The sequence below is a fragment of the Candoia aspera genome, chromosome 2 (assembly GCF_035149785.1).
Source record: "Candoia aspera isolate rCanAsp1 chromosome 2, rCanAsp1.hap2, whole genome shotgun sequence".
Taxonomy (NCBI): domain Eukaryota; kingdom Metazoa; phylum Chordata; class Lepidosauria; order Squamata; family Boidae; genus Candoia; species Candoia aspera.
In genome coordinates, this window is record NC_086154.1 from 6,477,411 (window position 1) to 6,548,126 (window position 70,716).

General features: G+C 50.4%; 1 protein-coding gene across 1 annotated transcript; it reads right to left on the reverse strand.

Moving 5' to 3' along the window:
- Positions 1-7,454: 7,454 nt before the first annotated feature.
- On the reverse strand, positions 7,455-51,321 carry LOC134489777 (H-2 class I histocompatibility antigen, Q9 alpha chain-like). The gene is made up of 7 exons (XM_063292641.1): positions 51,237-51,321; positions 44,230-44,505; positions 41,074-41,349; positions 39,345-39,626; positions 19,280-19,372; positions 18,714-18,746; positions 7,455-7,570 (listed from the first exon to the last, which is right to left on the reverse strand). Exons 1-7 carry the CDS (start codon positions 51,304-51,306, stop codon positions 7,455-7,457), a joined length of 1,146 nt encoding a protein of 381 aa, XP_063148711.1. The 5' UTR covers positions 51,307-51,321.
- Positions 51,322-70,716: the final 19,395 nt, after the last annotated feature.

Here is a 70,716-nt window from a genome sequence, read left to right on the forward strand (position 1 = left end):
CTCCCTGCATCAGAGAGAAAGACAAAGAGTGAGTCCCCCCCCTGTCCTGGTCCTCTGAGGAGGCGGCCTCTCTCTCTTCAGCCTCCACAGCTTCAGGGACCCCTCAGAGGAGACCAGGCTGTGCCGCCAGAACGGGCTCTAACTACTGGGGCTCAGGGCGCTTCTGGCGCTTTCCTGATTTCCCACCCCAGAGCTGGGGGCTCTTTGCTCCAAGGGGGGCCAGGTCTGCCACGCAGGCTCTGGGCTGCCTCCCCTGCCTGAGTGAAGGAGGCTGGAAATCCAACAGGGAGAGTGTTTCCCTTTCTCCTTTGCAGGAACAAAGCAGTGGGAGGAAAGTGAATTTTGTAACTGTCAGAAATCAAGGAAAGGAGAGGAGGTGGGAGAAAAGGGAAGCACTTGATTTTGTACAGAGTAAAAGGAGGAACAAGGAAAAAAGGAAAACAAAATTATTAAAATGGAAGGAAAAAAGAGACTTGGATAACTCCTTGGGACAAAGGCAAAAAAATCAGTAGTTTCCCTTAAGCCCCTCTTTAATGAGAAACCACTTTTCCAATCCTACACTTTCTGTTCATAGAACGATGTAAAATAATTTTAATTGTGCAAGAACAACTTGCCATCTAATAAACAGGAGAAACAATGTAATTCTCCCACCCACGTTTAAGATCTTACACTAGGCGAAAAAGTGTCCACAGAAAGGGCAACAATATTGATTTAAATCTCAGTAGATTTATCTATCCTTGTTCCAATTCTATCCAAATAAATCCTGGTTTCCCCAGAACCAGACCCAGAGGGAACACAGGGAGCGGGTATTAGGGGGCCCTTTCACACCTGGGGGGGGCTCTCCCTCTTTTCACCCCCCCCCAGCACTCTTCCTAAGAGGCAGAGCGGCTCCCCCCGGCTTACCCTGGCCTGAACTGCCGGATCCTTTGTCACTTGCTGGAAAAGAGAGAAAAGGAAGGAGGAGGTCAGTCTCTTGGCTGGACGGGAAGAGTTGGAGAAACTCAGCCCTTTCTGACACACACACACACACACACACACACACACACAGCTACACACTGACAAGAGTTTCAACCACACTGCTTTATCTAAGAGACATAGGAAAGAATTCTTAACATTTATATATCTCCTTTCAATAGAGCAATACTTCAGCCATTCTACAGCCACAGGGTGTGCTGGGGGGAGGACACAGATGGCTCCAAAGTTCCTTTTTCCCATCAGTTCATACTTGGCGAGCCTTGTGGTGGCAGACCAAGAGGAGACTCAGCTGGCACCTGCCAAGGCTCCTTTTCTCCTCAATTCCTTCTGGGTTCACTACTTTTTACGGAGTTTCTTGACCAGGTTATGGCCAAGCCTTTCCTTTCCGCATACTTGGGAAACAGGACAGCTCTTTGAGTCTCTCTCTCAGTCAGATGGACCTTCCACCCAGCCGGGTCTTTTTACCTTCTTAAGCCTTCCTTGTACCACATGTTCCTTCTTGGGGTCTCCAGTCCCAAGAACAGCCTGGCTGGAATTAAAGGGGACCCACCTCCCCCAGCTTGGTTCTTGGGAGGAAGAGGAAGGTAGCACAACTCTACAGCTTCATGAGCTGCTTTTGTGTATAGACACACACAAAGACACACAGACCCCTCAACTGAGGCTGCCTCTGATTCCCACTCTGACTTGGAGCTAACAGGGAAAGAGAACAAATCACTCACTTGATGCTGCCTCGTAGCCATCCTGACGTTTCTCTGCAAGGAAAAAGCTCAGTCAAAACTAAGAATAATCCACCAGAGATCATCCAATCTCTCCCTCTGCAGGAGGGATAGAGAGCCGCAGGAGAGGTTTTCACAGTTGTTCAGTCACAACCTCTCCTGGCAACTACCTTGAACAGACACAGGAAGAGCTTCAAAATGCAAATGTATCCCCTGACCTGCCCCAAGAGAGACCTGCTGCCTCTGGGAGGAATGGAGGGAAATGGGGAAAGCAGCAGCAACAGCCGGGGGAGAAGGAGGATTTTCACTGACATCCTTCTCTGCTGCCCTTTCACCAAAGCCTTTGAAAGGGACGGAACCGCGATGCCTCCTCCCAACCAGAAGAAGGCAGGACTGTCCGAACCGCAGACTCGGCCGAGTCAAGACTGGAGTCCCAGCAAGAGGCCGAGATTTCGGATGCTCCCAAAGAGGGCTGGAAAAACAGGGAAAAGGAAGCCCAGAAGAAGCTCCTAAAAGGGAGGGACTGGGGCGGAGTCTCCCCCTCTCCCTTCACAGCCACCCAGCAAAGGTGGGACACTTACTGAGAAATACCAAGATTGCAGTCACCAGGACAGCCACAACGCAGCTCATGAAGACCCCCAGGTTGGATTCTGGAACGGAATTGGGAGAAAGAGCAGAGGATTGAAGGAGAACCCCAAACCATCGTTCCAAGTCAGGGAGAGACCTAACGCAGCCAAGGGACTACTGGGAATCGCCCAAGTTAAGAACACTAAGGGCTCATCCTCATGTCCCTCTAATTGAAGACACCCTGCTAACCATGCTTAGCAGACATGTCCTCGTGACGCTGCCTTGGTCTCACACCAGCCCAGTGCAAAGGCAGCCGACATTCACCCTTAGCTCTTCAGCTCAAAAGCAGCCATTTGCAATCTTCTCTCTCTCATCAGGTTAACAAAAACAAAATCTTCAACACAATAATATAAACAAAATTAGTGAAACCTTAAAAATATTTTTGTTCTTTTTATCAGCTGCCCCATTATGTCATGACTTTGAGCAGAATGGGGCATCTCAGAATGCTACCATTTTTGTTAAGCTTGAATCTTTGCATTTTATTATTTAAAGCAAAAGGGTTTATATCATGTATCTTTTTTTTAAAGGGCCAGTTACATTTGGCTCATCTCTCGTAAGATTGCTCTGTTCCCCGGAGGAAAAGAAAGGAATGGTCAGGGTTCACTGAACTACGAAGCCCTGCCATGGATTTGTATATAGGGGTTCAGAGAGAGGGTGGCAGGCAAGACACGAGGCAGCACCAGTGAGTCTGTGCAGGAGGCGGAGGGGCAACACCCCAGCAGAGGCAGGGGGAGAAGTCCTGCCTGTGCTGTGTCTGGGAAGGTGAGCTGGTTGGGAGGGGCGTGAGGACAAGTGGAAAAGATAATCTGTGGGATGATCTCATCAGAGGGAGGGGGAAAATGTTTAATTCAAAGGTGGAGCTGGGAAAGCCTCATTCAGGGCTTTGCCTAGGTTTCATGTTCTTTCTTTCCCCAAGTTACTTATTCCTGATAAAGAATTCTTCTACAGTACATCCTAAATGGATTGTATTGAGGATTTCTAAGGTTAGGATTTAAGAACCGATTTAACATCTGGAATCATCACATGAATCCTTGCTTCTGCACTCTGTTGACTGGCCAGGAAGTGGCTGAACAGAAACGGTTCCAGTCTTGGCATCTGGAGCTTTTAAGTGCCAGGAAGGCAGCCCAGGAGGTGGGAATCCTCTTGTCTCACACCCACCCCGGGGTTAGGGGGAGGACCCCAGGGAAGGCCTCCCTGTCATTCAAATCCACGCCCTGCATTCAGGAACGAGGGCGACAGACCTTCTCTGTCTTCTAGGTGGCAGCCCTCTGCTTATTCGAAAGATGCTGTCACAAACCCCACCACCACCAGCACCCGTTGCTCAAGGCTAGTCACGCGGAGCTCCTTCTATCCCCCTACAGAGGATTCGGGTTCTAGTCCCCGGTCAGCCTTGCTGCTCTCCTGGGAACCTTTTCCAGTTGCTCTGAATCTGTATTAAGGGGTGTTCCCCAGAACTGGACGTTGTCCTTGAGGCGGGCTCTGATCCTAGCAGGACACAGGAGAAAATCACCCGCATCGTTTGGAAGTTATAGTTTGTTTGATGTAGCCTAAAATCACAGATGCCTTCTTTGAAGGGACTTTATGCTCGTGGCTCATATTCAGTCTGCAATCAATCCCGATTATAAAATCTTTTTAGCAAGCCAAGTATCCCCCACCCAAAACTTGCACCTTTGATTCTTGTTTCCTAAGTAAAGACATTGCACTTACAGGTAGTCCTCGCTTAATGACCACAGTTGGAATTGAATTTAGGTTGCTAAGCGAAGCAGTCATTAAGCAAATCCAACCCAATTTTATGACTTTCTTCAGTGGCCAAATCGTGATCATGTGACATTGGGGACACTGACATTCATAAGTGTGAGGACCAGTCATAAGTCAATTTTTCAAGCACTGTTGAAAGTCTGAACCATCACTAAAAGAATGGTTGTTAAGCAGGGACTACCTGTAGAATCATACAGCTGGAAGGAAGGAACCTAAGAGGCCAAATAATCTAACCACCTGCTTAAAGTATTCCATTAAGGTATTCAGACAGATGGGATTGTGCCTTTAATACATATATGTGATGGACTTCAGCAGCACTGCTGGCTCTCAGGAAGGAGGGGGCGCATTCCGAGGAGGGGGGCAGGATAGGAGGAAACACAGTCCAGAGCTGGAACGTGGGAAGACCAAGAGGTTCAGAACAGCCCCGCCCTAGAGCCTTCCCAGGCTATTTCCCCTTAGGTTAGGTAGGGTAGCTTTAGCCTGGCAAGGTTCTGCCCTGTGTGAGCAAATAAAGAACTGAAGTTTGGTTGGATTGATCCTTTGTCGTTCTTGGGCTGGGCCTGACATCAGTCTTGCCAGACTAAAGCTACTCTACCTAACCTGAGGGGATATAACCTGGGAAGGCGCTAGGGTGGGACTATTTTGACTAAACTACAACTTCCAAATTATTAGGCGGGAGATGGGCAGTACTACAAATTGGAGACATAAATAACATTTATTAATTTAAAACGTAAATAAATAAATAAAGGCTTCCCACATTCTAGCTCCAGATCGTGTTTTCTCCTATCCTGCTCCCCTCCTCGGAATGTGCCCCCTCCTTCCTGAGAACCAGCAGTGCCGCTGAAGTCCATCACATCGCCTCCCCCTTCACAGACACCTCCCATCACAGGATCTCATTTGTGGTTTCCCATCCTTTCTGGACACTCTTTTCTCTCTAGTCTCTCTTCAATTTCATTCTGTTACCCTCAGTCCATTCTGAATTTGACTTCTTTCTTTGAGGATATGAGCTCACTCAGCCAGCTTTAGATCTCTGGGAATTTGAGAACTATTGGTTCTACCTATTCCTCCAAGGCATTAAAGGAATGTTGAAGAATAGAGGACGCAGGGCTGATTCTTCTGGCACCCCATTTGATATCTTCAACCTGATGAGGAACCATCACTCGGCACACCTTGAGGAAGATTTTCAAGCCAGCTGTGGATCCCCTTAATTGCCAGGCCATCCGACCTCTTTTAATGAAGCCGAAGAGGCCTTGGACTGCCTCCAGAGGGAGCTCTCACTAGACAAAAGGCCTAATTTGCCACAAAAATTTAATCCCATGAAGCATCCAGATGACCCTATCTTCTTTTAGAGATCACTTGATCTGTTTTCTATTTCATTCTGATCAACAACAACAAAAACAAAAAATAAAAAATTCTGGTGATCTGGAAGGTTCACTGTAGCATGTGGGGGGGGGGAGTGTATGTGGGGTGTCTGTGTCACCCCCTCCCCCTAGTTCTGGGAGGGGGTGGGGAGTTGTTGCCAGTCCAGAAATGGCAAGAAATGTTATTTTGTGCTTCCAGAATTTCAGGATGAAAAAACAGAATATGGTGATACCCAACTTCTGGAGGGTCCCGCAAATGGCTGAAACAGATTTGGAGGATGCTTCGGGGGGGCAGGTTCGAGGAGGAGAACTTTACATTTCTCTTGCACAAAACTCATGTATAGCAGCCATGGTGCCTGTGATTTCATACTTGGTAAAAAAACTAAAGTAGTATTTTCTTGTGCTTGGGATATCAGCATAAAAAGAAAATCTGAACATTTTGTGACTGTATCATTGGGATGCTACCATCAATAGAAGATTGGTATTCTGCAGTTTTGGGAGTCCGGTGTAAAAATGTCAGTGGAAGTTATGAGGATATGCAGAGTTGTTTGACACAGGGCTTCATGCTGAGCCTCAGGAATTCCAATAGATCCCTGATCATAAATAATGTCTGCACTTCTTTCTTAGAGTAGCGACACAAGGACATTTCCTTCTCTACAGGGGGAAAGCCGTGTTAGTCTCTGACGGCAGAAAATCAGACTGGCGGCTCCTTTCCTGCCTGCCAATGCCTCAGTCCAGCCACTCTATGCATTCCCTGAAGTGAGCTGCAGTTCACCAATGTTAATAAAATCTGGTGTTCAGAAAAGGGGCTACCAGACTCCTCCCGATTTTTGTACTTTAGGAAAAAAGAAAATCTGTTTCTGGTGCTCAGCACAACGGCTGCTCCGCTGCTAGAGGCAGCAAACAGGGCAGGGAGGGAGGCTAAGAGAGGATCTAAGTGCCTTTCATCAGGATCGGCGAACTATTCTGACGGGATTCTGCTGCTTCCTTTAAATAACCCAAAGCCAGTTCTATGGCCCATTCCCTGCAGGTCCACGATCCTTGAAAAAGGCAAAAACCAATGGATTAGAGCTCAAGTGTGCTCACATCTGGACACAGCTGGGGTCACATTTCTCTCCTACCATCCTCCAGCCTGAAAAAGAGCCAAGCCTTTCCTTTCTGCACACTTGGTAACAGGAGAGCTTCTCAGTCAGATGGACCTTCCACCCAGCCAGGTCTTCTCACCTTCCTGAGCCCACCTTGTCCCAGATGTTCCTCCTTGGGGTCTCCAGTCCCAAGAACAGCCTGGCTGGAATTAAAGGGGACCCACCTCCCCCAGCTTGGTTCTTGGGGGGAAGAGGAAGGTAGCACAACTCTGCAGCTTCATGAGCTGCTTTTGTGTTTAGACACACACAAAGACACACAACCCCTCAACTGAGGCTGCCTCTGATTCCCACTCTGACTTGGAGCTAACAGGGAAAGAGGAAAATCATTCACTTGATGCTGCCTCGTAACCATCCTGACGTTTCTCTGCAAGGACAAAAATCAGTCAAAGCTAAAATAATCCACCAGAGATCATCCAATCTCTCCCTCTGCAGGAGGGATAGAGAGCCCCAGGAGAGGTTTTCACAGTTGTTCAGTCACAACCTCTCCTGGCAACTACTATGAACAGACACAGGAAGAGCTTCAAAATACAAATGTATCCCCTGACTTGCCCAAGAGAGACCTGCTGCCTCTGGGAGGGATGGAGGGAAATGGGGAAAGCAGCAACAGCCGGGAGAGGAGGAGGATTTTCACTGAAATTCTTCTCTGCTGCTTTTTGACCAAAGCCCTTGAAAGGGACAAAACCGCGATGCCTCTTCCCAGCCAGAAGAAGGCAGGACTGTCCGAACCTCAGACTCAGCCGAGTCGAGACTGGAGTCCCAGCAAGAAGCCGAGATGTTAGATGCTCCCAAAGAGGGCTGGGAAAACAGGGGAAAGGGAGCCCAGAAGAAGCTCCCCAAAGTGGGGGACTGGGGAGGAGTCTCCCCCTCTCCCTTCACAGCCACCCAGCAAAGGTGGGACACTTACTGAGAAATACCAAGATCCCAGCAGACACCAGGAGAAGAACAGCCACAATGCAGCCAGTGATGAGCCCCAGGTTGGATTCCGGAACTGAATTGGGAGAAAGAGCAGAGGATTGAAGGAGAACCCCAAACCATCGTTCCAAGTCGGGGAGAGACCTAACGCAGCCAAGGGACTACTGGGAATCGCCCAAGTTAAGAAGACTCAGGGCTCATCCTCACGTCCCTCGAATTGAAGACATCCTGCTAACCACGGTTAGCGGACGTGTCCTCGTGACGCTGCCTTGGTCTCACACCAGCCCAGTGCAAAGGCAGCTGACATTCACCCTTAGCTCTTCAGCTCAAAAGCAGCCATTTGCAATCTTCTCTCTCTCATCAGGTTAACAGAAATAAAATATTCAACAACACAATAATATAAACAAAATTAGTGAAACCTTAAAAACGTTTTTGTTCTTTTTATCAGCTGCCCCATTATGTCATGAATTTGAGCAGAATGGGGCAGCTCTGCATGCTAGCTTTTTTTCTTAAGCTTGAATCTTTGCATTTTAGTATTTAAAGTAAAAGGGTTTATATCATGTGTCTTTTTTTTAAAGAGACAGTTTCATTTGGCTCATCTCTCGTAAGACTGCTCTGTTCCCCGGAGGAAAAGAAAGGGATGGTCAGGGTTCACCGAACTACGAAGCCCTGCCATGGATTTGTATATAGGGGTTCAGAGAGAGGGTAGCAGGCAAGACACGAGGCAGCACCAGTGAGTCTGTGCAGGAGGCGGAGGGGCAACACCCCAGCAGAGGCAGGGGGAGAAGTCCTGCCTGTGCTGTGTCTGGGAAGGTGAGCTGGTTGGGAGGGGCGTGAGGACGAGTGGAAAAGATAATCTGTGAGATGATCTCATCAGAGGGAGGGGGAAAATGTTTAATTCAAAGGTGGAGCTGGGAAAGCCTCATTCAGGGCTTTGCCTAGGTTTCATGTTCTTTCTTTCCCCAAGTTACTTATTCCTGATAAAGAATTCTTCTACAGTACATCCTAAATGGATTGTATTGAGGATTTCTAAGGTTAGGATTTAAGAACCGATTTAACATCTGGAATCATCACATGAATCCTTGCTTCTGCACTCTGTCGACTGGCCAGGAAGTGGCTGAACAGAAACGGTTCCGGTCTTTGCAGCTGGAGCTTTTAAGTGCCAGGAAGGCAGCCCAGGAGGTGGGAATCCTCTTGCCTCACACCCACCCCGGGGTTAGGGGGAGGACCCCAGGGAAGGCCTCCCTGTCATTCAAATCCACGGCCTGCATTCAGGAATGAGGGTGACAGACCTTCTCTGTCTTCTAGGTGGCAGCCCTCTGCTTATTCGAAAGATGCTGTCACAAACCCCACCACCACCAGCACCCGTTGCTCAAGGCTAGTCACACGGAGCTCCTTCTATCCCCCTACAGAGGATTCGGGTTCTAGTCCCCGGTCAGCCTTGCTGCTCTCCTGGGAACCTTTTCCAGTTGCTCTGAATCTGTATTAAGGGGTGTTCCCCAGAACTGGACGTTGTCCTTGAGGCGGGCTCTGATCCTAGCAGAAGACAGGAGAAAATCACCATCCTTTGGAAGTTACAGTCTGTTTGATGTAGCCTAAAATCACAGATGCCTTCTTTGAAGGGACTTTATGCTCCTGGCTCATATTCAGTCTGCAATCAATCCCGATTACAAAATCTTTTTAGCAAGCCAAGTATCCCCCACCCAATACTTGCACCTTTGATTCTTGTTTCCTAAGTAAAGACATTGCACTTACAGGCAGTCCTTGCTTAATGACCACAGTTGCAATTGAATTTAGGTTGCTAAGCAAAACAGTCATTAAGCAAATCCAACCCAATTTTATGACTTTTTTGCAGTGGCCAAATTGTGACCATCTGACCGTGGGGACACTGACATTCATAAGTGTGAGGACCAGTCATAAGTCAATTTTTCAAGCACTGTTGTAAGTCTGAACCATCACTAAAAGAATGGTTGTTAAGCAGGGACTACCTGTAGAATCATACAGCTGGAAGGAAGGAACCTAAGAGGCCATCTAGTCTAACCACCTGCTTAAAGTATTCCATTAAGGTATTCAGACAGACGGGATTGTGCCTTTAATACGTGTAAGTGATGGACTTCAGCAGCACTGCTGGCTCTCAGGAAGGAGGGGGCGCATTCCGAGGAGGGCAGCAGGATAGGAGGAAACACGGTTCAGAGCTGGAACGTGGGGAGACCAAGAGGTTCAGAACAGCCCCGCCCTAGAGCCTTCCCAGGCTATTTCCCCTCAGGTTAGGTAGGGTAGCTTTAGTCTGGCAAGGTTCTGCCCTAACTGTGTGAGCAAATAAAGAACTGAAGTTTGGTTGGATTGATCCTTTTCGTTCATGGGCTGGGCCTGTCATGCGCTGGCTACCTCTGAATAATGCTCAGACACTGGTTCTGTGGAACAGGCTCTGATTTATTCACAGTGTAGGTACAGTATAGGAAAAAAACTGAGAGTGACAGGAGCGCGCCGGTGCAGGGTTTAAATACCCCGCGCCGGTCAGCGCCCCCTCACTCGTGGTTACGTCACCCCCCCTTTGTCCAACACGTTGTCCTGCCGGTAGGTGAGGGGTTGCGAGGCCCCGCTGGCGTTCCGGGATCACCCATCATCGGTTTCTCTATTCCTCTGGTGATTGCTGTCAGCTGGGCGATCTCTGTTGCGTTAGCGCTAACATCTTGGGTGTGCCTCGCGATCCGTTTAGCCATTGTTTCTTGTCCTTCAGTCTTTGTGAGTTGATGGCTACTTATCTTGAGCCCCTTCCCCTGTTTCCTTGCTATTGTCATGTGTGCCATTGCGCTGATGTCTTCAGCTCAACGGCACTCATGACATACTGCCCCCTGTCCGAATAGTGCCCCCCCCCCGGTTTTCTGGTTTTTTTTTTTTTTTCCCTCAGGAGAGCTGTCAAAAGAAACTTTTTGAAATTCCCGCCGGAGTATTTTTCGCCCCTCCCTTTGTTCCGCCCTCTACCACGTGCCTTCCTAGGGTGTGTCCTTAGTGCGCATGCCAGGGTCACACCTGGCGTGCGCATGCTCCGGCCACACCCTGTTTATTTGGCTCAGTTCGACGAGGAAAGAGGCGTGGCTGGTCGGGTGCTTATCAGCTCCAGGTAGGGCCCTTCTTTTTTATTCAAAGTGTGTCGCCTTTGTTATGTGTGCTCCTGGGCGTTGCCCCCAGGATGCTCTGTTGACTTGCTTGCCACTCCCCCGTGGGCCCGGGGTGCGGGGAGGGTGCTGGCGAATGCTTGTTACTGCCTCGTGGGCCCGGGGCGGGGGGAGTGAGTCCCGGGGGGGGAGGTCCACCCAAGTCGCGGGCTTGGGGGGGCCCTTTCCCTTGGGGCACAGTAGGCGGGGGGGCCCGCGGGGGAGGGGTTTTGCAGGTGACGGCTTGCTAGCCTTGGTTTTGGCTTGTCGGGGTATGCCCGGTGAAAAGCCCGGGTCAGGTCAGGCGCGTTAACGTTGTGCGCCACCACCCATTCTGGGTGGGGGAAGTGTTTCCACCTGACCAAATAGTGTAAAGTTCCCCGTTGCCTGCGAGAGTCGAGTATGTCCCTTACGTCAAAGTGATGTTGCCCGTCGATCATCACCGGTGAGGGCTGTGGCGTGCTTGGGTGCCATCGAGAGGTGGTTGCCGGTTTCAGGAGGCTGGTGTGGAACACCGGGTGGAGTCTCCGTAGGTTGTGTGGCAGGTCCAAGCGTATTGCCACCGGGTTCACTATTTGCGTGACTCGGAACGGCCCCATGTACTTTGGCCCCAGTTTTTTCGAGGGTTGGGGTGACTTTAGAAATTTGGTGGATAGGTAGACCATATCCCCTGCCTGGAACGTCGGTTGTTGGCGCCGGTGCTTGTCGGCCTGCTCTTTGTAGGCCGCCTGTGCATCCTTCAGCGCTGCCGTGATTATTGGCCACGATTCCGCAATCTTCCGTCCCCAGTAGCTAGCGTCCACCTGAGGTTCCGGGGGTTGTGGTAGCTCCGGTATGAGGACGAAGTCGCGTCCCGAGACTACCTCGAACGGAGTTTTCCCCGTGCTCGTGTGGACGGCGTTGTTGTATGCGACTTCGGCGAACGGGAGTAGTTCAGCCCAGTCGTCTTGATGATAGTTGGTATATGAGCGTATGAATTGCTGTAGGGTGGCATTGAGGACCTCTGTGGCTCCGTCCGTCTGGGGGTGCCAAGCAGTGGATAGGGCCTGTTGGGTCCCCGTCAGCTTTAGGAAGGCCCGCCAGAATTTAGAGGTGAACTGTGTGCCCCTGTCGGTCACCACACGTGCGGGACATCCGTGTAACCTGTACATGTGGATGAGAAAGAGTTTGGCTAGTTGTTGTGCGGACGGGACCGACGTGCAGGGGATGAAGTGGGCCTGTTTCGAGAAGTAATCCTTCACCACCCAAATGGCCGTTTTCTTCTGGCTGGGTGGGAGGTCAACTATAAAATCCATAGAGATTTCCTCCCATGGGCGGGAGGGTTCTGCCACCTGTTGTAATAGCCCCGCGGGTTTGCCTGGTGCCCGTTTGGCCCTAGCGCACGTTGGGCAGGACGCTACGTATGCTTTCACGTCTCGTCGGAGCGCGGGCCACCAGAATTGACGCCTTGTTAGGTGTAGGGTCTTGAGGAACCCAAAGTGTCCCGCTTGCTTGGCGTCATGTGACCTATGCAAGATCGCTTGGCGTTGCGAGTCCGGGACGTAGATTCTGCCTTCCCCCCATGCCAGGTCCTGTGCCATCGTTACCTTGTCGGGGTTTGCCAGGAACCAGGGGTCGGTTTTGAGGGCGGCGGCGAGGTCCGTGCGTATTCCCCCTGGTAGTTGCGGTTGGCTTCGTCTGGTCGCAGTTTGTCCCGCCGTCGGCTGCGCCGTAGAGTTGAGCTGCCTCCGAGCGCCACTTCGGGTGGTCACGGCCATCCCCAGTTGCGAGGCGGATAGGACCGTCCCAATGGTGTCTGGGGCGGGTTCTTCATCCTTGGGCGGTCGGGAGAGGGCGTCGGCCAGGAAGTTCTTTTTGCCCGGCATGAACTTCAGCTGGAAATTAAAGCGGCTGAAGAATTGGGCCCATCGGACCTGTTTTGGGCTAAGGCATCTGGGCGTTCGGAGGGCCTCGAGGTTCCGGTGGTCGGTCCAGACCTCGAATGGTTGGGTGGCTCCCTCGAGTAGGTGTCGCCATGTTTCTAGCGCCGATTTTACCGCGAAGGCTTCTTTCTCCCAGACGTGCCATCGCCTTTCTGTCTCGGAAAATTTCCTCGACAGGTAGGCGCATGGTTTCAGGAGTCCCGTGGGGTCCTTTTGGAGTAGGATGGCCCCCAGGGAGAAGTCTGAGGCGTCGGCTTGGACCACGAACGGCCGTTCTGGGTCCGGGTGCGCGAGGATTGGCTCCGTGGTGAACAGCGCTTTCAGCTTGTTGAATGCGGTCTGGCACGCGGGAGTCCAATTCAATACTGTGCCCGGGTTCTTGGCGCGTCGGGTGTCCCCCACCCCTTTGGTTTTGAGGAGGTCGGTTAGGGGGAGGGCTATCTCTGCGAACCCCCGTGCGAATGACCTGTAAAAATTCGCGAAGCCGAGGAAGCTCTGGAGTTGGCGTCTGTTGCGGGGCCGCTCCCAGTTCAGCACCGCCTCGACTTTTGCGGGGTCCATTTCTATGCCATCGCCAGAGATTCGGTACCCCAGGTAGTCTAGGCGCGCTTTATGAAATTCGCACTTTGTAGGTTTGGCATAGAGCTGTGCCCTTCTGAGCTTGTCGAGGACTTGCCTGACTAGGGTCACATGTTCTTTGTGCATTTTAGTGTAGATAAGGACGTCGTCTATGTAGACAAGGACCCCTTTGAACAGGTGTTCATGCAGTACCTCATTGATGAGCTGCATAAACACCCCAGGGGCCCCCGCGAGTCCGAACGGCAGCACTTTGTACTGGAAGGCGCCTAGGGGGCAGTTGAATGCAGTCTTCCATTCGTCCCCCTCCCTGATTCGGATGCGGTAGTACGCCTCGCGAAGGTCCAATTTGGAAAAGACTTTGCCCGTGGACAGTTGGGCGAGCATGTCTTTCACCAGGGGTAAGGGGTATTTGTTGGACAGGGAAGCCGCGTTTAGGCCCCGGTAGTCGGTGCAGAGCCGTAGGGTGCCGTCTTTCTTCTCCCGGAATAAGACGGGGGCTCCGACCGGTGAGCATGCTGGCTCTATGAATCCCCTCTCTAGGTTTTTATCGATGAACTCCCGAAGGGTTGCCATCTCCTTCGGGGTCATCGAGTAGATCTTCGGTCTAGGTAAGGGGACGTCGGGCAGCAGGTCGATCCGGCAATCCGTCTTGCGGTGGGGGGGTAGTTGGTCAGCTTCCGCCTCTCCGAAGACCTCGGAGAAGTCGGCGTATTGTTCCGGTAGGTCTGCTGTGGTAGCGGCGTTGTCCTGTGTAGTCGCCTCTGCTCGTCCCACAGTGGGGTTGGTTCTGCCCGCTGGAATTGGTGCCCGATACTTGCCGCCGCCAAATGTGAAGGTGAGGGTCTCCCAGTTGATGCGCGGGTTGTTTGTCGCGAGCCATGGCATTCCCAGGACTGCAATGGGCCGTCCGATGTGGGTGACGACGAACGATGTGCGTTCGGTGTGAGTGCCCATTTGCAGGGTGACCGGCTCAGTTTGCATCGTAGCTGGTTTCCCTCCCGCTGTAGAGCCGTCCAGCTGGTGGAATGCCAGCGGCGTGGGGAGGGGGAAGCAGCGGAGGTCGAGTTTGGCGACTAAGTCGGGGTGGATGAGGTTTTTTGAGCACCCCGAGTCCACTAGTGCCGCGGCCGTGGTGGCTCCGTTGCCGGCAGAGAGTTTAATTGCCGCCATTATCACGGAGCTTTCGCCATTCCGTCGAGGTGGTCCGCGCTGCTGTCCCACCGCCTGCCTCACAACACGTTTCAGGGCAGGCGGGGATCTTTTCCCGCCGGCTGGTCTGGGTCTACGTTGTCCTCTTCCCCCCAGTAGGCGTCCCAGCCTTCCTCTGGTGTCGCTGTGGCTACGGTCATTCGGCGGTGAGGGGGCGGCACCAGGTTAGGTGGTTTGGGGCTAGCTTTCGGGGTGGGTTTAGGCGCACTGGTCGGCAGTCGGTTGGCGAAGCAATCCGCCGTCTTGTGCCCAAGTTTTCCACACCTCCCGCAGGGCTCCCGATTAAATTTCTTCTTTGGGTATGTGGGGCCGGCCGTCCCCACGTGTGGTGCGGGTACCTTTTTGCAGGTGTAGTTCGTGTCTTCCGTAGTTGTCATGAGGAAGGTGCGGTGCGCGTGTTCGGCTTTCCCCGTGAGGTGGATCCACCCGTGTAGCGTTTCTGGGTCGTCGCGGTAGAGGGCCCATTGGAGAACGTCGCGATTGAGCCCCCTTTTGAACATTTCCAGCAGGGTGGTCTCGGACCAGTCGCTGACCTTCCCCGCGAGGGCTTTGAACTCCAGGGCGTAGTCAGGGACCGTGCGTGTGCCCTGTTTAAGTCTTTGGAGTGCGCTTTTCGCCCTTACTTTGGCTAGTGGGTCTTCGAAGTAGCTTCTCATCTCCTTGATGAAGGCGTGGAAGTTCGCGAGGGCGGGGGAGCTGGACTCGTACAGTTGGACGTACCAGTCCGCCGCCCGGTCTTGTAATTTGATCGCCACGGCAGCGATTTTGTCCGCTTCGGAGTCGTAGGAGTGTCCGTGCCTCCCCATGAACTCCCTGGCGTTCGTGATAAAGAACGACAGTTTCGCGGGGTTCCCATCAAAGAAGATGGGGAAGTCCTTTGGGGCCCGGGCGTTTTGTGCGGCCCTTCCTCTCGCTTCCCGGCCTGTGGTGTCGTCTGCCTGGGCCGTCTGTTGACCTTCATTTGGCCCGTGGGGGTTCGGCGCTTCGCTCGGGGTGCGGACCTGTGCGGGGACGTCGTTGGGCGGTGCGGGGGGCATGAGCGACTGAAGCATGGTCCGGAGTTCCTTCAGTTGGGTCTGCATGGCCGCGAGACCAGCTCGTGCTTCCTCGTCCACGATCCGCGCCGCCGCTGGGGCCGGTTCCATCGGTGTGTCGGCGGGGGTGGGTTGCCGGTGGGGTTCAGTCTCTCTCGGCCGTTGGTCCGCTTCCTCCGCCATCTGCTGGGTGTCTCCATCGTCCTCCTCCGTTGGGCTGTCGCTCCATGCCCGTTGCTGGGGTGCGATGTGGGGCGCGGGGTTCTCCGCTGGTTTCGGAAGGTATGTTGCTCCCTCCCGTGGTTGGGTTGCCTCCGTTGCCATCTCCCCTTGGGGTTGGAGCTGAGGCTCGGGTTGGGTCGGGTGGGCGTCCATGGCTCCGGGAGTCCGCGGTGCCTCTGGCCTCGGTCGGTCCTCCTCTGCTTCTTGCCGTGCGGCTCGCCCTCCTTGTCCGCGTCGCGCCGGCCTCATCTTCCTGGTCTTCTCGCCGTCTACTCCTCCCGCGGCTCGTTGTCGTCCGGTGGGGCTCGGCGAGGCTGAGTTTATGACTCTCAGCTTTATGTCATGCGCTGCCTACCTCTGAATAATGCTCAGACACTGGTTCTGTGGAACAGGCTCTGATTTATTCACAGTGTAGGTACAGTATAGGAAAAAAGCTGAGAGTGACAGGAGCGCGCCGGTGCGGGGTTTAAATACCCCACGCCGGTCAGCGCCCCCTCACTCGCGGTTACGTCACCCCCCCTTTGTCCAACATGTTGTCCTGCCGGTAGGTGAGGGGTTGCGAGGCCCCGCTGGCGTTCCGGGATCGCCCATCATCGGTTTCTCTATTCCTCTGGTGATTGCTGTCAGCTGGGCGATCTCTGTTGCGTTAGCGCTAACAGCTTGGGTGTGCCTCGGGATCCGTTTAGCCATTGTTTCTTGTCCTTCAGTCTTTGTGAATTGATGGCTACTTATCTTGAGCCCCTTCCCCTGTTTCCTTGCTATTGTCATGTGTGCCATTGCGCTGATGTCTTCAGCTCAACGGCACTCATGACAGGGCCTGACATCAGTCTTGCCAGACTAAAGCTACCCTACCTAACCTGAGGGGAAATAGCCTCGGAAGGCTCTAGGGCGGGACTATTTTGACTAAACTACAACTTCCAAATTATTAGGGGGGAGATGGGCAGTACTACAAATTGGAGACATAAATAACATTTATTAATTTAAAATGTAAATAAATAAATAAAGGCTTCCCACATTCTAGCTCTGGATCGTGTTTTCTCCTATCCTGCTCCCCTCCTCGGAATGTGCCCCCTCCTTCCTGAGAACCAGCAGTGCTGCTGAAGTCCATCACATCGCCTCCCCCTTCACAGACACCTCCCATCACAGGATCTCATTTGAGGTTGCCCATCCTTTCTGGACACTCTTTTCTCTCTGGTCTCTCTTCAATTTCATTCTGTTACCCTCAGTCCATTCTGAATTTGACTTCTTTCTTTGAGGATATGAGCTCACTCAGCCAGCTTTAGATCTCTGGGAATTTGAGAACTATTTGTTCTACCTATTCCTCCAAGGCGTTAAAGGGAATGTTGAAGAACAGAGGACGCAGGGCTGATTCTTCTGGCACCCCATTTGATATCTTCAACCTGATGAGGAACCATCACTGGGCACACCTTGAGGAAAGTTTTCAAGCCAGCTGTGGATCCCCTTAATTGCCTGCCCATCTGACCTCTTTTAATGAAGCCGAAGAGGCCTTGGACTGCCTCCGGAGGGAGCTTTCACTAGACAAAAGGCCTAATTTGCCACAAAAATTTAATCCCACGAAGCATCCAGATGACCCTATCTTCTTTTAGAGATCACTTGATCTATCTGTTTTCTATTTCATTCTGATCGACAACAAAAACAAAAAATAAAAAATTCTGGTGATCTGGAAGGTTCACTGTAGCATGTGGGGGGGGGAGTGTATGTGGGGTGTCTGTGTCACCCCCTCCCCCTAGTTCTGGGAGGGGGTGGGGAGTTGTTGCCAGTCCAGAAATGGCAAGAAATGTTATTTTGTGCTTCCAGAATTTCAGGATGAAAAAACAGAATATGGTGATACCCAACTTCTGGAGGGTCCCGCAAATGGCTGAAACAGATTTGGAGGATGCTTCGGGGGGGCAGGTTCGAGGAGGAGAACTTTACATTTCTCTTGCACAAAACTCATGTATAGCAGCCATGGTGCCTGTGATTTCATACTTGGTAAAAAAACTAAAGTAGTATTTTCCTGTGCCTGGGATATCAGCATAAAAAGAAAATCTGAACATTTTGTGACTGTATCATTGGGATGCTACCATCAATAGAAGATTGGTATTCTGCAGTTTTGGGAGTCCGGTGTAAAAATGTCAGTGGAAGTTATGAGGATACGCAGAGTTGTTTGACACAGGGCTTCATGCTGAGCCTCAGGAATTCCAATAGATCCCTGATCATAAATAATGTCTGCATTTCTTTCTTAGAGTAGCGACATAGGGACATTTCCTTCTCTACAGGAGGAAAGCCGTGATAGTCTCTGATGGCAGAAAATCAGACTGGTGGCCCCTTTCCTGCCTGCCAATGCCTCAGTCCAGCCACTCTATGCATTCCCTGAAGTCAGCTGCAGTTCACCAATGTTAATAAAATCTGGTGTTCAGAAAAGGGGCTACCAGACTCCTCCCGATTTTTGTACTTTAGGAAAAAAGAAAATCTGTTTCTGGTGCTCAGCACAACGGCTGCTCCTCTGCTAGAGGCAGCAAACAGGGCAGGGAGGGAGGCTAAGAGAGGATCTAAGTGCCTTTCATCAGGATCGGGGAACAATTGTGATGGAATTCTGCTGCTTCCTTTAAATAACCCAAAGCCAGTTCTATGGCCCATTCCCTGCAGGTCCACGATCATTGAAAAAGGCAAAAACCAATGGATTAGAGCTCAAGTGTGCTCACATCTGGACACAGGTGGGGTCACACTTCTCTCCCACAATCCTCCGGCCTGAAAAAGAGCCAAGCCTTTCCTTTCTGCACACTTGGAAACAGGAGAGCTTCTCAGTCAGATGGACCTTCCACCCAGCCAGGTCTTCTCACCTTCCTGAGCCTTCCTTGTCCCAGATGTTCCTCCTTGGGGTCTCCAGTCCCAAGAACAGCCTGGCTGGAATTAAAGGGGACCCACCTCCCCCAGCTTGGGTCTTGGGGGGAAGAGGAAGGTAGCACAACTCTGCAGCTTCATGGGCTGCTTTTGTCTTTAGACACACACAAAGACACACAACCCCTCAACTGAGGCTGCCTCTGGTTCCCGCTTTGACTTGGAGCTAACAGGGAAAGAGGAAAATCACTCACTTGATGCTGCCTTGTCGACATCCTGACGTTTCTCTGCAAGGAAAAAGCTCAAAGCTAAGAATAATCCACCAGAGATCATCCAACCTCTCCCTCTGCAGGAGGAAGAGCCCCAGGAGAGGTTTTCACAGTTGTTTAGTCACAACCTCTCCTGGCAACTACTATGAACAGACACAGGAAGAGCTTCAAAATACAAATGTATCCCCTGACTTGCCCAAGAGAGACCTGCTGCCTCTGGGAGGGATGGAGGGAAATGGGGAAAGCAGCGACAGCCGGGGGAGGAGGAGGATTTTCACTGAAATCCTTCTCTGCTGCTCTTTGACCAAAGCCTTTGAAAGGGACGGAACCGCGATGCCTCTTCCCAACCAGAAGAAGGCAGGACTGTCCGAACCTCAGACTCAGCCGAGTCGAGACTGGAGTCCCAGCAAGAGGCTGAGATTTTAGATGCTCCCAAAAAGGGCTGGGAAAAAAGGGAAAAGGGAGCCCAGAAGAAGCTATCCAAAGGGAGGGACTGGGGAGGAGTCTCCCCCTCTCCCTTCACAGCCACCCAGCAAAGGTGGGACACTTACTGAGAAATACCAAGATCCCAGCAATCGCAGACACCAGGAGAAGAGCAGCCACAACGCAGCCGAAGGTGATGAGCCGCAGGACGGATTCTGGAGCTGAATTTGGAGAAAGAGCAGAGGATTGAAGGAGAACTCCAAACCATCGTTCCAAGTCAGGGAGAGACCTAACGCAGCCAAGGGACTACTGGGAATCGCCCAAGTTAAGAAGACTCAGGGCTCATCCTCACGTCCCTCGAATTGAAGACACCCTGCTAACCACGCTTAGTGGACGTGTCCTCGTGACGCTGCCTTGGTCTCCCACCAGCCCAGTGCAAAGGCAGCCGACATTCACCCTTAGCTCTTCAGCTCAAAAGCAGCCATTTGCAATCTTCTCTCTCTCATCAGGTTAACAAAAATAAAAAATTCAACAACACAATAATATAAACAAAAATTGGTGAAACCTTAAAAATATTTTTGTTCTTTTTATCAGCTGCCCCATTATGTCATGAATTTGAGCAGAATGGGGCATCTCAGCATGCTACCTTTTTTGTTAAGCTTGAATCTTTGCATTTTATTATTTAAAGCAAAAGGGTTTATATCATGTGTCTTTTTTTTAAAGAGACAGTTTCATTTGGCTCATCTCTCATAAGATTGCTGTTCCCCGGAGGAAAAGAAAGGAATGGTCAGGGTTCACCTAACTACGAAGCCCTGCCATGGATTTGTATATAGGGGTTCAGAGAGAGGGTGGCAGGCAAGACACGAGGCAGCACCAGTGAGTCTGTGCAGGAGGCGGAGGGGCAACACCCCAGCAGAGGCAGGGGGAGAAGTCCTGCCTGTGCTGTGTCTGGGAAGGTGAGCTGGTTGGGAGGGGCGTGAGGACGAGTGGAAAAGATAATCTGTGGGATGATCTCATCAGAGGGAGGGGAAAATGTTTAATTCAAAGGTGGAGCTGGGAAAGCCTCATTCAGGGCTTTGCCTAGGTTTCATGTTCTTTCTTTCCCCAAGTTACTTATTCCTGATAAAGAATTCTTCTACAGTACATCCTAAACGGATTGTATTGAGGATTTCTAAGGTTAGGATTTAACATCCGGAATCATCACATGAATCCTCGCTTCTGCACTCTGTCGACTGGCCAGGAAGTGGCTGAACAGAAACGGTTCCGGTCTTTGCAGCTGGAGCTTTTAAGTGCCAGGAAGGCAGCCCAGGAGGTGGGAATCCTCTTGTCTCACACCCACCCCGGGGTTAGGGGGAGCACCCCAGGGAAGGCCTCCCTGTCATTCAAATCCACGCCCTGCATTCAGGAACGAGGGCGACAGACCTTGCCTGTCTTCTAGGTGGCAGCCCTCTGCTTATTCGAAAGATGCTGTCACAAACCCCACCACCACCAGCACCCGTTGCTCAAGGCTAGTCACGCGGAGCTCCTTCTATCCCCCTACAGAGGATTCGGGTTCTAGTCCCCGATCAGCCTTGCTGCTCTCCTGGGAACCTTTTCCAGTTGCTCTGAATCTGTATTAAGGGGTGTTGCCCAGAAGTGGACGTTGTCCTTGAGGCGGGCTCTGATCCTAGCAGAAGACAGTGAGAAAATCACCCTCATCCTTTGGAAGTTACAGTCTGTTTGATGTAGCCTAAAATCACAGATGCCTTCTTTGAAGGGACTTTATGCTCCTGGCTCATATTCAGTCTCCAATCAATCCCGATTACAAAATCTTTTTAGCAAGCCAAGTATCCCCCACCCAATACTTGCACCTTTGATTCTTGTTTCCTAAGTAAAGACATTGCACTTACAGGCAGTCCTCGCTTAATGACCACAGTTGCAATTGAATTTAGTTTGCTAAGCGAAACAGTCATTAAGCAAATCCAACCCAATTTTATGACTCTTTTCAGTGGCCAAATTGTGACCATCTGACCGTGGGGACACTGACATTCATAAGTGTGAGGACCAGTCATAAGTCAATTTTTCAAGCACTGTTGTCTGCTCTAAGTCTGAACCATTACTAAAAGAATGGTTGTTAAGCAGGGACTACCTGTAGAATCATACAGCTGGAAGGAAGGAACCTAACAGGCCATCTAGTCTAACCACCTGCTTAAAGTATTCCATTAAGGTATTCAGACAGACGGGATTGTGTCTTTAATATGTGTAAGTGATGGACTTCAGCAGCACTGCTGGCTCTCAGGAAGTAGGGGACGCATTCCGAGGAGGGGGGCAGGATAGGAGGAAACACAGTCCAGAGCTGGAACGTGGGAAGACTAAGAGGTTCAGAACAGCCCCGCCCTAGAGCCTTCCCAGGCTATTTCCCCGTAGGTTAGGTAGGGTAGCTTTAGTCTGGCAAGTTTCTGCCCTAACTGTGTGATCAAATAAAGAACTGAAATTTGGTTGGATTGATCCTTTGTCGTTCTTGGGCTGGGCCTGACATCAGTCTTGCCAGACTAAAGCTACTCTACCTAACCTGAGGGGAAATAACCTGGGAAGGGACTAGGGCGGGACTATTTTGACTAAACTACAACTTCCAAATTATTAGGGGGGAGATGGGCAGTAGTACAAATTGGAGACATAAATAACATTTATTAATTTAAAATGTAAATAAATAAATAAAGGCTTCCCACATTCTAACTCTGGATCGTGTTTTCTCCTATCCTGCTCCCCTCCTCGGAATGTGCCCCCTCCTTCCTGAGAACCAGCAGTGCTGCTGAAGTCCATCACATTGCCTCCCCCTTCACAGACACCTCCCATCACAGGATCTCATTTGAGGTTGCCCATCCTTTCTGGACACTCTTTTCTCTCTGGTCTCTCTTCAATTTCATTCTGTTACCCTCAGTCCATTCTGAATTTGACTTCTTTCTTTGAGGATATGAGCTCACTCAGCCAGCTTTAGATCTCTGGGAATTTGAGAACTATTTGTTCTACCTATTCCTCCAAGGCGTTAAAGGGAATGTTGAAGAACAGAGGACGCAGGGCTGATTCTTCTGGCACCCCATTTGATATCTTCAACCTGATGAGGAACCATCACTGGGCACACCTTGAGGAAAGTTTTCAAGCCAGCTGTGGATCCCCTTAATTGCCTGCCCATCTGACCTCTTTTAATGAAGCCGAAGAGGCCTTGGACTGCCTCCGGAGGGAGCTTTCACTAGACAAAAGGCCTAATTTGCCACAAAAATTTAATCCCATGAAGCATCCAGATGACCCTATCTTCTTTTAGAGATCACTTGATCTGTTTTCTATTTCATTCTGATCAACAACAAAAACAAAAAATAAAAAATTCTGGTGATCTGGAAGGTTCACTGTAGCATGTGGGGGGGGGGAGTGTATGTGGGGTGTCTGTCTCACCCCCTCCCCCTAGTTCTGGAAGGGGTGGGGAGTTGTTGCCAGTCCAGAAATGGCAAGAAATGTTATTTTGTTCTTCCAGAATTTCAGGATGAAAAAACAGAATATGGTGATACCCAACTTCTGGAGGGTCCCGCAAATGGCTGAAACAGATTTGGAGGATGCTTCAGGGGGGCAGGTTCGAGGAGGAGAACTTTACATTTCTCTTGCACAAAACTCATGAATAGCAGCCATGGTGCCTGTGATTTCATACTTGGTAAAAAAACTAAAGTAGTATTTTCTTGTGCTTGGGATATCAGCATAAAAAGAAAATCTGAACATTTTGTGACTGTATCATTGGGATGCTACCATCAATAGAAGATTGGTATTCTGCAGTTTTGGGAGTCCAGTGTAAAAATGTCAGTGGAAGTTATGAGGATACGCAGAGTTGTTTGACACAGGGCTTCATGCTGAGCCTCAGGAATTCCAATAGATCCCTGATCATAAATAATGTCTGCACTTCTTTCTTAGAGTAGCGACACAAGGACATTTCCTTCTCTACAGGGGGAAAGCCGTGTTAGTCTCTGATGGCAGAAAATCAGACTGGTGGCCCCTTTCCTGCCTGCCAATGCCTCAGTCCAGCCACTCTATGCATTCCCTGAAGTGAGCTGCAGTTCACCAATGTTAATAAAATCTGGTGTTCAGAAAAGGGGCTACCAGACTCCTCCCGATTTTTGTACTTTAGGAAAAAAGAAAATCTGTTTCTGGTGCTCAGCACAACGGCTGCTCCTCTGCTAGAGGCAGCAAACAGGGCAGGGAGGGAGGCTAAGAGAGGATCTAAGTGCCTTTCATCAGGATCGGCGAACTATTCTGACGGGATTCTGCTGCTTCCTTTAAATAACCCAAAGCCAGTTCTATGGCCCATTCCCTGCAGGTCCACGATCCTTGAAAAAGGCAAAAACCAATGGATTAGAGCTCAAGTGTGCTCACATCTGGACACAGCTGGGGTCACATTTCTCTCCTACCATCCTCCAGCCTGAAAAAGAGCCAAGCCTTTCCTTTCTGCACACTTGGAAACAGGAGAGCTTCTCAGTCAGATGGACCTTCCACCCAGCCAGGTCTTCTCACCTTCCTGAGCCTTCCTTGTCCCAGATGTTCCTCCTTGGGGTCTCCAGTCCCAAGAACAGCCTGGCTGGAATTAAAGGGGACCCACCTCCCCCAGCTTGGTTCTTGGGGGGAAGAGGAAGGTAGCACAACTCTGCAGCTTCATGAGCTGCTTTTGTGTTTAGACACACACAAAGACACACAACCCCTCAACTGAGGCTGCCTCTGATTCCCACTCTGACTTGGAGCTAACAGGGAAAGAGGAAAATCATTCACTTGATGCTGCCTCGTAACCATCCTGACGTTTCTCTGCAAGGACAAAAATCAGCCAAAGCTAAAATAATCCACCAGAGATCATCCAATCTCTCCCTCTGCAGGAGGGATAGAGAGCCCCAGGAGAGGTTTTCACAGTTGTTCAGTCACAACCTCTCCTGGCAACTACTATGAACAGACACAGGAAGAGCTTCAAAATACAAATGTGTCCCCTGACGTGCCCAAGAGAGACCTGCTGCCTCTGGGAGGGATGGAGGGAAATGGGGAAAGCAGCAACAGCTGGGAGAGGAAGAGGATTTTCACTGAAATCCTTCTCCGCTGCTCTTTGACCAAAGCCTTTGAAAGGGACGGAACCGCGATGCCTCTTCCCAACCAGAAGGCAGGACTGTCCGAACCACAGACTTGGCCAAGTCGAGACTGGAGTCCCAGCAAGAAGCCGAGATTTTAGATGCTCCCAAAGAGGGCTGGGAAAACAGGGAAAAGTGAGCCCAGAAGAAGCTCCCCACAGGGGGGGACTGGGGAGGAGTCTCCCCCTCTCCCTTCACAGCCACCCAGCAAAGGTGGGACACTTACTGTGTAATACCAAGAATATAGCAATCACAGCCACCAGGAGAAATACGACGGAGGCGATGGTGAACCCCAGGTTGGATTCCGGAACTGAATTGGGAGAAAGAGCAGAGGATTGAAGGAGAACCCCAAACCATCGTTCCAAGTCAGGGAGAGACCTAACGCAGCCAAGGGACTACTGGGAATCGCCCAAGTTAAGAAGACTCAGGGCTCATCCTCACGTCCCTCGAATTGAAGACATCCTGCTAACCACACTTAGTGGACGTGTCCTCGTGACGCTGCCTTGGTCTCCCACCAGCCCAGTGCAAAGGCAGCTGACATTCACTCTTAGCTCTTCAGCTCAAAAGCAGCTGTTTGCAACCTTGTGACTCTCAGCAGGTTAACAGAAATAAAATCTTCAACAACACAATAATATAAACAAAATTAGTGAAACTTTAAAAACGTTTTTGTTCTTTTTATCAGCTGCCCCATTATGTCATGAATTTGAGCAGAATTGGGCAGCTCTGCATGCTAGCTTTTTTTCTTAAGCTTGAATCTTTGCATTTTATTATTTAAAGTAAAAGGGTTTATATCATGTGTCTTTTTTTTAAAGAGAGAGTTTCATTTGGCTCATCTCTCGTAAGATTGCTCTGCTCCCCTGAGGAAAAGAAAGGAATGGTCAGGGTTCACCTAACTACGAAGCCCTGCCATGGATTTGTATATAGGGGTTGAGAGAGAGGGTGGCAGGCAAGAGACGAGGCAGCACCAGTGAGTCTGTGCAGAAGGCGGAGGGGCAACACCCCAGCAGAGGCAGGGGGAGAAGTCCTGCCTGTGCTGTGTCTGGGAAGGTGAGCTGGCTGGGAGGGGCGTGAGGACGAGTGGAAAAGATAATCTGTGGGATGATCTCATCAGAGCGAGGGGGAAAATGTTTAATTCAAAGGTGGAGGTGGGAAAGCCTCATTCAGGGCTTTGCCTAGGTTTCATGTTCTTTCTTTCCCCAAGTTACTTATTCCTGATAAAGAATTCTTCTACAGTACATCCTAAATGGATTGTATTGAGGATTTCTAAGGTTAGGATTTAAGAACCGATTTAACATCTGGAATCATCACATAAATCCTTGCTTCTGCACTCTGTTGACTGGCCAGGAAGTGGCTGAACAGAAACGGTTCCAGTCTTGGCATCTGGAGCTTTTAAGTGCCAGGAAGGCAGCCCAGGAGGTGGGAATCCTCTTGTCTCACACCCACCCCGGGGTTAGGGGGAGCACCCCAGGGAAGGCCTCCCTGTCATTCAAATCCACGCCCTCCATTCAGGAACGAGGGTGTCATGCACTGCCTACCGCAGAGTAAAACACAGACACTGATTCAAAGGAAAGCAGGTTCCAGTTTATTTCATACGTAGTGTCAGTTGCGAAAAAAGCTGAGAGTGAGGGGAGCGCCCCGGTGCGGGGTTTAAATACCCCGCGCCGGTCAGCGCCCCCTTACCCTGGGTTACGTCATCCCCCCTTTGTCCTGCATGCTGTCGTGCCGGTAGGTGAAGGGTTGCGAGGCCCCAGCTGGTGTCCCGGGATCGCCCATCATCGGTTTCCTCTTTCAGCCGGTGATTGCTGTCAGCTGGGCGATCTCCGTTGCGCTTTTGCTAACAGCTTGGGTGTGCCTCGCGATCCGCCTAGTCTTTGTCTTTTCTTCTTTCTCTTTTGTGTTCTGATGGCTGCATCCTCCGGCCAGGGTCTTTGTCTGCTGTTGTGCATGCTATGCTTATCTTGAGTCCCTTCCTTTGCTTCCTCGTTATTGTCATGTGTGCCATTGTGCTGATGTCTTCAGCTCAACGGCACTCATGACATACTGCCCCCTGTCCGAATAGTGCCCCCCCCCGGCCTTCCGGTTTTTTACCAGGAGAGCAGTCAAAATGGTTTTGGTTTTTTTTAAATTTCCCGCCGGAGTGTTTTCGCCCCTCCCTTTGTTCCGCCTTCTACCTCGTGTCCATCTAGGGTGTGTTCCCAGTGCGCATGCCCCGAGCACACCCTGGGCGTGTGCATGCTCCAGCCACACCCTGCTTGTTTGGCTCAGTTCGTCGAGGAAAGAGGCGTGGCTGGTCGGGTGCTTTTCAGCTCCAGGTAGGACCTTTATCTTTTTTCAAGTGCGTCGTCATTGTTATGCGTGCATCCTGGGCGTTGCCTCAAGGCATGCACTGGTGACCAGTGTCACTCCCTCGTGGGCCCGGGGCGGGGGGAGGGTGAGTCCCGGGGGGGCGAGGTCTACCCAAGTCGTGGGCTTGGGGGGCCCTTTCCCCTGGGGGCACGGCTGGGGGGGGGGCCCGCGGGGAAAAGGTTGTTCCGGGGCCGGTTCGGCTTGTCGCCCCTTTGGCTTGTTGGGGTACGTCCGGTGGAATGCCCGGGTCAGGTCTGGCGCATATCCCCCCTGGCAGTTGCGGTTGGCGCCGTCTGGTCACTGGTTGCCCCGTCGGTTGCGCCGTGGGGTTGGGCTGCCGCCGAGCGCCGCTCCGGGTGGTCACCGCCATCCCCAGCTGGGAAGCGGATAGGACCATCCCGATCATGTCTGGGGCGGGCTCCTCGTCTTGGGGCAGTCGGGAGAGGGCGTCAGCCAGGAAGTTCTTTTTGCCCGGCATGAACTTCAGCTGAAAGTTGAAGCGGCTGAAGAATTGGGCCCATCTGACCTGTTTTGGGCTGAGGCGTCTGGGCGTTCGGAGGGCCTCGAGGTTCCGGTGGTCTGTCCAGACCTCGAATGGTTGGGTGGCTCCTTCCAGTAGGTGCCTCCATGTTTCCAACGCCGATTTCACCGCGAAGGCTTCCTTCTCCCAGACGTGCCAGCGCCTTCCTGTCTCAAGAGAATTTCCTCGACAGGTAGGCGCATGGTTTCAGGACTCCTGTGGGGTCCTTTTGGAGTAGGATGGCCCCCAGGGAGAAGTCTGAGGCGTCGGCTTGGACCATGAACGGCCGTTCTGGGTCCGGGTGCGCGAGGATTGGCTCCGTGGTGAACAGCGCTTTCAGTCTGTTGAATGCGGTTTGGCATGCGGGAGTCCAATTTAGTACTGTGCCCGGGTTCTTGGCGCGTCGTGTGTCCCCCACCCCTTTAGTCTTGAGGAGGTCTGTTAGGGGGAGGGCTATCTCCGTGAACCCCCGTGCGAATGACCTGTAAAAATTCGTGAAGCCGAGGAAGCTCTGGAGTTGGCGCCTGTTGCGGGGGCGTTCCCAGTTCACCACCGCCTCGACTTTTGCGGGGTCCATCTCTATGCCTTCTCCGGAGATTCGGTACCCCAGGTAGTCTAGGCGTGCTTTATGGAATTCGCACTTTGAGGGTTTGGCATAGAGTTTCGCCCTTTTTAGCTTGTCGAGGACTTGTCTGACTAGGGTCACGTGTTCCTCGTGCGTTTTGGAGTAGATAAGGACGTCGTCTATGTAGACCAGGACCCCTTTGAACAGGTGCTCATGCAGAACCTCATTGATGAGCTGCATGAACACTCCCGGGGCCCCTGCTAGTCCGAATGGCAGCACTTTGTACTGAAAGGCGCCTAGGGAGCAGTTGAACGCAGTTTTCCATTCGTCCCCCTCCCTGATTCGGATTCGGTAGTACGCCTCGCGAAGGTCCAGCTTGGAGAATACTCTGCCCGTGGACAGGTGGGCGATCATGTCTTTCACGAGGGGTAAGGAGTATTTATTGGATAGGGAAGCTGCATTGAGGCCCCGGTAGTCTGTGCAGAGCCGTAGGGTGCCGTCTTTTTTCTCTTGGAATAAGACGGGCGCTCCGACCGGTGAGCATGCCGGCTCTATGAATCCCCTCTCTAGGTTTTTGTCGATGAACTCCCGGAGGGTTGCCATCTCCTTCGGGGTCATCGAGTAGATCTTCGGCCTAGGTAAGGGGACATCGGGCAGCAGGTCAATCCTGCAGTCCGTCTTGCGGTGGGGGGGTAGTTGATCAGCTTCCGCCTCTCCGAAGACCTCTGAGAAGTCAGCGTATTGCTCCGGTAGGTCTTCTGGGGTAGCTGTGTTGTCCTGGGTTGCCGCCTCTGCTCGTCCCGTGGGGTTGGTCCTGCCCTCCGGAACTGGCGCCCGGTACTCACCGTCGTCGAATCGGAAGGTGCGGGTCTCCCAGTCGATGCGCGGGTTGTTTGTTGCGAGCCATGGTATTCCAAAGACTACGATGGGCCGTCCTATGTGGGTTATCACGAACAATGTTCGTTCGGTGTTGGTACCCCTTTGTAGGGTAACCGGCTCGGTCTGCATCGTGGCTGGTGTCCCTCCCGCTGTTGAGCCGTCCAGCTGGTGAAATGCCAGCGGCGTGGGGAGAGGGAGGCAGCGTAGGGCGAGTTTGGCGACTATGTTGGGGTGGATCAGGTTTTTAGAGCACCCCGAGTCCACTAGTGCCGCGGCCGTGGTGGCTCCGTTGCCCACAGAGAGCTTGATTGCTGCATTACGGAGCTTTCGCCGCTCTGTCGAAGTGATTTGCGCCTCTGTCCCACCACCTGCCTCGCGGCGCGTTTTTAGGCAGGCGGGGAGCGTTTCCCGCCGGCTGGTCTGGGTCTACGGCGTCCTCTCCCCCCCAGTAAGCATCCCAGCCTTCGTCCGGTGTCGCTGTGGCTCCGGTCATTCGGCGGTGGGGGGGGTGGCGGCGGGTTAGTTGGTTTGAGGTTAGGTTTCAGTGCGGGTTTAGGAGTGCTTGCTGGGGTTCGGTTGGAGAAGCAATCTGCCGTTTTGTGCTCCAATTTTCCACACCTCCCGCAGGGCCCGCGAGTGAATTTCTTCCTTGGATATGTGGGACCGGCCGTCCCATGTGGCGCGGGTACCTTTGGGTAGGTGTTGGTCTCGTCTTCCATCGTTGCCATTAGGAAGGTGCGGTGCGCGTGTTCTGCTCTCCCCGCGAGGTGGATCCAGCCATGCAGAGTCTCCGGATCGTCCCGGTAGAGAGCCCATTGAAGTACTTCACGGTTGAGCCCCCTTTTGAACATTTCTAGCAGGGTGGTCTCGGACCAGTCGTTGATCTTCCCTGCTAGGGCTTTAAATTCGAGGGCGTAGTCCGGGACAGTGCGTGCGCCCTGTTTGAGGCTTTGGAGTGCACTTTTAGCCCTCTCTTTGGCTAGTGGGTCCTCAAAGTAGCGCTTCATCTCGGTGATGAAAGCATGGAAGTCAGAGAGGGCGGGGGAGTTGGACTCGTACATTTGGACATACCAGTCCGCCGCCCGGTCTTGTAGTTTGATCGCTACGGCTGCGATCTTGTCCGCTTCGGAGTTAAAGGAGTGTCCGTACCGCCCCATGAACTCCCTGGCATTCGTAATGAAGAACGACAGTTTCGCGGGGTTCCCGTCGAAGAAAATGGGGAAGTCCTTTGGGGCCCGGGCGTTCTGTGAGTCCCCTCCTCTCGCTTCCCGACTCACGGCTTCGTCCGCTTGGGCTGCTTGTTGATTCGCATTTGGCCCATGGGGGTGCGACGACCCGCTCGGGGTGTGGACCTGCACGGGAACGTCGTTGGGCGGCGCAGGGGACATCAGCGATTGTAGCATAGTCCTGAGGTCCTTTAGCTGGGCCTCCATGGCCGCGCGTTTGGCTTGAGTTTCCCCGTCCGGGATCCGCGCCGCAGCTGGGGTCGGGTCTATCGGTGTGTCCGCAGGGTTGAGCCGCTGGTGGGGTTCAGGCATTCCCGTCCTCTGGTCAGCTTCCTCCGTTTGGGAGTGCGTCGGCTGGGTTGCCTCTCCGTCCTCCTCCATGCTTACCGCAGTTGGGCTGACGCTCCACGCCCGTGGCTGGGGTGCGATGTGGGGCGGGGGGGTCTCCGCTGGTCTCGGGAGGTATGTTGCTCCCTCCCGTGGCCGGGTCGCCTCCGCCTCCCTCTGGGGTTGGAGCTGAGGCTCGGGGTGAGCCGGACGGGTGTCCGTGGCTCCTGGGGTCCGCGGTGCCTCTGGCCTCGATCGGTCCTCCTCCGCTTCTTGCCGTGCGGTTCGCCCGCCTTGGCCGCGACGGCCTCATCGCTCGTGGTCTTCTCGCCGTCTATTCCTCCCACGGCTCGTTGTCCGGTGGGGCTCGGTGAGGCTGTGTTTGTGACTCTCAGCTTTATGTCATGCACTGCCTACCGCAGAGTAAAACACAGACGCTGATTCAAAGGAAAGCAGGTTCCGGTTTATTTCATACGTAGTGTCAGTTGCGAAAAAAGCTGAGAGGGGAGCGCGCCGGTGCGGGGTTTAAATACCCCGCGCCGGTCAGCGCCCCCTTACCCTGGGTTACGTCATCCCCCCTTTGTCCTGCATGCTGTCGTGCCGGTAGGTGAAGGGTTGCGAGGCCCCAGCTGGTGCCCCGGGATCGCCCATCATCGGTTTCCTCTTTCAGCCGGTGATTGCTGTCAGCTGGGCGATCTCCGTTGCGCTTTTGCTAACAGCTTGGGTGTGCCTCGCGATCCGCCTAGTCTTTGTCTTTTCTTCTTTCTCTTTTGTGTTCTGATGGCTGCATCCTCCGGCCAGGGTCTGTGTCTGTTGTTCTGCGTGCTATGCTTATCTTGAGTCCCTTCCTTTGCTTCCTCGTTATTGTCATGTGTGCTGTTGTGCTGATGTCTTCAGCTCAACGGCACTCATGACAGAGGGCGACAGACCTTGCCTGTCTTCTAGGTGGCAGCCCTCTGCTTATTCGAAAGATGCTGTCACAAACCCCACCACCACCAGCACCCGTTGCTCAAGGCTAGTCACGCGGAGCTCCTTCTATCCCCCTACAGAGGATTAGCGTTCTAGTCCCTGATCAGCCTTGCTGCTCTCCTGGGAACCTTTTCCAGTTGCTCTGAATCTGTATTAACGGGTGTTGCCCAGAAGTGGACGTTGTCCTTGAGGCGGGCTCTGATCCTAGCAGAACACAGTGAGAAAATCACCCTCATCCTTTGGAAGTTACAGTCTGTTTGATGTAGCCTAAAATCACAGATGCCTTCTTTCAAGGGACTTTATGCTCCTGGCTCATACTCAGTCTCCAATCAATCCCAATTAAAAAATCTTTTTAGCAAGCCAAATATCCCCCACCCAATACTTGCACCTTTGATTCTTGTTTCCTAAGTAAAGACATTGCACTTACAGGTAGTCCTCGCTTAATGACCACAGTTGCAATTGAATTTAGTTTGCTAAGCGAAGCAGTCATTAAGCAAATCCAACCCAACTTAATGACTTTTTTCAGTGGCCAAATTGTGACCATCTGACCGTGGGGACACTGACATTCATAAGTGTGAGGACCAGTCATAAGTCAATTTTTCAAGGACTGCTGTCTGCTCTAAGTGTGAACCATCACTAAAAGAATGGTTGTTAAGCAGGGACTGCCTGTAGAATCATACAGCTGGAAGGAAGGAACCTAAGAGGCCAAATAATCTAACCACCTGCTTAAAGTATTCCATTAAGGTATTCAGACAGACGGGATTGTGCCTTTAATATGTCTAAGTGATGGACTTCAGCAGCACTGCTGGCTCTCAGGAAGGAGGGGGCGCATTCCGAGGAGGGGAGCAGGATAGGAGGAAACACAGTCCAGAGCTGGAACATGGGAAGACTAAGAGGTATAGAACAGCCCCGCCCTAGAGCCTTCCCAGGCTATTTCCCCTTAGGTTAGGTAGGGTAACTTTTGTCTGGCAAGGTTCTGCCCTGTGTGAGCAAATAAAGAACTGAAGTTTGGTTGGATTGATCCTCTGTTGTTCGTGGGCTGGGCCTGACATCAGTCTTGCCAGACTAAAGCTACCCTACCTAACCTGAGGGGAAATAGCCTCGGAAGGCTCTAGGGCGGGACTATTTTGACTAAACTACAACTTCCAAATTATTAGGGGGGAGATGGGCAGTAGTACAAATTGGAGACATAAGTAACATTTATTAATTTAAAACGTAAATAAAAAAATAAAGGCTTCCCACATTCTAGCTCTGGATCGTGTTTTCTCCTATCCTGCTCCCCTCCTCAGAATGTGCCCCCTCCTTCCTGAGAACCAGCAGTGCCGCTGAAGTCCATCACATCGCCTCCCCCTTCACAGACACCTCCCATCACAGGATCTCATTTGAGGTTGCCCATCCTTTCTGGACACTCTTTTCTCTCTAGTCTCTCTTCAATTTCATTCTGTTACCCTCAGTCCACTCTGAATTTGACTTCTTTCTTTGAGGATATGAGCTCACTCATCCAGCTTTTGATCTCTGGGAATTTGAGAACTATTGGTTCTACCTAGTCCTCCAAGGCATTAAAGGGAATGTTGAAGAATAGAGGACGCAGGGCTGATTCTTCTGGCACCCCATTTGATATCTTCAACCTGATGAGGAACCATCACTGGGCACACCTTGAGGAACATTTTCAAGCCAGCTCTGGATTCCTTTAATTGCCAGGCCATCCAACCTCATTTAATGAAGATGAAGCAGCTTTGGGCTGCCTCCAGAGGGAGCTTTCACTAGACAAAAGGCCTAATTTGCCACAAAAATTTAATCCCATGAAGCATCCAGATGACCCTATCTTCTTTTAGAGATCACTTGATCTGTTTTCTATTTCATTCTGATCAACAACAAAAACAAAAAATAAAAAATTCTGGTGATCTGGAAGGTTCACTGTAGCATGTGGGGGGGGGGAGTGTATGTGGGGTGTCTGTCTCACCCCCTTCCCCTAGTTCTGGAAGGGGTGGGGAGTTGTTGCCAGTCCAGAAATGGCAAGAAATGTTATTTTGTGCTTCCAGAATTTCAGGATGGAAAAACAGAATATGGTGATACCCAACTTCTGGAGGGTCCCGCAAATGGCTGAAACAGATTTGGAGGATGCTTCAGGGGGGCAGGTTCGAGGAGGAGAACTTTACATTTCTCTTGCACAAAACCCATGAATAGCAGCCATGGTGCCTGTGATTTCATACTTGGTAAAAAAACTAAAGTAGTATTTTCTTGTGATTGGGATATCAGCATAAAAAGAAAATCTGAACATTTTGTGACTGTATCATTGGGATGCTACCATCAATAGAAGATTGGTATTCTGCAGTTTTGGGAGTCCGGTGTAAAAATGTCAGTGGAAGTTATGAGGATACGCAGAGTTGTTTGACACAGGGCTTCATGCTGAGCCTCAGGAATTCCAATAGATCCCTGATCATAAATAATGTCTGCACTTCTTTCTTAGAGTAGCGACATAGGGACATTTCCTTCTCTACAGGGGGAAAGCCGTGTTAGTCTCTGATGGCAGAAAATCAGACTGGTGGCTCCTTTCCTGCCTGCCAATGCCTCAGTCCAGCCACTCTATGCATTCCCTGAAGTGAGCTGCAGTTCACCAATGTTAATAAAATCTGGTGTTCAGAAAAGGGGCTACCAGACTCCTCCCGATTTTTGTACTTTAGGAAAAAAGAAAATCTGTTTCTGGTGCTCAGCACAACGGCTGCTCCTCTGCTAGAGGCAGCAAACAGGGCAGGGAGGGAGGCTAAGAGAGGATCTAAGTGCCTTTCATCAGGATCGGCGAACTATTCTGACGGGATTCTGCTGCTTCCTTTAAATAACCCAAAGCCAGTTCTATGGCCCATTCCCTGCAGGTCCACGATCCTTGAAAAAGGCAAAAACCAATGGATTAGAGCTCAAGTGTGCTCACATCTGGACACAGCTGGGGTCACACTTCTCTCCCACAATCCTCCAGCCTGAAAAAGAGCCAAGCCTTTCCTTTCTGCACACTTGGAAACAGGAGAGCTTCTCAGTCAGATGGACCTTCCACCCAGCCAGGTCTTCTCACCTTCCTGAGCCCACCTTGTCCCAGATGTTCCTCCTTGGGGTCTCCAGTCCCAAGAACAGCCTGGCTGGAATTAAAGGGGACCCACCTCCCCCAGCTTGGTTCTTGGGGGGAAGAGGAAGGTAGCACAACTCTGCAGCTTCATGAGCTGCTTTTGTGTTTAGACACACACAAAGACACACAACCCCTCAACTGAGGCTGCCTCTGATTCCCACTCTGACTTGGAGCTAACAGGGAAAGAGGAAAATCATTCACTTGATGCTGCCTCGTAACCATCCTGACGTTTCTCTGCAAGGACAAAAATCAGTCAAAGGTAAGAATAATCCACCAGAGATCATCCAATCTCCCTCTGCAGGAGGGATAGAGAGCCCCAGGAGATGTTTTCACAGTTGTTTAGTCACAACCTCTCCTGGCAACTGCTATGAACAGACACAGGAAGAGCTTCAAAATACGAATGTATCCCCTGACTTGCCCAAGAGAGACCTGCTGCCTCTGGGAGGGATGGAGGGAAATGGGGAAAGCAGCAGCAACAGCCGGGAGAGGAGGAGGATTTTCACTGAAATCCTTCTTTGCTGCTCTTTCACCAAAGCCTTTGAAAGGGACGGAACCGCGATGCCTCTTCCCAACCAGAAGAAGGCAGGACTGTCCGAACCGCAGACTCAGCTGAGTCGAGACTGGAGTCCCAGCAAGAGGCCGAGATTTCGGATGCTCCCAAAGAGGGCTGGGAAAACAGGGAAAAGGGAGCCCAGAAGAAGCTCCCCAAAGGGAGGGACTGGGGCGGAGTTTCCCCGTCTCCCTTCACAGCCACCCAGCAATGGTGGGACACTTACAGTGAAATACCAAGATTGCAGTCACCAGGAGAGCCGGAAGGCGGCTGATGATGACTCCCGGGTCGGATTCTGGAGCTGAATTGGGAGAAAGAGCAGAGGATTGAAGGAGAACCCCAAACCATCGTTCCAAGTCAGGGAGAGACCTAACGCAGCCAAGGGACTACTGGGAATCGCCCAAGTTAAGAAGACTCAGGGCTCATCCTCACGTCCCTCGAATTGAAGACATCCTGCTAACCACGGTTAGCGGACGTGTCCTCGTGACGCTGCCTTGGTCTCCCACCAGCCCAGTGCAAAGGCAGCCGACATTCACCCTTAGCTCTTCAGCTCAAAAGCAGCCATTTGCAATCTTCTCTCTCTCATCAGGTTAACAGAAATAAAATATTCAACAACACAATAATATAAACAAAAATTGGTGAAACCTTAAAAACGTTTTTGTTCTTTTTATCAGCTGCCCCATTATGTCATGAATTTGAGCAGAATGGGGCAGCTCTGCATGCTAGCTTTTTTTCTTAAGCTTGAATCTTTGCATTTTAGTATTTAAAGTAAAAGGGTTTATATCATGTGTCTTTTTTTTAAAGAGAGAGTTTCATTTGGCTCATCTCTCGTAAGATTGCTGTTCCCCGGAGGAAAAGAAAGGAATGGTCAGGGTTCACCTAACTACGAAGCCCTGCCATGGATTTGTATATAGGGGTTGAGAGAGAGGGTGGCAGGCAAGAGACGAGGCAGCACCAGTGAGTCTGTGCAGGAGGCGGAGGGGCAACACCCCAGCAGAGGCAGGGGGAGAAGTCCTGCCTGTGCTGTGTCTGGGAAGGTGAGCTGGCTGGGAGGGGCGTGAGGACGAGTGGAAAAGATAATCTGTGGGATGATCTCATCAGAGCGAGGGGGAAAATGTTTAATTCAAAGGTGGAGGTGGGAAAGCCTCATTCAGGGCTTTGCCTAGGTTTCATGTTCTTTCTTTCCCCAAGTTACTTATTCCTGATAAAGAATTCTTCTACAGTACATCCTAAACGGATTGTATTGAGGATTTCTAAGGTTAGGATTTAACATCCGGAATCATCACATGAATCCTCGCTTCTGCACTCTGTCGACTGGCCAGGAAGTGGCTGAACAGAAACGGTTCCGGTCTTTGCAGCTGGAGCTTTTAAGTGCCAGGAAGGCAGCCCAGGAGGTGGGAATCCTCTTGTCTCACACCCACCCCGGGGTTAGGGGGAGCACCCCAGGGAAGGCCTCCCTGTCATTCAAATCCACGCCCTGCATTCAGGAACGAGGGCGACAGACCTTGCCTGTCTTCTAGGTGGCAGCCCTCTGCTTATTCGAAAGATGCTGTCACAAACCCCACCACCACCAGCACCCGTTGCTCAAGGCTAGTCACGCGGAGCTCCTTCTATCCCCCTACAGAGGATTCGGGTTCTAGTCCCCGATCAGCCTTGCTGCTCTCCTGGGAACCTTTTCCAGTTGCTCTGAACCTGCATTAACGGTTGTTGCCCAGAAGTGGACGTTGTCCTTGAGGCGGGCTCTGATCCTAGCAGAACACAGTGAGAAAATCACCCTCATCCTTTGGAAGTTACAGTCTGTTTGATGTAGCCTAAAATCACAGATGCCTTCTTTGAAGGGACTTTATGCTCCTGGCTCATATTCAGACTGCAATCAATCCCGATTAAAAAATCTTTTTAGCAAGCCAAGTATCCCCCACCCAATACTTGCACCTTTGATTCTTGTTTCCTAAGTAAAGACATTGCACTTACAGGTAGTCCTCGCTTAATGACCACAGTTGCAATTGAATTTAGGTTGCTAAGCGAAACAGTCATTAAGCAAATCTAACCCAATTTTATGACTTTTTTCAGTGGCCAAATTGTGACCATCTGACTGTGGGGACACTGACATTCATAAGTGTGAGGACCAGTCATAAGTCAATTTTTCAAGGACTGCTGTCTGCTCTAAGTGTGAACCATCACTAAAAGAATGGTTGTTAAGCAGGGACTACCTGTAGAATCATACAGCTGGAAGGAAGAAAACCTAACAGGCCATCTAGTCTAACCACCTGCTTAAAGTATTCCATTAAGGTATTCAGACAGACGGGATTGTGCCTTTAATATGTGTAAGTGATGGACTTCAGTAACACTGCTGGCTCTCAGGAAGGAGGGGGCGCATTCCGAGGAGGGGAGCAGGATAGGAGGAAACACGATCCAGAGCTGGAACGTGGGAAGACCAAGAGGTTCAGAACAGCCCCGCCCTAGAGCCTTCCCAGGCTATTTCCCCGTAGGTTAGGTAGGGTAGCTTTAGTCTGGCAAGGTTCTGCCCTAACTGTGTGAGCAAATAAAGAACTGAAGTTTGGTTGGATTGATCCTCTGTCGTTCTTGGGCTGGGCCTGACATCAGTCTTGCCAGACTAAAGCTACCCTACCTAACCTGAGGGGAAATAACCTGGGAAGGCGCTAGGGCGGGACTATTTTGACTAAACTACAACTTCCAAATTATTAGGGGGGAGATGGGCAGTACTACAAATTGGAGACATAAACAACATTTATTAATTTAAAACGTAAATAAATAAATAAAGGCTTCCCACATTCTAGCTCTGGATCGTGTTTTCTCCTATCCTGCTCCCCTCCTCGGAATGTGCCCCCTCCTTCCTGAGAACCAGCAGTGCCGCTGAAGTCCATCACATCGCCTCCCCCTTCACAGACACCTCCCATCACAGGATCTCATTTGAGGTTGCCCATCCTTTCTGGACACTCTTTTCTCTCTAGTCTCTCTTCAATTTCATTCTGTTACCCTCAGTCCATTCTGAATTTGACTTCTTTCTTTGAGGATATGAGCTCACTCAGCCAGCTTTAGATCTCTGGGAATTTGAGAACTATTTGTTCTACCTATTCCTCCAAGGCGTTAAAGGGAATGTTGAAGAACAGAGGACGCAGGGCTGATTCTTCTGGCACCCCATTTGATATCTTCAACCTGATGAGGAACCATCACTGGGCACACCTTGAGGAACATTTTCAAGCCAGCTCTGGATTCCTTTAATTGCCAGGCCATCCGATCTCATTTAATGAAGATGAAGCAGCTTTGTGCTGCCTCCAGAGGGAGCTTTCACTAGACAAAAGGCCTAATTTGCCACAAAAATTTAATCCCATGAAGCATCCAGATGACCCTATCTTCTTTTAGAGATCACTTGATCTATCTGTTTTCTATTTCATTCTGATCAACAACAACAAAAACAAAAAATAAAAACTTCTGGTGATCTGGAAGGTTCACTGTAGCATGTGGGGGGGGGAGTGTATGTGGGGTGTCTGTCTCACCCCCTTCCCCTAGTTCTGGAAGGGGTGGGGAGTTGTTGCCAGTCCAGAAATGGCAAGAAATGTTATTTTGTGCTTCCAGAATTTCAGGATGGAAAAACAGAATATGGTGATACCCAACTTCTGGAGGGTCCCGCAAATGGCTGAAACAGATTTGGAGGATGCTTCAGGGGGGCAGGTTCGAGGAGGAGAACTTTACATTTCTCTTGCACAAAACTCATGAATAGCAGCCATGGTGCCTGTGATTTCATACTGGGTAAAAAAACTAAAGTAATATTTTCTTGTGCTTGGGATATCAGCATAAAAAGAAAATCTGAACATTTTGTGACTGTATCATTGGGATGCTACCATCAATAGAAGATTGGTATTCTGCAGTTTTGGGAGTCCAGTGTAAAAATGTCAGTGGAAGTTATGAGGATACGCAGAGTTGTTTGACACAGGGCTTCATGCTGAGCATCAGGAATTCCAATAGATCCCTGATCATACAGTAATGTTTGCACTTCTTTCTTAGAGTAGCGATACAGGGACATTTTTCTCTCTACAGGACGGAAGCCGTGTTAGTCTCTGATGGCAGAAAATCAGACTGGCGGCCCCTTTCCTGCCTGCCGATGCCTCAGTCCAGCCACTCTATGCATTCCCTGAAGTGAGCTGCAGTTCACCAATGTTAGTAAAATCTGGTATTCAGAAAAGGAACTACCAGACACCTCCCAATTTTTGAATTTTAGGATTTCTAAACAAAAGAAAATCTGTTTCTGCTGCTCCTCTGCTGGAGGCTGCAAACAGGGGAGGGACGGAGCCTAAGAGAGGATCTAAGTCCGTTTCATCAGGATTGGCCAACTATTCTGATGGGATTCTGCTGCTTCCTTTAAATAACCTGAAGCCAGTTCTATGGCCCATTGCCTGCAGGTCCAAAAACCCCAAAAAAGGGAAAAAACAATGGATTAGAGCTCAAGTGAGCTCACATCTGGACACAGCTGGGGTCACACTTCTCTCCCACAATCCTCCAGCCTGAAAAAGAGCCAAGCCTTTCTCTCCCTGCCGCCTCTCACCCTTCACGGCCACGTCCACAGGCTCCTGCAGGCCATCGTGCTCCACGTGGCACCGATAGCGGCCTCTCTCTTTTGGATCGATCCGGATGCTGAGCCAGTAGTGGAAGGTCCCGTCCGCGTTGGGGGCCACAGAGCCACGGAGGGTGTCCTGCAGCCAGACCTCCCCGTCCCTCCTCCAGGAGGCGTCGATCTCCTTGGGGTAGAAGCCATCCACGCGGCAGACATGCGTCTCCATCCCATCGTCGGCCTCGGTCCTGCTGCTCACCGTCACCACCGGGGTCTCTGCAGAAACGGCATGGCCGGAATTAACTCCGAGCCCCTCCCGAGCCTGGAAGGTAGAGGGAAAACCTGACAGGCAGGAAAGCTCCCACTACTTAGTTGTAATGCAGGGATTTAACACTCCACACCCGCAGCGTCTCTGAGAGTTTTAGGACATGCTCCAAATCTGGAAATGCTCAGCCACAAGGACTCCTGATTTTGAGCCCTTCCAGGGACTCAGTCTAAAAAACCTCCAGCAGCAAATTGAGGGTCCAAGGAAATTCCACAGGAACTGCTTTGAACTCTGACGGATCTTGGGCAGTTCAAGGGAGGGATACTGGGGCTGCTCTTCTAAGTCCCCTTTCAGAAAAACAACACAGAGGTTTCTCCCTCCCTTTTGGGTCCTCTTCTGCTCCTGCAAATCTTGGGCTGCTCCAGGCCTCTTTCCAAGGGGCACAACCCAAATTTCAAGAGGGGGAGAGCCAGAATCACAGCAAGGGCTGCGGGCTTTTGCAATCCCACACAGGTGAATTTGGAAAAGCGATTCTGCCTCTCAAAGGCAGGCGGAGAGAGGTGATGCAATGGAGGAGAGACCCAGGGCAGGGAGGGGCTGCTGCCAATGTGATTCCCCTATGGAGCCTGATCTCACTGAGCAGATCCTGGAGGGATCAAGGAGCCTGGGGGGAAGGGGTGGAGACACAGGGGGAGGGGTGGTCTTGAAGGGAAAATAATAATGAACCCACAAGAAAAAAATGGGGGGAGAACATTATAATATGAGCTAGAAGCCCTGTGGCATGAGGGGTTGTTCCTGAAGGTGGGGAATGTATTGTTTTGAGTGGGGGAGTCACTAAGTCAGAGTTAAGGGACGTGTTTGAGGTTTAAGAGAAAGAACCTCAGAATCCTTAGATGTTTTTCCCCTGGGAAATAAACCCCCCCCACCCTTGGTCTTTTTTGCCCAAGTGGGGGCACTGATGATGTCCTATCACTGGCGGAAGAGGTGCCCCCTGGTGGGGGTGGGTGGGAGGTGCACCAGCAGGGGCCAGGGAGGGAGGGAGCCCCCTGTGGGATGGGGAGGGAAGGAGAGTGGCTGGGAGGGAATCAGGTCACACTTGGCCAAGTTTTGGCTAAAGGGGGTTTCACTGAAGGACCCCAAGCGGCCCTGTTGCCTCATCGTGGGCTGTGCACAGGACACCCTGAAGTGCTTCTGCTGCCTGATCCACACAGACCCCGCCAGGCCCTGGATTCTGGTCTGCCCCGCCTGTGGCTTTGGGGGCAGAGGCTGTGCTTCCTGCCCCATTAAAGGGCTGCCTGGCAAGGGGAACCAAACAGGGCTTCTTCCCGCATCCTGGAGAACTGCTGGGAGGGGGGGAGGGGGATTCCCTCCCCTGCAGACCAGGGACCCGAAGGGGGCTGAATGCGTGCAAGAAACCGGCCAGGAAGGAGGAGAGTTGGCCTGGGCCCAGAGGCTCACCTGTCCTCAGCAGCGTCTCCCTCCCGTAGGACAGGTACTTCTCCAGCCGCTCAACGCAGATTTCCTCCAGGTAGGCCTTCCTTCTCTGATTCCATCCTTGATCAGAGTCCCATTTCCTCTTGGTGACCTGGGCCTGGGGGTCGGTTGCCACCCAGGTGAGGGTCTCCTTGTCAAAGGTGAGCAAGGTCCTCCCATCGTAGCTTTCCTGTATAAACCCTCCTTTGCTCCCGTCTCCTCTGAGCTCACAGCCGCACATTCTCTGCACTGTGTGAAGGCCTAAAGAGGGACAGCAAGATGCTTTTGGGAGTCCTCAGGAGAGACAGAGACCCCCTCCCTGCAGGGACTTTGATGCAGGAGGGAGGCAGTGAGAAAAGGGATAAAGGAGGCTGAAAAACGAAATCCGTTTTTCCCTCATGAAGCTCCTCAGGTCCCTCTGGATGAGGCCTTCAGGCCCCCCTCCTACCCCCAAATCACACTGTGAGCGTCTCCAGACCGACTGCCCCCCACCTGGGACCCTCCCACGTCTCCCTCCATCTCCTCCCTCCCCAAAGTCTCCCTCTGTGCAAAAGGCGGAACAAGCAGCGCCATCTTTGCCTTAGATCTGCAGAGCCCAAAATCCTCCGTCTGGAGGGTCAATGCAGAGACAAATGGCCAGAAGGGGGGCGAGGGGCAGAGGGGACCCCCAACCCCTGCAACAAGCCCCCCCCCAAGAGAGGCTCCTCAGAAGCTTCTTCCTCAGGAAAAGCCCCTCTCCTCCTCCCCCACATCTGCCTGGGGGTCCCCTGATCAGATCCCCACTGAGAATTTTGCATTCACACACACCCAGGAGGGGGGCTCTCATTGCTCCCCAGAAGAATTTTAGAGGGTCCAGTTCCCACAACCTCCTTTTCCCCAGAGGGAAGGCAACTAAGGGCCCTTCCTCAGTTCCTCTGCTCCCTAAAAGAAGGGGGGATGGCAAGAGGTCCCCAGCCTCTGCCCTTCCCTCCACTGCCCCCCAAAAGGGGGACCCTCCCGGCCCTAAAGGAAAAGGGTTAGGGTTCCCACTTGGGCTAACCCCAAGAATTTGCTAATGATATCACCCAAAGGTTGGGAGGGAGCTCAGAACTGAGATTGGGGACTTTCTCATTAAAATATGCAACCCGTCTCTATGCTCAGCCTCCATAGTTAAGGACGGAAGGTAGCCAACGTAACTCCAATGTTAAAGAAGGGCTCAGGGTGAGATCCAGAACACTAAACATCCTGTGTACTTAACATCTGCTCAGGGGGAAACAGTGGAAACTGCTGTTAAAGATAGAATTACCGAACATGCTCACTGACACCCAACGTGGTGCCACTAAAGGAAGGTCCTGTCTAATAAATTTACTAGAGTTTTTGAGGATGGGAACAAAGAGGTGGGTAAGGCCGAGCTGTAGACATCATCTATTCAGATTTTCAAAAGTCTTTGATAAAGTCTCTTATCAAAGACTTCTCAGTAAGTGTAGCAGCCAAGGAATAAAAGGGCAGGTCCTCTTGTGGTTTTCCCAGAGTTTTGTCCTAGGACCAGTTCTCTTTAATATGTTTCTAAAGGATCTGGAATCAGGCGTGACTAGTGGAATTTGCTGAGGACGCTAAATGGTCCAGAGTGGTAGAAACACCAAGGGACTGCGAAGAGCTCCAGAGGTTCTCTGCACATGCGGGGGGTGGGCATCCAAACTGTAGAGGTTGGCCGATGGGATGCCCCCGGGGCCAAAAATCCCAACTGCTCCTATAAGCGAGAGGGATCAGAGCTGGCTGTGACAAAGGAGGAAGAGACGGTGCACTGGTGGTGAACCGTTCAGTGAGGGGGTCGACACAGTGTGTGGGTGGTGGGCCACTGGGAGAGCAGCCGGCTGGACGAGATGGGCCAGGGGTCTGACCCAGCAGGGCACCGCTTGTCTTCTTCTCTCCTCCACTTGGACAGACTCAGACAGCGCCCCGAGTCTTCTGGGCTTCCCCCCACCCTGGCTAGGCTCCTTCCTCTTTCCTCCACCAGGGGGAGCTCCGGCTGCTCTGTCCCGCTCTGCTCCTCTGAAGGGCTGGGAGGGGCCCTGGGAGGGATGTGGGGAGACCCTGGGGGGGCGGGGGGCAGGGGCACAACTAGCAAAGCTCTGGGCAGAAGAAGTGGGAGAAGAAGTGGGGTGGCACATCCTTGTGATGAAAGAAGGGAAAATGACTTATGCTTGTAGATGTTTATCTCAGCAAAAAGCAGTGTAGAGTTTTACACATACGCACACACTTGCTTGCAGCCCTCCCCTAATAAAGTTCCTTTAAAGTAAATCTTGTGCCCCCAAAGATGGCAGAAGGGGGGGCTGCTGAGGAAGGGCTTCCCCCCTCAAGGGCAGCCCCACCGAGAGGGGAGTGCAGGAGTCCAGCCCTGATGGACCGAGGCTGGGGAGCCCCGGCAGCTCCGACCGGCTCAGGAAGGCCCCAAATGGGGGTTTCTTCCCTTTCTGTCCTCCTCACAAGATGGGACGGATGCCGGGAAGGGTCCTGAGCCCCTTTCATGAACCCCAGCCCCACTTGGCATCCCTGCCCAATTCTTCCAGCTGGAGGCAGAGAAGAGGCTGCTGGCCGTTGGGCCCCCCTCGCCCCTCCAGAAAGGGGGTGCCAGAAACGCTTCTCCTGGGATGGGGGGAGCCTGGGGCGGATCCTGAATCTGCACTTGGTCCCTCTTTTCTCTGGGGGGGGGGAGACAGACAGAAGGACAAGGACCAGCTTCCACCAGGACCTCCTTGGGACCCACCTGCCTTCTGTGGATGTGGGGGACCTGCCATTCCCTTCCTCCCCCACCGCGGGGGACCATCAAAGCCAGGCCCTCCATCTTTCCTGGGGGAGAGTCGGGGGGGGCAGAGAGGAGATTTTGGTCTGTTCTTTACCGCATTTTATATCACTCCTGGGCTATATAATATATAGTTTTTACTTAAAAGTGTTTTTGGTGACTGTACTCTGCACAGAGAACTTCAGTTATGGGGCAAGGATAAACTTACCTTGATTTTTTAAAGCACTAAAAATATTTTTAAAAGAGCTTTTTTAAAAAGCGTGGAAGCGGCCTGCCCCCTTGGAAGGATCCCCTTTCTCCCCCCTCCTGCTCCTGGTGGGGAAGGTGGGGCAGGAGGAGCCCCCCAACCCATCACTCACCCTCGCTCTGGTTGTAGAGAATCCTCAGAGTCTCCAGGCCAACTTTGAATGCCTCCTCACGGCCACGCACTTTCTGGGTCTCTCTGTCCCAGTACTGGGGGTCCTCCTTCCCCACCTGCTCCACCCAGGAGACTCGAGGCTGCCACGTCCTGCTGTTGCTGTCGTAGGAAATGAAGACTTCACCGTCCACGAACCCCAGACCGAGAAATTGGGGCAGCCCCTGACTGGGGTCCGACATGGAGGTGAAGAAATACTTCAGGGAGTGCGAGGAGCCGCCTGGGAGGGAAACAGGGGGGCAGAGTTACTCTGGGGGGCTTCAACGGAGGGACCCCAATCCGATGGGGCACAGCCGTTGGATTGATAATAGCTGCAGATTTGAGGGGAGATTTTATAGAATAGAGGAGGAAAGCGGGGGAGGAGGCACCCAGGTGAAGCCAGAGGCTGTGGGACCCTGGGGGGGGGGGTGGCAAACCCAGACTGCTGGCCAGGGAGATGGGGGCAGTCAAGGGGGGGGGCGAAGGGGGCGGGAATGGAGCCTGCAGCCCCCGGGGATCTTCCTGCTCACCCCCCCCCCCGCTGGGAGGTTCCCCCTCCAGGCCCAGAGTTGAGGCCCCTGAGCAGGGACTGGCTTTGACCCCAGGACTGAATGGGGCCCACCCTCATTCCACAGAAAATCTCACTGCTGATTGTCCCAAGATTCCTTCCTTTCAGCAATGCAATCCCGGCACTGAAACTGTCACTCCCAGGTGCTTGCAAGGCACCAGGTGGACTCCAGATCAGGGCTTCTCAACCAGGGTTCCCTGAGGTCACTGGGAGTTCCCTAGGAGATCACGATTTATTTAAAAAATTATTTCAATTTTGGGCAACTTCACATTAAAGAGGTAAGTTTCCTTCTTTATTTTTAGTTTAAGAATGCTGTTGATGCATATATACAGGCCTACCTATAAGCCTGAATGTGCAGGGGTTCCCCGAGACCTGAAAAATATTTCGAGGGTTCCTCCAGGGTCAAAAAGTTGAGAAAGGCTGCTCTGGATCTAAAACCTTTGGTTCACTTTCCAGAGCATGTTCAGGAAGTTGTCCTCCTTCGGGGCTGATCTGGCACTTTTCTTCAGCAGCCCTTTGGAAATCACCCTCGATGCACAGAAGCATAGCCTCCACGTGTTGAAGAGAGCCACAGAGGTCATCTAGTCTAACCCGCTCAGTGCGGGAGCCCAAATGAAAGCCTCTCTCTTCCCCCCACGATGGCCCCGGCCTCCGCTTGAGCCTCTCCAGGGAGGGGGGGCCCCAACTCTGGCCAAGGGGTTCCCTGGTCCAACGGCTCTTGCTGAAACACCCAAGCAGAATCTGCATTCCTTCCACTGAAATCCACCATTTTATGAATTATTTGTTTGGACTTTTCTAACCCAGCTCAAAGGAAACTTTGTATGGCCAAAGATCAGCACAGAATTATACCATGAAAAAAAGGAAATAATTATGATGAAGAAGGGCAACATACAAACACCATCATCACAGAATCAGGTCTACCACAAGAATTACAAAAACCAGTATGGCAGGAGAATCAGGTCCATAAAAATAGACAATAGGCAAACCAAACCTTGGCAGAAATAAATAAGACATGGGCAAATCTAAAGCTAACATTAAATTATCCCAGTTACAGCAGCGCTTCCATCAGGCAACAGGGGAGATGTGAAAAACTCCTGGGAAGTCTCCCAGCAAGGGTGGGATGAAGGCGCTTTGCACGTGGCTGTAACGCTGATAAGGGAGCCGCTTCCCCCTCCCCCCCAGGGGCACAGTCCTTCTGGGGGGATTTTCTGAACCTCCCCTGGGGCAGCCCCGAAGGAAGAGCACCCGCTTGGCCAGGGGGAGAGCTCTGCTGTGCCCCAAACAGACCAACGGGGTATGGGGAGAGGCAGGATTTGGGGGGCACTGATGCCCTGACCCACTGGCATTCTAGAGGCGTGGCCTAGATCAGTTTGGTGCTCCGCACCCATAAGGCACTGCTTGATAAGCCATGTTGCCTGATCATAGCCCTTACCGAGTACCTCTTGTGCAACAAAACAATGGATCTGGGGTTTGTTTTCAAGACAGCTCGTCCCAAAAGACTTAGAATGATCCGACAGAAACAGGGGGCAAGGCCTCTCCCCACAGGAAAAGTGGCTTCAGCTGAGAGGTAAAAATGAAGAACCAGAATCTGGCCTTGACTTCCATCGCCCCCAATTTAAGGCACAGAGAAACACAACGAGGCGCCTGAAACATTGCCGGGAGGAATCAGGACTGGACATGCCCCAAAGAGATCAAGTGGGACAACGGTCCTGTTGGCCAAGAAGGCCCATGACTTGGCACCCAGTAAACCACACCGAGGTGGGAAGCTCCTTTGTTCTCTTTTTTTCTGTGCACAGCAACAAGAGAGGTCTCCTGCCCAAATGGAAGAGCCCCGAACAACACACCTGACTTCTCTTTTATGCATTTTCTAGCAAGGAAATAAAGACAACAATGTTTCTTTATGGGCTAATTCTTTTAGCACTTGTGCAGTAACTCTACACGCTACCCCATAATATCCCTTAGCATGTTCTATATTTTCTAAGACCCGCACCTTAGGGTTGTGCGTTTTACTATGTCAATTAGCCTTTAGGTTACAGCTGGGTCAGCTGGTCTTAAAACTTGTTGAAGACGAACATGATGAACCCAGGTCATTCCAAGGGAAGTGATCAGCCCCCCTTTTCTAGCATCCCACTCTGAGAATGTGGCCTCCCATTATCTGATAGCTCAAATTCAGGAGATGCCCCTCCAACAACCTCTGCAGTTTCTCAGCCATGCTAAATTACGAGGCTTCAAAAACGGTCACAGGCTAAGACAGCAACAGAAAGGAGCTGACTAAGTGATCCTTGATCCTGCCGACATTAGTTGTCACAGACAGTAAAAGAGCCACTTGAAATATTCAAGCTGCTTTAATCCATCAGAACTGAGCTTTAAATCAAATAACTTTAGTACAGCCATAAGGCCAGAAAAGGAACTGAACTAGAACTGAGTTTTGTTTTATTCTTTAAGCAAAACACTTGAATCAGATTTTTGTTTTTAATTTCCCGCTTGAATCACACAAAACAGGACTTTCCAAGACTGGAACGATTCCTGATGACAGTCTGGACGAGTCCTAGCGGTTTTCTTGGCAACATTTTTGAAAGTGGTTTGCCATTGCCTTCTTTCCAAGGCTGAGAGGCAGACACTAACCCAAAACCACCCAGCTGGCTTTATGGTCTCCTAACGGTCGTTCTGTGGTTTCTGAATCCCTTGAAACCAGTCCGAGTACAACAAGCCTTCTACCCGCTGTCAGTCACCTGTTCAACCCACATCCTCTTGAAACTTAACCACGTGCGTCTAATATTGCCTGGTTAGCAAACAAGCATTAAGCACTATTTTTTCCACCTGTGCCTTCATTTTAAGCTGAGTCCCAGAAGGGGGCCGGGCCAAAGACCTGGCTGGGAAGAATTTCAGACCTGCTGGAAGGCAACCTCCCCCTGGCCCCCATTCAGTAGAATCACAAGATGGCGGCTGAACCTTTTTGGGCAGTCCAGACAATGTAGCTGGGTCTGCCCTTCAACTACATGAGGCATGAAATACCCCCCAAGCTATTCAAAGCATGAAAATCATACAAGGCAAGCTTTATTCAAGTCCCAGGGATAGTTTTTAGGCCTACTGTCAAATGCCATGATTCTGTTGTTTCAGTAATTCATCTCCAGCTGAGAGTGTGCAATATCAAGCCTGGGTTCACGATGTCCTCCGAACGCCAGTGGGGATCCCAGAGGGGATCGCAAAGGAAAGCAGAAATGCCCCTCGGCCAGCTTGGGAGGATGGTGATCTGGCCTATCCAACTCTCCACGTGATCAGTGACAATCAGTGTACAGGCCTAGAGCAGGGTTTCTCAAACTCAGCCACTTGGACTTCAGTGTGGACTTCAACTCCCAGAATTCCCCCTCACCCCCAGGAACCCATGGGATGTACCCACCCTGGCCCCACCCACTGAGGCTACTTGGGAGATTGATTGATTGATATTTCAAATTTAGTCACCCCCCCTCTCACTGAAAGAGCAACTCTGGGCGGTTTACAATAAAACAAACATAAATACTAACTTAAAATACAATAAAACAATGTTCTCAAAGAAGTAATATATTCCAGGGCATAGATGGTAACTAAAAAGTTCTTAATCTACGGGAATAATGCTTCTAAATGTCTTCTAATTTTATTAATCTGAAATGCAGATTAATAGCAGAGTTCCTGTTGCCACCACCAATCTTTGCGGGGGGGCTCACCAGGCGTCCTCCCCCTAAACTCGGTCTGCCTGTGGAGGGTCCCGTAACCTGTGGAGCCCTTCTGGTGAATCAAAGATAAGCACAGAAAATGATTTCAATTTCTATCCTGCAAACTCCTGACCCTGGAGCACCAAAGAGTTTTCAGCCCTTCCTTGGGAGACAGACCAAATTCACCAGACGTGAACACTGTCAACTTTAAGTGACAACTACCAAAAAAGACCAGGTAAAATCAGTTTTTGTTTTAAATGTGAAAATACAAGCATGGAAAAGATAACACTCCAGGGCTGCCCAATGACCAGGAAAACAACAGCTTGTAAGCTGTTAAAAGAATCAAAGGAAAATAAGGTGCTGCTGGGAAATTGGTGAAACTGGGAAATCCGCAAGGCCACCCGTTGGTGCTCATCTACTGCCATTGGAAAAACAATCCCTTGTGGAGGCTCTTCAGATCAGAAATTCTTCCAGTGCACCAGAGATTTTCAAGATCACTGACAGCATTGATTTGTGCATAACCTGGGTCTGCACAGGAAAAGGCAGGACCTTCCCAGCACAGAGAAATAAATACCAAAGTCCTAAATCACATTCCCTCCTGGGCTGTTTCCCACCACCCTCGCAAAGCAAAGCCCTTGGGGTCCTCCTTCCTGCTCCTCCCCACAGTTCCAGGGGCTCATCAGAGCCGTGGGGGAGATGGAGCCCCGGATCCACTGCCTGCTCTGCGGAGTTCTCAGAATCCAAAAGGATCAGAGTTTTCCTCTAACAGAAGGAGAGAAGGGGGGCGGGGATCTGCACATGGCCCAGAACACGCTCCTTTCCCTTGTGGGGTTGAGCATTGAGAACGTCTGAAATCAGCCTGAGAGGAGAACCGGGTGAAGCTCTATCAGGCTGCGGTTTTCCAACACAAATTCCCCAAGAAATTTCCAACTTTCTGTTCTTCCATCTCAACCTGTTTTTCTGTCCTTCTTGCAGGAGGGGACAACTAATCATCATCACCATCATCATCATCATAAGTCATAAAAGCTACTATGAAATCCAATGCAAGTCACGATTTAAAAACATCAACGAGAAGACACTAAAAATAATTAGGCCAACATCAGAAACAGTATTTCTGATGTTGGAGAAGGCTGTTTTAGTCCAGACAGTCACACTGTTTTTCAAACTTCGTATGTCGGATAGGTTGTAAGTCACCCAGAGTCTTTTTGGAGTTGGGCAGCCTTAACAAATCCATTAAACAAATAAAGAAAGAAAGCAGGGGTGGTGGAGAGTCACAGCCATCACTGGGGACCTCCAAACTTTTTCCAGCCGCTCCAGAGAGAACATGTGCAGCTCAGGGTTCAGCTCCGGAGTCCTCGGTGCTCTCTGAGCTTGGCTGTTTGCTTGCAGACGTTTCACAGCCCAAATCATCAGGGCTGGTGAGGGTGGGGTTTGCTCCCTGTTTCTAGGCCGCAGCTTGCCCTGCCCACGTTGGTGGTGGTGGTGGGGTTTCCTCCTGGGTTCTTCCTTGATTAGGGTGTGGCTTTCTGCCTGATTTGTCTGCTTGATCATTTGTCCCCTCGGTGGTCCCTTGCTGGTTTTCCGCTTGACTGTTTCTCTGGGGTTAACCCCTGCTTCTCTGGGCGTTGGCTGCTGGAGAGATGCCTTCTGGTCTTTCTGCTTCCTTCTTAGCTTTCTTTTTGTCTCTTTTGAATGCTGCGTAAATGTGATTTATCTCTGTGTGTCTATGGATGGCTGAGGTGTCTGGAAACTGAGCATCCTAGACCAAGCTGAGTCCACAAACGCCCGGGAACTCCTGGTCGCTCCGCACCAGGCCCAAGGAGAGCAAGCTGCCGTACTCAGGGGCGAGGTGGCAAGAGCAGGCAGGACTGCAAGCGGAACTTCCTTTTCCAGAAACGGGGCACAAGATGCAATCCTGCACAGGCTCGAGATACAGAGCTACGGATTCTGAGTCTTTTCCCCAGTGGGACTGGGGTCTCGAACGGGTTCAGTGAGGGACTAAGGGGGCAAAACCCTCAAAAGCTCTCAGCAACCCACTCCTGCTTTGCCCCTCTCATTGACTAATTGTTTCTCACTCCGCCTGCTCGGGTCGCCTCGCAGCTGCCTACTACGGTTCTTTATGAAGACGATTCAAGGAGCGCTTCTCTGCAGCCTCTCAGCCTGCTGCATTCACGCGGCAACCTTAGCCCGATCGCTCAAGCGCACCAGCCCGCGTTTGCCAATACACGGAACCGATTCGAGAGACGGGCCGGGTCCTCACAGCACCAGAAGCCAGAAAGAGCAACGAAGCCACCGCCGAAGGGAGGTCATACGACCCAAGCTGAGCGGTCGTGCGAAGGCAGCCAGAGCTTTGTGGACCTGACCTGGTCACGGGAGACGCTGCCTTAAGACAACTTCCACTTCGAGGGATGGAGAGAAGCGCGTTTGGGGGCGCCCAGGTAGACTTGGCTGACATCTGGAGGGGGGACCCTTGTCCGGTTCGCAGAGTGGCCCCCCGTGGCGGGGGTAGAGCGGCAGCAGAGCCCCACCCACGCTTTGGGGCCTGTTCTGAAAGGAGGGGGAGGGGGAGGGGGAGCGGACTAGAAAGAGGACCGAATCGGGATGCTATTTCTGGGGAAATCTTTTGGGGGAGAAGAAGAGAGAGATTCCCTGGACGGATTCCCACCGGCAGAAAGAGGGGCTGGAACCCCCGACGCCCCCGAAGGGACTCACCAAAGCTGCTCTCCAGCAGGGCGACCGCCACCAGCCCCACAAGCAACGGGGGCGCAGGGCGCAGAGCCATCCTGTCCACAGACCTCCACCTGCGCCCCTCCCTCCTCCAGTTCCAGGGAAGTAATGAGGCGCTCCGGGTGGCCCGCACCGCAACAATCCAGGGCGAGCCGCGATTGGCCAAGCTTAACCAGTAGTAAAAGAGGATTCCGATGCCGTCTGTGGTTGCTAGGCAGACGGCCAGGCGCAACCTGCCGGGGAGGCGGGAAAAGGAAAGCGAAAGTTCTCTCCGTTCGGGAAAACCCCCTCCGGGAATTCCGAGTCTTGGGGGAGGGGCGGAACTGCGGGCTCGGAAGAGCGGGGCGGGGTCATCCGGGCGAGGGGGAGGGGCAGGCCAGGGGCCGGGGGGGGGCGTCCCTCTCCGACTGCGCGCAGCCCCCCCCAGCCGGGGAGGAGCGGAAGGGCCGAAACCCCGAGCGAAGTTTCGCCCTGGCCAGAGACGCTCAGCGGCTCTTGCGGCGCCTTGAAGGCGGAGACGGGCCTTTCCCGGAGGGGGAAAAGGTAGGGGGGGGGGGAAGTGCGCTAATTCCCTATTTCTTGTTAATCTCCGGCGAAGATACGAAGCTTCGCGAAGCTTCAAAGCTCTTCAGCTTTCCCGCAATAAACTAATGTCAGCGGGAAAAACCTCCCAGAAGAATTCCAATCCACAAGTTTCAATGATGCAGAGAAAAGAGTTTATTTGTAACGCGTTTGCAAAGGCGGGTCCCTCCGTGCAAGAAGGAACCCTGAACGAAGTTAACACTATACCTTTATACCCTCCTCGCCTGTCATCCCCCTCCTTTGAGGGTTCAGCTCACATCCTTCCTGTTACCTTGAAGTAGCCACTTTGATTTACACATTTACAATGCCAGCAGGATGTCAGGATGTTCCTACAATCCTTATCGTTGTTTTTGACTCGGATGGCTCACCAGAGCCTAGTTTAATTTACATAAGGTCAAGATAACCGTGATTGCCTTTTTGTCAGGAAGAGGAAGAACAGACATGTGATGAAAGTAATTAACACATCCTTGAGAGACTTATGGATATCGATCACATCCTCAGGAATGTATTTAACTTCATCCTAATTCTAATGTTTGTATACATATATCAGGGCCTGCATTTCCCCCTTCACACAAAAGTTTACACAATCCTAATAATCCCTCCCTTGCGTGACCTTGCTGGTGCCAGCTATTACCCACTATTTCAGCTACAAATTCTAAACCTAATGACTGTTTTAGCACCCATTTGCCTTCCCCCTCCCTTCCTTTCAGGCAGTCCTTTTTCTTCTAGATGAGTTTAAGGCACATCCAGGGGTTCTGTGAACCCCTCATTTTTCCCCGCTCACACCGTGATTGCCTTTTTGTCAGGAAGAGGAAAAACAGATATGTGATGAAAGTAATCAACACCTCCTTGAGACATGTATGGTTATTGATCACATCCTCAAGAATGTGTTCGACTCCGTGCTAATTCTAATGTTTTGATGTATATCAGGGCCTGTATTTCCTTCTTACTTCCCAAGAAAGTCTACACAATCCCAACCATCCCTCCCCCGTTGCATAACCTTGCTGGCGCCAGTTATCCCCCATTATCATCAGCTACAAATTCTAAACCTAATGACTGTTTTAGCACCCATTTTCCCTCCTCCCCCTCCTTCCTTTCAGGCAGCTCTTTTTTTTTCCTTTTAGATGAGTTTAAGGCACATTCAGGAGTTCTGTGAACCCCTGCTTTTTCCCCCTCTCACAATCCCCCCTTCCACTACTGACTTATATTTCCTGCCTTAAACTCAAAATGTTTCAAAAGATGTTTCTCTTCTATGTATTCTTTTGGGTCATTTTCCTCTAATCTTTGATACATAATCTTGTGGGGGGCCATACTTTCAATTGTACTTTGAACAATATTTTTGATCAGCGGGATGAGACATGGGATACACAATAGTCCTACCAGGATCAAAATTCCCATCATGAGAGCTTGCTTCCAGCTCGTGAACAGCCCGCCCAGGAATCCCCCTATTTCTGGGTTGAAAGTTCCCTTCCATGTCTGAACTGGAACATGTATTAGTTTTCGGAGGTCTTGAGTGAGATCAGCCACCACCTTTCCAGTTTCGTCTATTTCCAGACAACAGTTACTTAGGTTGCATTTTCTGCAAACCCCTCCTTCCTTTGCTAAGATATAGTCCAGGGCTAATCTATTTTGGTATAAAGCAACCCTAAGCTTATCCTGTTGTTGGGCAATAACATTTAGAGCAGCATCTATTCTTCTACCTGCTAATTCTAGCACAGCCTGTAATCTTATTATTCTATTGAGCATATATATTGGAGTGCGATAACCCCAAGATCCATCCTCAGCCCAAGTGGCTGGGTCATAATAGGCAATAATCCTTTCAGGGGGCCATTCATCCTCTTTCCATCTCCCTACTGCTACTCCTGCAAAACCCTCTGAACCCCCCACATCTCTTTTTTCTCTACTTCCCACCTCATCATATATGGATACCCCTAATATCTGCTTAGCTTTCATAGGAAGGAGGAAAAAAGAAGGTCTAATCCATCCCAAAGTACACGTTCCACTCCAGTCTTTTGGGATCTGCTCATATGCTCTATTTCCACAGATCCAATACATTCCTTCTGGAGCTATTGTGTTTTTCCAATGGAAGCGGTTGGGCCGTGGGCTGTCCCCAGCACTCCACCATTTAGCCTCAGACCATTCTGTTTTCACTTCCCAAACCCCTTTGCACATGAGGTTTCCCACCTCCTTAGTTCCGTTCCTACGGAAGCAGTTTTGGGCAACTAGGTTGGTGGTGAGGGACCAAACAAGGTCCGTGGGTTCCTTTCTAACACCTATGTTGCCGGTTTTGGTCAAATTGTTAAAATATTCTGGGTCCGCTTCTTGAGCTTCCCAAGGCCATTGTTCTCCCATATTTGTCCCCCCACACACAAAACAATTTTTTATCGTTAGAGTTTGTGCTATTCCCTCAGCCATTTGGATGAATAAATTTTGAGCCTGTTCAGATACTATCTGCTGTTCTCCTGCTTTCTGAAGAGTGTCATATACAGACCAAGTGATTTCTTTTTTCTCTCCTTGATCTACTACTTCCCTCCTTACTTGCAGATCTATGATTGTGCCAGGATCTCTACCTTTTCCTTCTATAAAAATCCCATAGCTGTACTTTAGAGGGTGTCTTGGAGTTATTTGAATAGTCACTGGGTTACAGTCTTCAAGCTTACAATCACTCCGAGCCACCCCCTTTAGCAAACGTAAGTTCTGATGCACATAACCTAACCGAGGCGAGTTTGGCCAGGTGGCAGCTGATACACAGTCCCAGTTAGGGCAATAATATGCCTCTGCAGCCCCACAATTGGGTTTATTCAACCCAGCTTTGTCTTGTTCTGGAGTATGGTAAGGAAAGGCACACATATATTTATTCTCCACCATATATCGCCTCTCCCATTCTAACCCTCCACACCCACTTTTTTTATTCTGGTTGATTATTTTACATAGGTCGAATGGAAAACTGATTTGAGAGCCTAACGCTCCCACGGTAGTGGTGGCAAAAGGTGACCGCCCATCCCTCCCATCTAACCTATTATGAAGTGAGATAGTGAACCTGAGTACCTGTTGTACTTCCTTCTGGTTGTAACACGTGATTCCCGTTAAGGTTTCACACCATTGGTATTGAGTGTTGTTTACCCTGCAGGTTCCTTCATGGAGAGGATTCTTACATGAAGGTTTTACTGTGTGATATTGCAATGTCTTCATAGTTATTTTACCCTTTTGTACTAGTGTTAAACATTTTTCACATCGTGAGTTCTCAACCCCAGTTCCCCTTCCCCTCCAAGTCCAAACCCCCACCAGAAGAAGCAAAACCCTCATCTCCCCCATCTCTTACAGTCTCTGCTCCACACAATTTTAGGCAGTCGGGATTATAGGGGGCGCAGTCCGAACAGTGAGAACAACAGCAGCAATCAGTAATACAATTACAGTCACAGAAGCAGCACATCGATCACTGTTTATGTATAATCAGCTTTAGTGGTTGTCCTGGGACCGGAGCAGCCTTCCACTGGGGATCTGGAGCCGGAACTGCCTTAACTCGGCTGTAGTGAGTCCACCCACTTTCCTTCGTTCTTACGGCTGACTCAGTGATCAGCAGGACTTGGTGCGGCCCTTCCCAATTTGGCTGTAATTTCTCAGTCCTCCACGTTTTTATCAAGACCCAGTCGCCAGTTTTGTGAGGGTGTTGGTTGCCCTCTAGTGGAGGTCTTTGTGCAAGCAGGCCCTGTTTATGGAGAGAGAGTAGAGAGCGACAGTGTCTGCAGGTATTTTCTGAGGAATATATCCTTAAATTCCGGAACTGGATTTCCCAGGATCGCCAAGTAGGGACGGCCCATTAGCATCTCGAAGGGAGACACTCCGGTGTCTCTTCGAGGGCAGGTTCGCATTCTTAATAAGGCCAAAGGTAGATTCTTGGTCCAAGGCAACCCATTTTCCAGAGACAATTTAGTTAAGTGTTTTTTTATTTCACCATTGGCCCTCTCCACTTTCCCTCTTCTACTTTGCTTGACCCATCCACAAACCATCTTTCTCCGGTGCTTAATTGTGGTGTTATTACAGGGAAAAACTTCTTTCCCTTAAGTCCCCTCAACATCACAAGTTCATTCTTATTTCTCCTCCACTTTATTTAATTCACTTTTACCCAATTCCCTTCCACACAAATTAAAGTGGTCACCTACTCACAGCACTGAACACATGGCACAATCAAATCCCATGTCCCTCCATCCACAGCAAATAACAGACGGGATTGCATAGCCAAAAATTTGGAAGACCCGCAGCCTGGCCAGGGCTATGGATTTCCAAAAACCTGAAGCATTCCCCCTTTACTGTGGAGGAGTTCAGTTCCTTAAAGGGACAGGCTCACATTTAACTCCTTAAGGGACAAGCTCACATAGCTTCTCTCTCCCTTCCTTCCCTCTTCAGACTCTCTCTCCTCAGCTCAGGACAGATGCCCATGCCACACACACACATGAGCACACACACACTCTGCACCATTTCCCTCAACAAATATGCATACCAATACACAGACAAAGACCTACAAACAGGAAACATTTTCACATACTCATACAAATTCTGACAGTCCTGAAGGACTCCCAGGATTGATTTCTACCAGTTCTCTTCTTCCCCGCCATTTCCACACCTTTCCTCATCTCTGAGTGGCGACGTCCTGCTGTGTTCCCTTTGTTCCATAACCTCCCTTACTGTTGCTACCCTGATCCTGCCCTCCTGCTTACGTTAAGAAATCCTCTATATTCTCCTCAGCCCATCTTGGTTACTGCCTTCTCTCACCCTGATCCTTGATCAGCACTAGCCCCCTCTCGACCTTCTGATTGTCTTACACCCAAGGTAGAGTCCTCCAGCCCACGCTGGATTTGCTTTCCAGCAATTTCAAGCCTCTGACTGTCGGGGGCAAAACCAGGCCGGCCTCCCAGCAAGCGCTGGCTAGTTTTAAAGTCCGACCTCAACCTATGGCATCGAGACGAGTTTAAAAAGGCATTCCTCATCACTGCTGTCCTCTTTACTTAAAAAAATGCCTGTGGGCGGGTCTGGCCCTTCCCAAGACACATGATACCAGACTTCTACATAAGGGACCTGGTCCGTGAGACCATTTCCTCCAACTGAGTGATCCAATACCCATCGGACATCCCATTTGGATCCCAAAAGTATGGGGCTTTCGGATCGACCAATGGGTAGGTTGGCCACTGCTTCACACACAACCTAATCATTTTTAACTTGCTTTAGTCCCTAGTATACTTCTTCAGCCAAGGCATATCCCACTGATTTATCACCTGTCCCAGGGGCACATCCGGATCTGGCCCCCTGCCTGGCGCCACTGCACCAGGACCCTCCAGTCTCCTAGGTAGTTTACTCTGTCCTTTTCCCATGGTTGGTCACCTTCTAACTGATTTCGCCTTAAGGACTCCAGCCCACGCTGGATGCGGATTTTAAGCCCTCTCTTTCACGGCGATATCTGATCAGACTCCCAGCAGACGCTGGCTATATTTAAAGTCTGACTCCTCCTCTAGCCCGTCCCCGAGGGAGCACTACAGCCGACGTGAGACGCCGGACTCTCATGGCTACCTGCAGGAACTGCGACTGTTTAACCACCCACACAGTCCCAGCTCAGCCAACCACCCGACTGATCACACAGCAGCCGGTTATCCTGAACAAGCACTCACCTATTCCAGCTCTCATCAGAGCCTACGACTGGGCCCCCCCAACCGATCACACAGCAGTTGGACCAACCGATCACACAGCAGTTGGATTTCCTTACCGCGGGCCGACAGATCACACAGCAGCCGGACTTCACCTTCTTTTTTCTGCACCGTCTCGTTTAATCGGGGCCCTGGGAGTCGCCCTGGAAGTCTGGGTGGAGTCGCTTCAACAAAGGGAAGCGGTGGCCACTTACCCCACCCTGGCCCTTCCGAACGGGTGACTCTCCAAGGGCTCCTGGCTGGCTCGCCAAATTGTCAGTGGGAAAAACCTCCCAGAAGAATTCCAATCCACAAGGTTCAATGATGCAGAGAAAAGAGTTTATTTGTAACGCGTTTGCAAAGGCGGGTCCCTCCGTGCAAGAAGGAACCCTGAACGAAGTTAACCCTATACCTTTATACCCTCCTTGCCTGTCATCCCCCTCCTTTGAGGGTTCAGCTCACATCCTTCCTGTTACCTTGAAGTAGCCACTTTGATTTACACATTTACAATGCCAGCAGGATGTCAGGATGTTCCTACAATCCTTATCGTTGTTTTTGACTCGGATGGCTCACCAGATCCTAGTTTAATTTACATAAGGTCAAGATAACCGTGATTGCCTTTTTGTCAGGAAGAGGAAAAACAGACATGTGATGGAAGTAATCAACACCTCCTTGAGACATGTATGGTTATTGATCACATCCTCAAGAATGTGTTCGACTCCGTGCTAATTTTTAACGTTTTGATGTATATCAGGGCCTGTATTTCCTCCTTACTTCCCAAGAAAGTCTACACAATCCCAACCATCCCTCCCCCGTTGCATAACCTTGCTGGCGCCAGTTATCCCCCATTATCATCAGCTACAAATTCTAAACCTAATGACTGTTTTAGCACCCATTTTCCCTCCTCCCCCTCCTTCCTTTCAGGCAGCTCTTTTTTTTTCTTTTAGATGAGTTTAAGGCACATTCCGGAGTTCTGTGAACCCCTGCTTTTTCCCCCTCTCACACTAAGATGGCTGCCCCCTCCTTTGGTGGTTCTTCTGGGGAATCGCTGGACTAAAACAATAAAACCCTCTTCCGGTTTTGGTAATTGTAATTATGATTGCCGCATTTAGCTGATAATGAATTGTTGCTGCTGCTGTTACACTTCCTGTGATGAGCAAAGTATGAGTAAGATGCGAGGGTCTTTTCAGGGCTTGAACCATCTCCTGCTCTCTTCTGCTGTCAGCCTCCCACCGAGCATGTACAGAGTGCAAATAAGGCTGGGCCTGTGGGGAAGAGGAGTGAGGTTCTGCCTCCCTTCCACTGGTCTGTATTTATACGGATGAAGAACCCCACGGACACCTGGTGCAAACGGGGATTCACACACAAAACACTTTGGGTCACAGAAGGGAAAATTCACCAAGGCTGCAGCTAACCTGGTGTGAGAATGTTGTGCAAAGGCGCCACCCAGCCGTATTGCTGGCTGGGTTGAATCTACCATGTGAACCGGCCTCCATGGGCCTGGAGAATCCCTGGCAGAGGAAACACCGGGCTGCTTCCTGCACCAGGAGGTGGAAAGGAGCTGCCTGTGGAGATTGGAATGCCTGCCCTGCCCTGCCCCAGCATTGGGGGCCTCTTTCTCCAGGCATGCCCCCCCCATGAAGCTGCCTCATCTGTGGAGGCTCTCGCTCCATCCAGACTCCCCCCAACCCCACCCCCCCGGCCTCCCCAGGCTCCTTCCCAAGGATGCCTGGAGTGTCCAGCTTGAGCCCAAGATCAGTTTCCCAGCCTTTCTCTCCAGCAGTCGATGACTTGTGGGTCCCCTCAATAAAGGAAGTGTATTTAGGGGGACTGGGAAGAAGGGCCTCCTCCGTGGTGGCTCCATCCCTTGGAACATCATTCCCTGCAGGGATAAGATTGGCCCCCACCTTCATACTCTTCCTGAGGCCCTGAAGACACGATTTTGCCAGCGGGCCTGGGGATCCCGGGTTGATGCAGAGCCCCTCAAGTGGTCCTTCTGACTGTATTGCTGCTGCTGGGGGGGGGGGGCAGATATGGTGGCTTTTGTATTTGGGGTTATATTTTTGTAGGCTGCCCGGAGTCACCGTCAGTAAGAAGGGCGGCCATATAAGTCTCTTTAATAACAACAACCCTCCTAGGTGGGCCAGCTGGATGACAGCGGCTAAAGGCTTCCCGGGGACAAAACAGCCAAGAGCAGCTTGCCTGGAAGTTCCTCAGAGGCAGCCCCCAATTCAGGACCTGCACAACTGTTGTGTATCGGGGAGCCCCAGAGGGCAGATCCTCCGTCCTGGGCTGGAGGGTTTCCCATCAGCCGTGGCCCTGGCTGGATCTCCCCCCCCCTCTTCCGCCCCCCCAGGAAAGAAGCTCAGAGGCAGGCTGGGGAGCCCCGGGGGCCTTGCACAGCCCTCTCCTTTCCTCCAACTTCACGCTGGGAGCAACCGCCCAAGAATGAGAGAGAGAGAGAATCTCTGGCAGGGATGCTTCGTCTCAGCTTGCTCGCTTGAGGTCGGTGCAAATGAATCTCATGGAAGGATGGAAAGACTATTTCAACATTTCCAAATTCTCAGTGTGTTTGGAGGACGGCAGTTCCTGAGTTAATCTGCCCAAAGTGCTCAGATTGGTCCTTTCTTTTGGGAAATCCTTAAGTTTCATTGCCTCAAACCAGGGGAATGGGTGAGCTCTTTTTTTTGTTTGTTTATTCGTTTAGTCGCTTCCGACTCTTCGTAACTTCATGGACCAGCCCATGCCAGAGCTTCCTGTCGGTCGTCAACACCCCCAGCTCCCCCAGGGATGAGTCCGTCACCTCTAGAATATCATCCATCCATCTTGCCCTTGGTCGGCCCCTCTTCCTTTTGCCCTCCACTCTCCCTAGCATCAGCATCTTCTCCAGGGTGTCCTGTCTTCTCATGATGTGGCCAAAGTATTTCAGTTTTACCTTTAATATCATTCCCTCAAGTGAGCAGTCTGGCTTTATTTCCTGGAGGATGGACTGGTTGGATCTTCTTGCAGTCCAAGGCACTCTCAGAATTTTCCTCCAACACCACAGTTCAAAAGCATCGATCTTCCTTCGCTCAGCCTTCCTTATGGTCCAGCTCTCACAGCCATATGTTACTATGGGAAACACCATTGCTTTAACTATGCGGGCCTTTGTTGTCAGTGTGATGTCTCTGCTCTTCACTATTTTATCGAGATTTGTCATTGCTCTTCTCCCAAGGATTAAGCGTCTTCTGATTTCCTGGCTGCAGTCAGCATCTGCAGTAATCTTTGCACCTAGGAATACAAAGTCTAAAACCAACTAACTTACACTTTAATCATAGATGAACTGGACAAACACTGAGATGGGACAGAGAGAAACTTGGACAGACTTTCAAGATTCTGTTGTTATACCCAATAACCATCAAGTGGCATTCTGGAAATCCCTGCAGTGTCTGTTTGTTGACCTGTCCTACCTGGAGGGGCTGACATCAACCCTGAAAGTCTGCCCAAGTTCCTGTCCCAATTTACATTAAGCAGAATCTGGCAAGGGTTATTCTGAGTTTCTTTCCCTGATCTCCTTCTATCTCTGGACTATGTTACCACCTACCCACTTCCTCCTTAATGGCTTGTTCCTTTCCTTCACTGCTTAGTATCTCTGAGTTGCTTTATAGTATGCCTAGTCAAGAGAAGATAGAAGGAAAAAATCATGTTAAAAGGACCCAAAGATGTTCTTTCTAAACAAAAGTAACACAGAAAACTCCTTCCAGTCTTCCCAATTACAGTGCCTCTTACTGCATTTCTTAAACCAGTGTAGTTGTGGCAAAGGACACCCGGATAAAGTGTGGAAAGTGAAGAAACACACGGAGGAGACCCAGGGAAAGAGCACTGACTTGAAGCTGCAGACAGAGAACCCTTCTCTTCCCTCCCTGTGAGTGTTGGTGGAGCCATCACTGAGTCCCTTTGGCCAGATGGGCAGTGAAGAAATGTAAGGAATAAACAAATAAAACAAATAAACCTTTCAGGACCAGACTTGTGAGCAGAAGCAGCCCAGCAGTGCACGGAAAGGCGCCTCTTTTCTCTCTCTCCCCATCTCCAGTCCAGAAACATTCCCCCTATCTCATTATGACTACCCTACCAGCTGTGTCTGTGTGAAAGCTACTCCCTCTTAGCAGATGTGAGAGTGTGCATTAATGTTAGCGTATGGTGTGTTAATGTTAAATCTTATAAATTTATCTCCTTCTTTGACGTTGGAGGAAGCCTCCCACATTCTGCTGGGATGTCCTGTGCCAAGAGTCTCCATTTTCCTCTTTCTGCCTTCTCCTGTAGCTGACCATGATGTAAAGTGATCGTTCTTGAAAACTCCCCCATGTCCTCTGAACGCCTTGCCTTTCTCTCTTTGAATTGAATAATGGGGTAAATTTTCAGAGATGCTTAACCGATCCCTGTCTGAGTGCCGTATACATCAGCCTCAAATATTCTTTGGGATAAAGTTCCCCAAACTTCCAACTGTGTTATTATTTGATTGCCCTCTATATCATTAGCTTCAAATATTAATGAATAAATGGTAGTGATTGGTGATTAATTATTATTTTGGTCTGCTCCTCTTCAAAGCACCTGCCCATGGAATAACGTAGAGAATGAATTTCCAAATAGAACTGTGTTCTTGGAGGCTCCAGTTCTTAATAACCCTCATGAAAACACTTCTCAAAAACTGTTCAAGTGAGCTCCATTTGTTGAACAAGGCAAGAAGCTATTGGAGAATCTCTCTGATTGCATCTAATTTGCAATGTCCGAACTATTATCTTTTTTCTCGGTGATCTTGATGATCTTCCTCTATATTCTTCTGTAAGGAAGTGCACAATTGCACAAAGACACACACACACACTCACACAGATATGTGGCAGAATGGCCCCTCTGATATCTTATGGGGGAGTCTCTCAGCTGTCCCAACAGTTCCCCTTTGTGAACTTGCACAGAGAATTCTGTCCACCGATGTTAAAATGAAACACAAAGCTCCTCGCAGAGACACAGATTCCCATCTCTTTAGGCGGATGGGAAGCTGACAAAGAGAAAAACCTTTGCTCACCTGGAGGATTGCCATGGATGCCTTTGCCCTACGAGTGTGTTGTGCTAGCATAATTCTGCATCAGGTCTACAGATGGGTCACAAGACAAGGAGAGGAACTCCAAATCCCTTGTCAGTCTCCTGCCAGTTAAGCTCAACTCCCAGAGACTTTATGGAATATCCATGTACTTTTTCTTTTTCCAGATGTTTTTCTCCCACTTTCCTGCCTCGCCACTGAAGTCCTAACTGGGCCCTAGACTACATACTTTATCAGCCCAGAAATGTTCACCACATGTTGCAACTTGCTGCCCTTCACATTTTCCTTTCTACAATCCTACTGAAAATGTAAAAGTTTCGCAAAGGAATAAAACCCTTTTTAACCAAGAAATGGGGATTGTGTCTGGGCCAAGGCAGTCCTTGAGCAGAGGGGCAGCCCAGCAGGGGAGGGGTGAGAAGGGTGAGACTGTCTAATGCACCCCGCAGATCATTGGGATGAAGGGGACAGGATTGGCTGGGAGATGGGGGTGCTCTGCTTGCCAAGAGAGATGTCAGAGAAGGGAGGCATGCAAGCTAGACAATAGACTAACCAAGAAGCCATTATTGGCAGGAAATGAAATGACATTTGATTGAAAGAATGGCTAAACAGTGAAGACATCCAAATTACTCCTTTCAGATGAAAATTAAAAAGAGAATCTATTGCAAAAGAAAGGAAAACAGTGAAGGGAATGCAAAAGGGAGAGGAATTGAAAGTTGGAATTCAATTCCATTTCTGGGTTTGAACAAATGAATTTGTCGGAATAGAAGCCCAGTTCTTACATTTGTAAAATTGATTCTCAGCTGCAGGAGAGAGACGTGCAGCAGAAAAGAAATACCTGCCAAGCCTTCAGCCTTGGAGTCTCCAGGTTCTTCCCACCTTTGATCCTTGTCATCTTGGATCTGGATAAATGGGCTGCATGTAAGGCCCGGGCCACAGCCCAGATGGTGTTGTAAGTGAAGTAGTTGTCCAGAGACAGGATCCGGTCAATTATCTCCTGAGGCACAGTGTCTAGTTCTTCTCTCTCTCTGCACCGTCTCCAGACCTTCACCGAAAAGGCATCCTTGGTGTAGGAGCATCTAAAAGATTTCCGTGCAAGGTGATCCACTAGAGGGTAAAAATGTGCAAGCCCACGATATTTTGCCATGTGGTTTCTCTTCATCAGAAAGGAAAAAATGCTATGGATGAATTGAATGGGAAAGTTATGATGTGTCAAAAAAATGGTGAAGTCCCATCGGATTGTTGTGATCAGGACTTTTCCTGTAACCGGTTCCTTGAAAGTTTCAAATACTCGTTGTATAATGATTATTCCAATATTGAATGAATAAGCTTCAGCACCATAAAGAAAGACATTCACTTGTCTCCAATTGCGGTATGGGCCAACACTTATGAAAATGTGGTGGATAGTTTTGGAAAAGGTTTGTGATAAAACTGGACAAATGCCATTCCTGATCAACATGGAAGTCATCATCCTCATGAACAACTGTCCATTGTCAGTGTCTGGAGCCAGCAGACCAACCAAGGTCCACCGGAAATGGAGGAGCAGCTTGACCATCCCTGGGTACTGGATTCCCTCAGCAGGGAGCATCGGGTAGAAGAACGGAAACCGGGTTTTATCTCTCAGAATCTGGGAAACAAAATTATAATTCATCTGAAAAAGGAATGAGAGATAGTATTTTATGATACACATAATATCCAAATTTTAAAATAATAATTCTGGCCTGAATGGATAGTTCCACTCCTTAATGGGCTTACCTACTCACCCATTGCTTTATGCCTTGTATCCCTTCCCATTTGCTTCTTCAGTGGAGAATTTTCCAAATTCCAGGAACGAGAAGCTTCCCCACTCTGGACTGGGACCATTGTGGAGGGAATACGTTTGCTTTGAATCTTCCCTTCCTTTGAGTAACCTGAACTTTCATCCTCAGAGCCACTATCACTCTTTTTTTTTTCATTTATACGAGAGGACCTCTGATTGAAAGTTGCATCCCTAAAAAGTATCTTCCCAGCAAAGACTCACCTGAGGGATTTTGTAGGTGCCCAACATGGTAGAAATGAGGATGGAGATGTCAGTTTCGGCCCCCTCAAGAACAGCCACTGTGTTCCTCTGCCTTCCACAGCTGTAGTTGGGGACATTGGCCTCCCCGTCTGAAAGCAGGTCCAGCAGAGCTTCTGATGTCATTTGTGCACTGAAATAATTTTCATAAATATTATAACCCAGAGTGATGTTGGGCAAGAGATTGGAATCCTGGTTGATCTCCTGGATGGCAAAAAGGAAGGATAGCAGTTTCCAGTATTCTGTTGCAAAAATCCTGCAAGTATAAATACATTAGAAGGTAATCAGTGTAAGGAATACTTTATTTAGCCTGCTTTTAGAATAACACTTCTGATTCATTTAAGCCCATCTCTCTGCCATACACACACCAAAATTAGCATAACAATAATAAAATTAATTATTAATCTACATTAATACAAATATTAGAATATTATTATTAGACTGCAGTTGGAGGTTTGACCTATATTTCTATATCAAATATAACATCATTAAAGCATAAATTTCAAAAGTAATTTCCAACTTGTATGTAAATCATTATAGGTTTAGGGTATCTGGCATCAATTTAAAATGGGAATAACAGAGATAGGGGGACTGTAAGACTAAATAAATTCTGATCTCAGAATCTTCCTATATAATCAGTGAATATTGGTAGAGAAAATTGATTGTGGAGGTTATCTCATTTTCAAGGTGGAAAAAAATATAGAATTCCTGCCTTTTTGTGTCCATGTTGATCCCTTTATGGGCCAAGGGGAAGGTGGAAGGGAGGACCTCTCCAAGGATGGAAGGGAGGACCTATCCAAGGATGGAAGGGAGGACCTCTCCAAGGATGGAAGGGAGGACCTCTCCAAGGATGGAAGGGAGGACCTATCCAAAGATGGAAGGGAGGACCTCTCCAAGGATGGAAGGGAGGACCTATCCAAAGATGGGAGGACCTATCCAAAGATGGAAGGGAGGACCTCTCCAAGGATGGAAGGGAGGATCTATCCAAGGATGGAAGGGAGGACCTATCCAAAGATGGAAGGGAGGACCTCTCCAAGGATGGAAGGGAGGACCTATCCAAGGATGGAAGGGAGGACCTCTCCAAGGATGGAAGGGAGGACCTATCCAAGGATATATACTATCCAAGGGAAGTGGATGTTTATTCTTCAGTGTCAAGAAAAACAGAGGACCCCTATTTGATGATACACTTATGATACACGATGAGTTTTGCACTCACCAGCTGCAGGGTGTAAAACCCAAACAGATGAAATAGGAGAGGAAGAGAGGAAAAATAGTAGATCAAAGGGACAATGTCTGGCAAGAGAGGAGGGCTGGAACTTTTAAAATCAGTCTGCCATGAAGTGGCTGAAATAAGGTTCAAAATATGGACTTACGTGAATAGTACAGTTGAAGGACTTGTGTTGAAGCTTAATGCTTGAAATGTGATCTTGGTTGCAGAGACTATCCCACCAATCGTAAACGCTCCTGGTTTGAAATGATTCTGTGGGTCCACCTCCTCCATCTTCCGAGGCAGGAGGCATTTGGCTCTGTGCATCCCACAGGTTCTCTGGGGCCAAAAAAGCAGCGCAAGGAGAAGTAACAGCAACATGATTTTTTGTGGTCCTCAATGAGCCTCCTGTACTGTGCCTGCTTTGGCCAAGAATAAGAAGAAAACAACATTACAAGCGGCAACGTGACTTGTTCCTGACTGAACCTCCTGCACGGTGTCTGATTTCAAGGAAGGTCAAGAAGAAGAGGTGGAAGAAACCAAAGCCCTCTTCCAAGTCAGACGCTTCAGGGGCATTCCAAATCCAGAATCAGCCTAGCCAAGACTCCACAACTGAAGGGGAGGGAAGTAAACGCAGCCCCACGTACCTTAAGAGACCCCCTAGGACCTGCCCTCGCCAGAGCCACTTAGGCTTCCTGTGTCTCTGACATAGACGTCACCTGGCTTTGCTTCTGAGGCTGATCTTGCCTTCAAAACATGCTTTTCACACGCTTGTGTCCTATCTTCAGCTAGACTGCAGAAGAGTCTCAAGGCACTTAGCAGAAAGGCAACAAGGCAATCACTGTGATTTGGATAATTGTAAGGAGAAGAAACATCACCTCTACAAACTGCAACTGAGTTAACTCACAGGTGACCAAGATGAGGATGGAACCTTGAAAGTTAAGCCTGGGAGAATTTGGCCCCAAATAGTTCCAATGAATTATGTTCATCATTCAGAGATGGTGCAGCCCACTAGACCAGCACCAGAGGCCAAGATGGAGAAGACCTGTACAGCCATCTGACCATGTGATCCTGTAGAATATGGCCACACAGCCTTCATTGCACTGTAGGAATTTCGCCAGGCTGTGAGTACATCTCAGAGTCAGGGATGGAGGGAGAAGTCCCCCAAAAGCTTTGGGTGACAAATTTTACACCAGAGCAAGAAAGGATGATGGAGTTGGCAGAGCAGCAGAGCCTTCATTGCTTTGTAAGATGATCTCTCCAGGTAGAGGGTGCAAGTCAGAGTCCGGGAATGGTGCAGAAATGCCCAGCCAGATGCCACAGATGACCATTTGGAGACAAGAGCAAGAACGGATGGTGACTGATGAACAGGAAGGAGGACAAGAAGGAAAACAGGAGGGAGAGAAGGAGGATGTCGGAGAGGTCCCAGTTGTTGGCTTTGATGAGTGGCATTTCTTGGAATTTAATGAAGATTCCCAAAACCTGTGGTTAAAGACAGGAACAAGGCAATGAAAGCCAGGAAGATCCCCAGATTTTCTTGATCTGATAGGAAGGTTTTAATCTTGGGGACACAGTGATCTTGATTGATATTTGGATGCTGACCTTCTGGACATTTGGTGCATTTTTCTGCATTTGTGAGGAATATCTGTTTTGGTGGCCTGGTCTGGCTGCTGTTCTGCTATCATGAGCCAGGATGTGGACTAAGTAAAAAGGGAGAAGCAGCTCACCTTTGGCCTTGAAGGGCAGCTGTGTTATCACGAGCCCTGATGAGCTGTCCTGGTGTGGTGAGATGGCAAGATGGCAACCCCATTGGTCCAGCCTGGTATCTAGGTGTTGGGGTCTAGAGCCCTGGGGAGACACCCACCTCCTCAGTTGCTGGGGGACATACTGCCCATCTCACTCAGAATTGGAGAGAGAGAGAGAGAGAGAAGGAGAGGAGAGAAAAAGTTAGAGGGGCTGGAGAGAAAAGTTAGAGAAGTTAAGTGTGCAGAGCAGTTGTTGGTTCCTGGTTGAGGAGAGAGAAGAAAGGTCCACAGGTGGCTTCCCTCCCTGGAAGAAGGGAAGAGAAGACCCAGAGTGTCATGCTCCCCGTTGCACGGCCTATGGGCATCACAACGGGAAGCATGCATAATAGGAAGAGGTAGGCATAATCCCTAAAGCACCCATGTCTGGAAGGGAAGCACAATACAAAGGGAAGACTCTCGGATCATATTGATAACCATTAAAAAGACAAGGGAACCAACACATCATTCCACAAGGAACACAGTCACACACCTCACATAATGGGGGCACCCATCAGACAGAACTTAAACACTTAGCAAAAGATCAAGGAAACATCTCCCCATTTCCCCACTGAACACATCTGATCCGGACGAAGGCAGAAAGACAAAGGAAAGCACCGGCATCGCCCATCAACCAACTCATTACAACCTCAAGCACCCATCGAGTCCTGGCCCGAGGGTGAAGAAGCACAACGTCCGCCAACAAAGTATGAACAGGGCAACCTGTCAACGCACAAGTATTCCCGTCTTTTTTCTTGCATGCAATCCGTTCTAATAAATCCTGAAATCCTTAGACTATCTAAGTGAGTCTGTGATTTATTTGGAGCGTGGCTGCCCTGACACAGAGGGACAAGAGCTCCACCCAAGACCCAAGAGGGGATGGAGGGGATCAGCTGTCGGTGTTGAAGCCCTGGTCTCTGGGGAAGGACTGGGCAGAAGACCCTGAGGGAGGTTCTTCCCCCAACGAAGCAGCAGCAGATGTTTGGCTGAGCAGGTGAAAGTCAAGCTGCACTGAGCACACGACAGTAATTCCAGCCCATTTCTTTCTTCTCAATCTCGCTCTTGTCAGAAATGGGGAGGGAGATGGAGAGAAAGGGGAAGGAAAGAGGAGAGATCAGAGCAGAATAGTCTCTGGGAGGGAGTCCTGGGAGTAAACCCAACCCTGGGACTGTGTTGTATATACAAGTTGTAAACACCTGCAGTAAATCACATCTCTGTATATAGTAAAAAGCATAAAAGCCTTCACTGTCTTGTTTTTTTGTGACAGTTGCTGCCTGTGCAAAGTGAAATACGCCCCCAGTTCAAAAAGAACCCTGTCACACTGTGACAATCTGAAAGAGGGCAAGGGTAGGATCTCCCAATAAGCCTGTCATTGAATCAAATGCATTGATTGGGTGAAATTGATGCTGGTGTGAATGATTGCCTGAGGAGGAATTTGTGCATGGTCCATGGAAAAAATGGGAGACTTCTCTTCAGGTTGGGTGTGATGACTGGAACACTCGAGCTTTCACTCAGTTAAGACTCACAAGCTGTGGCTTAGAAATCTATTTAATGAAGCGAAGCGTTCAGTACATAGAAAACTTGCGAATGGCATTTCCCATGCATTTCTACATTTGAAATCACAGAGACTTCAAATCCAAATTCCATTGGATCACTGTGATGTTAGATGGCTTGCCCTGAATTCGAATTGAGGTTGTTCTGTTGTTTTTTGGGTTGTATCCAAGCACTGCTTTAGCCACTTGACTATTAATTATGAAGGCTACTCCATTTCTTCTGTGGTCCTCTTGTCCACAGTAGTAGATCTGGTGGTCATTTGATGTGAAGTGGCCCATTCCAGTCCATTTCAGTTCACTGATGCCCAAAATGTCTATCTTTAATCTTGACATCTCACCAATAACCACATCCAATTTGCCCTGGCTCATAGATCTTACATTCCAGGTTCCAATGGTGTGTTGATCCTTAGAACATCGGATTCGCCGTTCACCACCAGCGCCGTCGGCCGCTAGCCGTCCTTTCGGCTTTGAGCTAGCTGCGTCATCACGTCTGGGGCTAGTTGAGCTCATCCTCTGTTCCTCCCCAGTAGCATTTTGACCATCTTCCGACCTGGGGGTCTCATCTTCCGATGGTATACCGACATATCTCTGGTTGTACTGATCCATTTAGTTTTCACGGCAAGAATACTGGGGTGGGTTGCCATTACCTTCCCCAGGGATCGCATTTCGTCTGACCTCTCTATCATGACCTTCCCGTCTTGGGTGGCCCTTCACGGTTTAGCTCATGGCATCATTGAGGTGCTCAAGCTCCAGCACCACAACAAGGTACCGATCCTTTGCTGAAGGGGCTCTTTTTAGACACACCTAAACGGTCTGCCTTCTTTTCCCTCCCCACCTCCCAGTTGGAGCTTTTAACATCTGTTAGCATTCAGCAATGGCAGCTTCCAGCCCTGTTGGCACTACAACTCCCAGAACCCCCGGGAGGCCTGGCCTTTGGCTACGCTGACTGGGAATTCTGGGAGCTGCAGTTCCAACCCTCCTAACCAGCTCTGATTTGGGTTGAGGCAGGGAAGAAAGAAAACACCCTTCTCTTTATTCGCTGCCTGGAGTTTTATTGCACCAGACAGGTCAATTTTGACCCTCAGTGACCGCACAGACTTTCCCCAGGATGGCCTGTCCCCACGCTGGCCTTTCAGGTCCCTCAGGGGTGCCTTCACTGCTGGAATCGAGCCCATCCCCCTTGCTGCTGGTTGTCCCCTTCTCTTTCCTTCCACCTTTTCCGGCATTCTGGATTTCTCTCGAGGGCTTTCTTTGAATCAGGTGGGTGTCCAAAGGAGGATCGTTCAAGCTGCTCCTTCGTGCCTCCAGCGAGAACTCAGGGTTGTTTTGGTCGACGATCCCCTGGTATGTCTTCTTGGCTGTCCACGGTATCCTCAAGTCTTCTCCCATTCTGAAGTTCAAAAGCACCAATACTTTTCCCTGTCCTGCTGCTGCTGCTTTTGCACCCACAGAGGGTCCCAGGGAGACCATGGTCTGCATGATTCTCAATACAAAGAGCCCATTTAGGCAGGGCCAATGGAGGCAATTCTCAAGA

Excerpts from the sequence above, each read along its gene's own strand:
- LOC134489777 (XM_063292641.1), bottom strand. The coding sequence starts at position 51,306 with ATGGCTCTGCGCCCTGCGCCCCCGTTGCTTGTGGGGCTGGTGGCGGTC. Across the intron at positions 39,627-41,073 it reads GGAGACGCTGCTGAGGACAG|AGACCCCGGTGGTGACGGTG; the intron begins GTGAGCCTCTGG and ends CCGTTTCTGCAG. Across the intron at positions 18,747-19,279 it reads TGGGATCTTGGTATTTCTCA|AGAAACGTCAGGATGTCGAC; the intron begins GTAAGTGTCCCA and ends TTTTCCTTGCAG.